This window comes from Phodopus roborovskii, unplaced genomic scaffold (genome assembly GCF_943737965.1).
Source record: "Phodopus roborovskii unplaced genomic scaffold, PHOROB, whole genome shotgun sequence".
In the NCBI taxonomy this organism is placed as follows: domain Eukaryota; kingdom Metazoa; phylum Chordata; class Mammalia; order Rodentia; family Cricetidae; genus Phodopus; species Phodopus roborovskii.
This window is the reverse complement of record NW_026126599.1, coordinates 2,162,600-2,232,996: the sequence shown is the minus strand read 5'-3', so window position 1 is coordinate 2,232,996 and position 70,397 is coordinate 2,162,600. Positions and strand designations below refer to the sequence as shown.

Sequence of the window (70,397 nt, the reverse complement as noted above, 5' to 3'; positions counted from 1 at the left end):
GCCAGGCAGAGTGATCTCACCCCAAGCGCATGATAGAACCCTGTGGCACACACAGCAATGGCCCTAGTGGCCTATGATTCTGGGCAGGCACTATGGGTGGCCCCATAGATGACCCACCAGTTCCCATCCACCAAGGGGCATCAAGTTGCCTGAAGAGAAATTGCAGCTGGTGTGGGACAGGCCATTCTGCAGTGGCATTTGTCTCTGACAGCTCCTGCCCTCCATGTTAGGATCAGAGCCATTCTTAGGGTGGCCAGGGGCCCTTCCTACTGGTGCAGGCTATCTCCCCAGACTGCCCCAGCAGGATTGGCTCCAGTGGTTAGCTGTTCTATCTCTGGCCACCAGGGGGCACTGTTTCCTGGAAAACCAGCTGCAGCTTTGCGTTCCCAGGAGTCCTATTGCTTCTGGTGATGACCTGTACTACACAGGCTTAGACCCACAATCCCTGATCCCACGATTGCTTCTGAGCCAGGTCTGCTTACCTACACACCTTTCCAAATGTACTTGCTGACTGCTACTGCACCTGCCTCCCATCCTTGAGTCTTCCACAGTAATGTGAATACAGTGACAGGGGCCCCAATGGACCAAGGCTGGCTTTGTCCCCAGGATTATTCCTGGGTTATTTAGAGGACCAGGTTGGGCAAGGAATGAGGACCAGGAACCAACGTCGGGTAGTCTGGTCCTCACCAGGCCTTCATAAGCCCACCCATTCAAAGCAGCAGGCCCGTGGGTAGGAGCTGGTCTCAGTGTGTACAGGTAGGGGAGGCAGGTTGAGGGAACCTGTATAGTTGAGGGAACCTGGAAATTGGGAGGTTCCTATTTGCCTTGCCCCCACCTAGACCCCCAAATCGCTGCCCTCTAGCCTTCTGGCTTGTGTGCTGGGCCAGCCCCACCTAGACCTGGTCCCACATCCATCTCTTGAGAAGTTCCAGGGTCATTCATGGTACCTGTCCTCTGCCCTTGGGGGACCTTGACCAGGACCCTTGGAGCTAAGTGACTGCTAGTTCTACCCGTGCCAGAGGCCAGAGAATGAATGAAAGGCCATGCCAGGGTGGGGCGGAACCTGGAGTCAGCGCCACCTGCATCTCATCCGCCATCCGAGTGCCTGAACCTGGCCTTGGGCCACTGCCCTTGACACATGTACCTGTTTCCAAGCGCTGCCACCTCCCTTTAGACCTATGTTACCTGCCCCAAAAGCTTGGGGAAGCACTGGGAACTCCATGATGGGAGAATTGAGACTGGAGCTTGGCCCTGCCGGCATCTGCCCCTCCTCGAGCCACAGAATACGGGGCAATGGGTACTGAATGGCAAACGGCAGGTGGAGGAATCCTGGGCACTTCCCACATGGGCATCCAGCCAAAACCTGGGGCTTCCCCTACCCCCACCCCCAAGACAGGGTTTCTCTGTGTAACCCTGGCTATCCTGGAACTTGCACTGTAGACCAGGCCACCTGACTACATGGGGCACCCTTAATTCAGCAGAGACCCAAGGCTCGTGGACACCATGGGCCTATGTGGGTTCAGCAGGCCAGAAGTAGGTACCGGGGAAGCGTTTTCTGCTGCAGCAAACAGTAGCTGGGTGCCCGTCAGCTACTACTGTTGGAGTTTAAGCAACACAGGAGAGAAAGATGCCATGCCATAGGGTTCGGGCAAAGGAGTTTATTAGGGGAAGGGATCATAAAAAGTGGAAAGGCGAAGGGGGAGACCAGCCTCTAGGGACGGGCCACAGGAAAGAGGATGGGAAGTAGGCAGATCCCTTTTAAAAGGGAACGTAGTGAATGTGCACAGGTGGTGCTCAGTGGCTTCACCTGAGGGTATGCCCTGTCAGAACCCCAGGGACAGGCCAGTACAGATGCCTAAATACTAACAACGACCACTTACCATACATAGGTGGCCGGTGCAGGGTGCTGGTGGTATAGAGAGATGGAGCTTAGAGGCAGCAGGACTCCCAGCCTAGTGGCTTGGGCAGAGGTCTGTCCACACCCAGTGCTGGAGCTCACGAGACAAGACAGTTGTGGGCAACTCCCGGTCCTGGGTGTGCACGGTGTGCAGTGTCACAGAGGCCGCATGGGTGGTAGAGGGGCGGGTGTCTCCAGGTTTGTTTGGTCTCAGGACAAGCCTGAAGGTTGCAGTAGACCTCATTCTAGCCTCAAAATCCAAACGCGTCCTTCGGGAAGGCGTCTGCATTCTGCACTCCAACACCACTTCTTTCTCAGGCAGCCTTGGGGCCTGTACTCTCACTTGCTCTGCACAGGGCTGGGAGATGGCCAGTGTCCAACCGCATGGCAGAAGCTGTGCCTTAAGCAAGGCCCATACATACCAAAAAGAGGAAATGAGACCCAGCTTGGGCTTGTGAGCCCGGCTGCTGGAAGGGGTACAAGAGTCAATCATGGCCTTGAACCTGAGTCCAGAGGGACAGCTGATGCTCGGCTCCATGTCCAGCCAGTATTCCTGGTATACAGAGAAAACTGGCAGGAGCTGAGGTCACCTCTAGGCCACTCTGGTCTCAGTTCCCCCTCTCACTATGAAGGGGGTGGTCATACTTTCTTACAAGGCTACAGGGCTGAGTAGAGCAGCTGGACCCATACAATTCTGAGGGGGGTGGGGCCAGGTAAAGGATGCCCTGCACTCCATGTTCACTGAACAAAGAGACCTGTCTGTGCCCCAGAGAGCCAGGCGGATGAGGGCAGGGCCCAGGGAGGGTTCCTGCCTCTACATGTATACCAGACTGATGACTTCCATAGTTCCTGGAGGACCGAAAGCCCAGCATGTCCGCAGTTCAGAGGGAGCCACAGTGTAGCCAGCCTAGCTGAGATGGAAAGGCAGACTTCATGGACAGGTCTGTGGTGGGATGGCTGTAGGGTCCCTGCCAGTGAGGGCCTGTCTGTAGAATTAGGGGCTGTATAATATCAGGCTAACCAAAGACAGACACACAGGAGGTAGAAGGGCACACAGGGCCAGAGATCCCCCCTTCCTGGCTTTGCTTCCTCCCCACCCTCAAAACCCCAGAGTTCTGCTATTGGGCACCTGATGGACCACAGGACAACCATGTTCTGCAGAGTCTGGGGTCCGCACCCTGCAGTGGGACAGCAGGAAGTCCCCCCAGGAGACCCCAAGCTAGACTCATGGTCTTGCCAGCCCATTAGCCTTTGATTCTGAGGAGGAAGGGGAGGTGGTTAGAGGACCTGGTCCCAAACCCACTTGCTTTCCTATGGCAGTTGGCTGTGCCTAGACTTAGGGTGTGGTGTTGTCATGGTGATGAGCATACCTGCTTCCTCCTTGGCAAAACAAAAACAAAACAAAAAAAAAGCCCTTAGGTTTCATTGTTAGCTCTGGGCAGCGGTGACTTTCACATGGGGATAGAGTTCTGGTCCTCCCCCACACACACACCTGGGAGGTCCAGGGTACTCAGTCATCTCTTCTGCCAGGTAGACAGAGCAGGGAGGCCTGTGGTGCCTCAAAGTCATGCTTGTGGATGGACACCTGAGAACTGGGAAATTCTGGGGACTCAAGCCCCTCCCCTCCCGATTTCTTCCTGAGGACAGCCAGGAACTCTGACCCAGTTAGCCTGTCTAGGTAGGCCAGGGTCATGCCAAGCATCTACAAGTGAGGTTACACCTGGAAGCTTCCTGGGACAGCAGCCCCTTCCCTCGTGAGAGGTGATCTGCTAGAAGGACAAGAAGGCTCTGATAGAAGTCCTGGATTTCCCCCCTGCACAGCTGTAGATCTGAAAGGACAGTTTTTCAGCTGTAGGTCGCCCTGGGCTTGCTGGGCCAGGGGCTTACTGGAAGAAAGCGAAAGTAGCTTGTGAAGGGATCTTAAGGGGTGAAGAGAAGCTGGGTGTGGGGATGCACACCTTTAATCCCAGCACTAGGGAGGCAGAGGCAGGTGAGTTGGAGGCCGGCCTGGTCCACAAAGACAGTTTCAAGACTGCCAAAGCTGTTACACAGAGAAACTCTGTCTCAGAAACAACAACCAAAAACAAAACAAACAAACAAAAACCCTAACCATAAAAACAAAAGGGGGGTTCTAGGTAAGTTCTTCAACACACTGATTTCCTTTGAGGACTTGGGAGTCTCACTGACCCTGTGGGTATTTGCCCAGGGAGCAGTCTGGTTCCTGTAGCTAGGTAAAGGGAAACTAGGATCCAGAGGAGAGAAAGGTCAGCTAGAAGCCATATCCTCCTTAGACAGGAAGATGTCACTTAGCAAAGCTTGGCTTCACTCACCCAAAGTCAGGGCCACCCAGAGAGTGGGGCTGGCCCAGGGCAAGAACCTTTGCAATGTCCAGGACCCCACCAAACCCTAAGTAGAGGGACCTCATGCTGACCATCAGTGATTCTGCGTTTCTCCTGCTGGAGCCATGCACAGGTCCTGGGATCAGAAGTTATGGGAACTGTGCTGGGTCCCTGGGCTCCTTATCCATGGTAGGACCACAAGGCTCCTGTGGAGACCTCTGGTTGTGCTGGATAATATCACTTGGGGAGCTGAAGAGTCACCTAGGAGGTCACCTTGGAGGTTGTTGACCAGGATTTGGATCTGCTCTCCTCTCCCTGGCTGGCCCTCAGGCACATTTTTGAGCCACAAGGGGGCTGTGGGTAAGAGTGTCACATGCATGATGTGCATAAGAGCTTCTGGCGCTTTGTGAACAGAGAGGGGATGTGATTTGACAGGGCCACACAGCCAACAGCACGGGCCAGCTCTCTCCATCCATGAGTCCTGTTGCCCTCAGTACTAAGTACTGTTTGCTCTGAGTGTAGAGGGTCGGGCCCTATTACAAGGGGTTCCTATCAATGGTATGAAGAGGATTAATAATGTATTTATAGCACATCGTTGTGGTAGCTCAGAATGATCTATAAATGTGCGGTAAATGTTTTATAATGTTTTTGTAACCCGTTATAAATGATAAATGGCCGACTCTAGATGCTGGATCAAATATTTATAACGCATTGTGCGCAATGCTGGCCTGCAACAGTCCAGGAAAGCCATTAATAATAAAGTGGATGGAAATGTAAAAGTTACAGGCATGCCCGGCAAAGCCATTTATAATGAAATGTAAAATTTGGCTGTTGGAAGCAGCCCATGGCCGAAGCTCCAGCTGTGGCCAGCATTTCCCACCTCTTGGAGGCCAAAAAGATGTGAGGGGATGTCCATAAGACCAATCAAAGCTATTAATGTATCCACAGTGGTCAGTGGGTACACTCTTCCATGGGGCCTAGTTAGTTAGCTAGTGGATCTAAAGACAGGATTCACAGCCTGCTCTCTCTTTCCTGCCTGGAACCACAGGGATAGTGGCCTTCAGAGTTGGGGAAGGAGACTCCCTGTGGCCATTCTGCCGTGTGTGAGATCCAAAGTGACACCTCTCTTCCCAGCCATCCACAGTTCCACGAGGAAGTCACATTGGAAACCTCTGGGCAGCATCCTGATATAAAGGCTCTGACAAGTCCTGCAGGAAACAGCTCACTCTGGGTCTTGCTAGGCTGTGTCTTTTGTGCCTGTTCGTTTCCTGCTGTCCTGTTGTCTCCCCTCATTAGTCCTGAGCCAACCACCACTTTAGGGATACACCCACCAGTTGAAGGCTCCAGTATGTGAGCTACCCCACCCCTACAGGCTACAGGGAAGAAGTGGACCTGTGCGTGCGTGCGCGCGTGTGTGTGTGTGTGTGTGTGTGTGTGTGTGTGTGTGTGTGTGTGTGTACCCTCAGAGGCCAGAAGAGGGCACCAGATCCCCTGGAGCTGAAGTTACAGGCAGTTGTAAGCTACCACACATGGGTTTGGGGTGCCAGACCTGGGTCCTCTGTGAGAGTAGCACACACTTTACAGTTAAGCCATCTCTCCAGCCCCCATGCTACTTTTGAACTGATGCAAACAATACTTCCTCCTCTATCCTTTCCGGGTCCCCAGCTCTGCCTCTGCTGCCTTTAGAAGATGCAACACAGGTGGAAACCAGAATCAGGGAAACTCAGGCTGGCCTAGAAGTTCCACCCCAGACCAGGGAGGCCACACAGAGAAGGACACCACAGGCTAGATCTCCAAACCCCTCCTCACATTGGGATGGGCCAGGGCTGGTCCTGAAAACTTGTTTTCTTCAGCCAGAGTGAAAAATGGGGAGTGAGGATAGCTGAAGAGGCCAGGGAAGGTTTGCTGTCTTTCCTAGCTCTCTCCCAAATCACCCAGCTACACTTTTGCCCATTCCTGCCCCAGAGCCAGCCTTTGTATGCCTGGCCCTATGGCCCTTCCTCCTCCTGAAGTGAGGCTGATGCACACACCTCCTTCAGGGCTCAGTTCTGACATCCTCTCCCTGGAGAAGTCTTCCAGCCTTCCGGATCCTTGTCCTACCTACACCCGTGCAAATGTGCCTGTTGTGACACAGACCCAGCTGCAGTCCCAGCTACTCTGCTCTCAAAGGCCTTCCTGTCTGGTCCTGTGGAATCACACTGCACACACACAGACACACAGACACACACCACACCATACCACACACTCACACCATCCACATATACCACACATACACATCACACACACACATCACACCACACCACACCATACCACACACATATCACACATACACATACAGATACACACATACCCCACCATACCACACACACACACACCATAGCACACACCACACACACACACACACACACACACACACACACCTCCAAGATGCCACTGTTTAGTAGTAAGGGCTTAACTTGCTCTATTGGAGCCAAGCAGAAGGGTAGTTTCACTGAATTCCATGCCCATCTGCTCTCAGTGAGGATTCAGTCACTAGCCAGCACTGGCTGAAAAACTCTGGCATGCTTGGTGTTTGGGGATACAGCAGGGAACCCACTGATAGCTGTCCTGGCTTCAAGGGCTGCCTTTACAACAGGTTGGATGGAAAACAGTGGGAGGAACTTGGGGTTTGGTGTTGAGCATGGATGGTAGTGGGCTTTCACCAAGGAGATATTTGAGAAATCAGCCAACAGGAGGTGAGGGAGAAACATGGACATCGGGGCAAAGGTCCTGAAGCAGGAATGTTGGACTGCCTTCCAGGCACAGCTGCGGAGGTCTTGTGGCGATGATGAAGGGACTTCGACAGAGCACCATGCTTTGATGTGTGTGACATGGGTGGGGACTTAGGAACGGATGGAACCAGAGATGGCATGTCCAAAGAGACAAGCAGCCTGTTCCTCTTAGCAGGTTCCATAGCATCCCAGGTGAGAATTTGGGGAGCCATTGGGTAATCTGCAGCAGGTAGATTAGGGGCTAGAGCTGGAGGCAAAACTCAAAGGTGTCCAAGAGTCAGCCTGTTTGTCATCGAAGCAGCTGACCAGAGTATTGGCCTCAGTTATGTAGGGCTGGGATGGGTGGATCTGGGCCAGAGAGTCAGGCCTTCAGTTTGAGCAACATTGGACTTGAGGATGCCTGGAGCCATCTAGGATGCTGGGCTCAGGTCAGAGGCAGATGCTTGGGATTCATCAGCAAGAATGTGAGTTTAGGAGCTGGAGAGATTGCTTGGTAGTTAAGAGCACTTGCTGTTCTTGCAGAGGACTGGAGTTTTGTCCCCAGCGTCAAGTCAGGTGGTTCACAGCCACTGTCCATGACTTCCGCTGCAGCGACTCCAATGGCCCTGACATCTGTGGACCCTGCACCACACGCACTAACTCACACCTTACACCTCGAACATGTATATAATTTAAAAATAAATAGTCAGGCGGTAGCAGTACATGCCATCAATCACAGCACTCGGGAGGCAGAGACCAGCCTGGTCTATAGAGGTAGTTCCAGGATAGTAAAGGTTACACAGAGAAACCCTGTCTCGAAAAATAAATAAATAAATAAATAAATAAATAAATAAATAAATAAACATTTTTATTTGTTCTGTTTTTATTTTAAGACAAGATCTAACTATGTAGCTCTGACTGTTCTTGAATTTCATCTGTAGGCCAGGCTGGCCTCGAACTCACAGCGATCCACCTGCCTCTGCCTCCTAAGGTTTGGGACTGAAGGTGTGTGTCACTATGCCCAGCTTTAAAATTAAAGTTTAAAAAACAAGAACAACAAAACTAGAATGTTCCACTAACGCTGGTAGTGGGTGCATCCCTGTCATCCCAGCACTCAGGAGGCTGAGCCTGGAAGGGGTTTGAGGCTAGCATGGACTACACAGCAAGACCTTGACTCAAACATACAAAAACCAACAAAAGAACCTATCATGAATTCACCAAGGGCAAGAGAGGGAAGGCAATCAAGGTTGGGATAGGAGGGACTCAAGAGTGGAACCAACGGCCTTGGGATCTGGCTGTAGGCTGGCATTTCCTCCAAGACCGAAACACCCCATCCTACAGGGAAGTACATTAAGACAGAAGGTAAGCAACTCTAAATAGTTTCCGAAAGTCCCTGAAACTGACTAGAATCACTAGGCCCCTCGTTCCCATCGTTTGGAGACAAGCCAAGATGCAAAGAAGACTCTCAGGCTAGACAAGCTAGCTGCCTGGAAGAGGCATAGACTGAGTCACTCGGGAGGACACTCCAGCTTGCTGTGCTGCCTGCAGGCTGTGCAGTGTGCTCCATGTCCTCAGCTTTAGCCACCCATCCCCCATGCTGAGGTGTATTTTGTTGATGGAGCTGCCTTTGAGTCATTTCTGCTCCTGTAACTACCCACCCACACCCCTGTAACTAACCCAAATAAAGCTCATTGGTTCACTAAGTTGAACTTCGGTGGTATCCAAACTTTGGTCTGTTGTGGACTCCCTATCTGAGGTGAGTAGATGTGTGTGTTGTGTATCCCCAATAAGTTTTGCCACACAATAATTGCCCATTGATGCCAAAAGGGACATCAGCTCACTGGGACTAGAGTTATAGATGATTTTGAGCCACCATGTGGGTGCTGCAAATTGAATCCAAGTCTTCTGGAAGAGCAGCCAGTGCTCTTAACCACTAAGCCATCTTTCCAGCTCCTTTTGTTTTCTTTCCTTTGGTTTGTTTGTTTTTGTTTTTGTTTTGAGACGGTTTCTCTGTGTATCCCTAGCAGTCCTGGAACTCATTATGTAGACCAGACTAGCCTTGAACTCAGAGATTGGCATCACCATGTGGATGCTGCAAACATGACTTAGGGCCTCTGCAGAAACAGCAAATGCTTAAGCTCTAGCTGCTGAGTCATAGAAGTTCTATTAACCCTTTCCTGGGAATTGGTCAGTCTTCCATGCTTCGTTTCTCTAGTCTCTGCATCCCTCCCTAGTCTGTATTTCTCTCTGTCTCTAGTGTCTGTCAGCATCTCTCTCTTAATGTCTCTGTCTCTCAGTCTCTCTCTATATTTTTCTCTTTTTCTCTTTGTCTTTCTGTGTTTCTGTCTCTGTGGGTCCCTCTGTATCTCTGTCACTCTCAGATCGGAATTAGCAAAATGCCCTACAGGGTCCAGACACCCCCCCCACCACCACCTAGAGGAGCAGTGTGAGCAAGGAAAACTCTACTGTGATCACATGACTCTTCATTCATCCAGTGCCTATTTTGTCCATGCTCCCGTATGGGGTGGGGGGTTGGGGGGAAGCTATGCTTTCCTTTGCAGTAGAAGAAACTGAGGTAGAAGGTGGTTGGGAAAGCAGTGGGTTTGATACCTGTCTTCCTGGTCTCCCAGGGCAGGCCAAAAGGTCTGTTACCCCAGACAATGGCCATCACCTATGAAAGTTGTCTTGGTGACAGCTGGGGCTGGAGCCCCCAGGGCAGAGGCAACAGGGTAGAGAGAAAGTTTTCTTGGACAGCCACTGGAGGCAGAATTTGCACTGGTGGTAGAGGCTTCCAGTAGGATGGGCAAGCATCAGCAATAGTGGAGAATGTGGGCTGAAGGGGAGGCAGGGAAGGAGCAGAGAGGGGCGTCCAAGATATGTCAGTGGTCCTCTGGAGCTGTGCAGTGAGCTCACGGAGAATGCTCTGTATGGTCAGCTGGGGAACCAAGGCCCAAAGGGAACAGGCAGGGTGTGGCCTGCCTAGGCATGATAAGCAAGACTGGCAGGTTCTAGTAACTGATAAGGTTCCTGGACTTTATTCAGAGGACAGCTGGCAGGGGGGCTTCTGGAACACTCAAGAGGGTCTCCAAAGCAGACAAAGGTGTTGGTGTCATATTGGGGCAAGGCATGGGAAAGCTGGCAATGGTGGGCAGACTAGAGCATTCTGGTTTGGGGGACTCTGGAGAGGCAGGTTCTGTGAGGTGTTGGTGGTGACATCATTGGTGGCCCTGAGGGACTATCACAAGTGCTGTCCATGAGTTACTGTGGCAGAAGGAGATGGGGGTGGGGAGCGGGCACAGGCTGGTCACATGGTGACCCTTGAGATGTGTTTAGAACTCAGACCCTGGCATGGCCTCCCTGTCTTTGCTCACCCTTTCTTCTTGGCAGTTGCCTTCCTTACCAGCTTTTCCGGTTCTTATAACTGCTGTCCCGAGGGCTGGGAAAAACCTGGTTCCGGGACCAAGCTCTGGCTGAATGGGCGTGATGCTGCACTTTGTCCCCTTGGTGAGAATCCTCAGGCAGATCAGCTGCTTCGACTGGGCAAGGGTTGGGGTTATAATTCCAGGCCATGGGCTTGTGCACTCTGGGACAAGAGCCTCGCTGCCCACTCCAGAGGCCCCACACCTGCTGCCTATACCCAGGTGCTTCCTTGATGCCCACCCATGGCTTGGGCATGGGAAACCTGTTTTCACCCCTTGTTGAGGGTGTAGAGAAACCACCTGGCTCCAAATTAGATGCTACTTTTGGGGAAACCCCTACCTTCCTACAGGGCCTGCCTAGACAAGACCTGGGGTTCAGATGGAAGGTGTCACCTCATTGTAGGTGTCATAGTCTGGTTCATCTGACAACATACAGATTCCTGAGAAAAACCCATAGCTGGGCGGCCATCGTGCAGGCCCATGGCCTATAATCCCAGCACTCTGGATGCAGAGGCAGTTGGATCTCTGTAATTTTGGGGTCATCCTGGTCTACAGAGTGAGTTCCAGGATAGCCAGGGCTACACAGAGAAACCCTGTGTAAAAACAAACAAAAAAAAAAAAAAAAAAAAAAAAAACTCCAACAACAAAAACCAAAAATCATAGTGGGCAGCTGACTGGCTAATTGAGTATCTGAGATAGGTATTTTTATTAATCACCCCTGTCATCCACTGAGGCTTGAAGGAGAAAACAAAACCAACAAGGAAGCGGGAGGCCAAGACTCTCCTGTCTCCACAGAGGCCTCAGGAGAGTCCCCCACAGCTTCGGTTTCTTCCTCTGTGAACACAGAGTTGTTCTGACTGGCTTGGCATCCTGAAGGTGAAGGGAAAACAGGGAGCATTTTAATGTTCGAGACTGGGTCTCGGGTAGCCCAAGTCAACCTTGAACTCCTTATGTATCCGAGGATGAGCTTGAACTTCTGATCTTCCGGCATCTACCTGTTGAGTGCTGGGATTCTGGGTGTGTGCTGCCTCACAGTTTACGTATGAAGTGCTGAGGCTGGAACCGGGACAATGTATGATAGGCAAGTACTCTAGCCACCAAGCTACCCAGCCTCAAACACTTCATACACCCCGAAACAGGGAATCTCATTCTCATTCTCCTCCGAGGTCACATTTATCCTAGTCTCTGCTTTCCCATTTGTCAACAGGCCATTGGGGTGCTGGAGGTGCCTGGCAGTACAGGACTGTCATCCCAGACTCCAGAGACTAAATCAGGAGGATGGCAAGTTCAACAGTCAGTTCAACCTGTAGAACCTGGACTCTTTGGACTGTATCTTAATCTTTTTTTTTTTTTTTTAATAAAACTGTGGTTGGCTTGGACTGGAGAGATCAGTCAGTGGTTAAGAGCATTTGGTTCTCTTCCAAAGAACCTGGGATTTAATTTCCAGCACCCACAGGGTGGCTCAACTGTCTTTAACTCCAGTTCGAGAGAAGCAGAGCCCCTCTTGGGTTAACAGGCCTACAAGTGGTACAGACGCACGTGCAGCCGAAGGCCCATACACATAGAAAAGAAAAAGAAGACTGTGGCCAGGGCTGTAACTCAGCTGGTGGTACGGTTGCCCAGGAATCCCTGGGATCCATCCCCAATGCTGTATGTGTGGGGTGCACACATGCCTGTAATCCCAGTACTAAAGGAGGTGGAGGTAGGCGAATCACAAGCCTACGGTCAGCCTCCCTTATATAATAAGCTAGAGGCCATCCTGAGCTACAGAAGTCCCTGTCTCAAGGAAAACAAAAAAGAAAAGCCCGATGCCTCTGTTGGGAGGCTGAAAAGCAAGGCGGGAGCCGCCGCCCAGAGCACTGGTCTTCTATTCTCCAAGTCCCAGGAGGGAGGGGGCGTGGTCTTATATGGGCGTGACCTTCCTGGGGGCGCGGGTGTGGCCTGAGCAAACTGAGGCGGGGCAACCAGGACAGAGGAGCCTGTGTGTGGAGATTGGGGCTTGTGAGCGTGGCCTCCAGGGGGCGTGACTATACGGGGGCGGACCCGAATAGGCGGGGCCTCCAGGGGGCGGGGTCGGAGGCCTCGCAGGCGGCTTCAGTGTGGGGCGCCGGTCGCGCGTTCTTCTTCCAACCCGGGTGGTGGTCCGCGGGTCCGGGCTTCGTCCCCGTCTAGGCCTGAGCGGGGCCTGTGGCAAGCTCCACGAGCCGCCGGCTTGGCCCGCCGCCCTCATGGCGGCCATCAAGGCCCTACAAGAGTGGTGCCGGCAGCAGTGCGAGGGCTACCGGGACGTGAGCATCACCAACATGACCACCTCGTTCCGCGATGGCCTGGCCTTTTGCGCTATCCTGCACCGACACCGGCCTGACCTTATGTGAGTGCTCTTTGACCCCTCTGTCCGGCTCTGAAGTGCCGCTATAAACGGGAAACTGAGGCCACGCCTGCCCTAGAATCCGGGTCAGAGTTTGCAGACACACCCCTCTCAGATGGGCCCCCCGGGGGCGGAATAGAGTATTGCAGGCATAGCCCACTCAGTGGCCCCCAAGGCTGCTGCAGTCAAGTGGCCTCTGTGCAGGCCACCAAGTGCAGCTGGGCCAGGGGCCAGGATGTAGGCTGTCCAGCTGGCTTAGTCAGTGGTGACTCAGGGCAGCGTCCGCCTTCCCCTGGCTCCCTGAGAAAGGGCAAAGGAGCAGCTCCTGGGGGGCCTTTGCTGTTAGAGGTTTGGACCCAAAATCAGGGTCGCTTGGGGCTTCTTGTAGGAATACTGCCTTTCCCCCTGCTTGTCCAGGCATCTTTGGGAACGCAATCAATGAGGGAAGCCCAAGGCTTTTGGCACCTTAGGGTTATGGGTGGAGGGTGGAGGTAGGTGTGTGTGTGTGTGTGTGTGTGTGTGTGTGTGTGTGTGTATGTGTATGAATGAATGGAGACTTCCACCATACCTGAAAGTTGCAGGAGTGGGCAGGGGATAGAGTCTAAAGCCCTCTATCAAAGAAGTCTTGGCATAGAAGTTGGGAAGCAAGCTGCCTCGGTTTTGTTGAGGGACCTTGGCCCACAGCTGAATATATCTGTTCTGTCAGTAATTCACTCATCAAACATTTTGGCAGACTGTCTGTTACAGGAACCTAACTTAGGCTGAAAGTGGCTGGTCTGGGAGTGTTTCTCAGGGAGGGTTTGAGGCTCTGAGGCTCTAGGCAGCATTTGTGTAATGCTGGGAAAGTAAGGCTCAGAAAAGGAAAAAAAGCAAAACCAAAAACAACAAGAAACTCTTGGTCAGGTCACACAGCACAGCATGCGGAGCCAGGCCTGATACCATCCAACTCCCTTGTGCCAAGCTTTGCTCTGCTCGGGAAGTGGGAATCTTGAGCAAGAAGTAGTCTTCTGCCCTATGGTTGTGAAATATGCACCCCCCTCCTTCCCTGAGCTGCTTGAAGAGGTCTTATGGCATGGTCCTCGGTCACTGTCAGGGAGGTGGATGGTATGAGTTCAGTGGGCCATCCCTTACATGGCAAGTGGAAAGCTTTGATGGATGTTGGACCAGGGATATGGACTTGGAACATGGGAATGTGGGTCTCCAGGTCTCTTCAGGTGATGCAGGGGGAGGCTGGATGATGGTCCAGAGCAGGAAGCCTAGATGAGAACTATGACAGCTTTTCAGATGGAGGAGATGATGGTGTTGGTTTTGGCTGCCCTAGCAGCCTAGTCAGGGCCAGGGCCTTTGCAGATACAGGGTTCCTGTCTGCTCTGAGGCAGGGGATGTGTGTGCTCCTGGCCTGACACCTAGTGCCCACAGAGGAGGAGAGGTGTACATGCAGAGGTGTATGTTTGTGCTTGTCTGTGTACTTGTATGTATACACATATGTCAGCACCAGAAAGTGTCAAATATTTGCTGGTTTAACAGTTACTGAGTGCCTGTTGAATAATGTTCACCTCAGACCCCAATGTGCAGGGAGCAACTTCCTGGTCACAGAGATAGAAGTTCAAGGTGATGACAGGGAACCAAGAAGCTGTGACAGGAAGGAGACTGGAGGAAGAGGCGCCTGCTGAGTTCCACCCTGGGTGGGTTATCTCACACATTGCTGACTTCCTTGCTGTCTGTCTCTGGCTGGACTGGGAGCTCAAGATGATGGGGAGTCTCTTAGTTAATGCCGTGTGGAACCTGGAAGTGGCTTGTCTCCATGTAGCTAGAGCCCCACGCATAAGGGCATGCCACTAGAACTTAGCAGATGCTTGGGAGAAGCCTTTGTGGTTTTGGAGTTTGAAGTGACAGAACTAGGGAGTTCAGGGATGGAGACATGAGCTAAGGGACAATCTGAAGCTCCCAGAAGCTGGGAGAGATAAGAAGGGCCCTTCCCTGGAGTGAGGATGACCCTGCTACACCTCGTCACTGGATATCTGGTCTTTGGGGATTGGAGGACACATATTCATTAGTGTGGACATCTGTAATAGCAGTAGTGGGAAGGGAGCGCAGATTTTGGCAGAAACTGTGGCTGTCGGTGCAACTCTAAAGAAAGCAGTGATTTTCTACCTGTGGGTCTCGACCCCTTTGTGGGTCGAACAACCCTTTCACAGGTCACACATATCAGGCATCATGCATATCAGATATTTACAGTTCATAACAGTAGCACAATTACAGTTATGAGGTAGCAATGAAAATAATTTTGTGGTTGGGGGATCACTGCAAGATGAGAAGCTGTATTAAAGGGTCACAGCCTCTTCTAAAATGTGACTGAGTACAGGAGGAGGGACTGCCTTCTGAATCTAAGCCTTAAAATCCCCCAGTGTGGGCTGGTGATATGGCTCAATGGGTAAAGGGGCTTGCTGCCAAGCCTGATGACCTGTCTTGGATTGTAGGACTCACCCACATGATGGAAGGAGAGAGATGACTCCCCAAAACTGTCATTTTACCTGCACATGTGCACACTGTTTTATGCGTCTCCTCCTCCAAATAATTTTTTTTTTTTTAAACTCCCAGCCTATGTCCTGCTGTGCTCTGGCCCAGGTGGTGGGTGGGGTGAGGGTGGAGAATGTCTCACTGCAAAGCTGGGTGACTACTGGAAGGGGAGGAAAAGTATGATGGACTGTGAGGTCAGGTCTTGGCAGGGATGGGGTGCAGGTCCCAGCACCCCAGCATGCTAGTTCACTTCTTCCCTGAAGACCCCCGCCCCCAGCAGCAGGAAGGTGGACATCCTGTCTCCTTGTCCCTAGCTTTGCCACCAGGAAGTCCTTTCCTTTGTCTGACCTCAGAGGTTCCTCCTGCCTGCTGAGTGTGCTTCCTGTGGCCCGTGGAGCACAGCTGTGATGGAGCAAGTCTGGGCATGAGGCCAGCCAGGTGGGGCCAGGCTGCAGGCAGTGAGTTCACGTGTGCTGTGTCCCTGACCCTCCCACGTCGCTAGGCCTACGGGACTGAGGAAATAGGCTTTCCAGTGAAGTCACCTGGGCCAGCTCCCTGCCTCATGCCATGTGTCCCTGCTTTGCCTCAGAGCTTGGATTTCCCACAGAATTTCAGGGTGCCTGCCCACAAGGACGTTTCCGCAATGAAGTCACCCTGTAGCTGCCAGGTGAGAGCTGGGGAGCCACCCAGCACAGCAACCAGCCCACCTCTATTCGGCAGCCCTGCCCCCAAATAGGGAGCCTCAGTGGGGCTGTCTTCCCTTTGGACCTCACCGGGAGCCGCCACAGGGCTCTCTAGTTGAGCTATGGGACCAGAGGCATAGTATCCTAAGGGCCTGAGCCAAGAGATAGGGGATGTTGCTTTAGGGAAGCTCCTCTCTGGAAAAGCCTTTACCCGATGAGCTGTATTGCCAATCTGTCTCTGTCTCTTTTTTGAGACAGAGTCTCATTATATAGTCCTGAAGGCTGGGGACTCACTATGTAGACCAGGCTGGCCTTAAACTCATAGAGATCCACCTGCTTGTGTCTCCAAGTGCTGGGATTAAGGTCTGGTATCTTTCTCTTTAGTCGAAACAAGTGTGTGTGTGTGTGTGGGGGGGTCTCATGTAGTCCAGGCTGGCCTTGAACACACTATGTTGCCAAGGATGATCCTCCTGCTTGCCTCCATCTCCTGAGTGGTGGAATTACGGATGTGCACCACTGTGCACAATTTATCATTGCTGGGGATGAATGGAACCAGAGCTTCATGCATTCTAAGCAAGTATACTACAGGGTATTGATGTATAGTCCAAGTTGGTCTAGAGCTCACTGCATAGCTCAGGCTGGCTCAAACTTGGGCCAATCCTCCTGCTTTAGCCAATGAGTGCTAGGATTATAGGTATGCAGTACCATGCATGCTATAAAGCCAGAGTTCTGTGGAAACTCCCAGCTTGTGGTCATTGGGGGGGGTGACCTTGAGGAAGGCCCCTACTGCTCTGGAAGCTAGTGTCAAGGCTACCACTAGAAGCAGCAGGTGGCTGACGCAGCCTTTGTAGGGGTCCCTTGGGTGGAAGCCTCTGACTCTGTCTAGACTATAGACTCTCCTGCTGAAGGTCAGGGGTTTCCCAGGGTGTGCTCCATCCCAAAGCTTCCCTGGCCAGAGCTGAGAGCAGACCAGGAGGCAAGGCCAGCTTCCTCCCCTCCCACACAGGCTTTGGCCAGCAGGAAGCTGCTTGGGCATAGAAGCCTTCTGTTCTCTAGCCTGAGGCTGGCTGCCCAGACCCCTGCCTCTGCCTTCCAGCTAAAACTGTCCAGGACTGTGGGAGGGGGCTGCAGCCCTCCCAGGGGACAACCCAGCCTGGTGCTGACCTTCCAGGGGCCTTGTTCCCCGTGCATGGTTCCCAGGCTCCTAGGAAGCTGGTCTCCCTGCCATCCTGCTTGCTCTTCTTGGTTTCACGCTCATCCTGGACCCCTCTCTCCATTTTGGAGCTGCAAGCCTCTCTCTAGCTGTCTCTTCTCTCTGCCTTCATGCCAGTGGGATTAACTCCAGATGTGCTGGATTTGCCTAGAGATAACACCGAGCTGGGAATTCCCCCCTCAGCCTGGTGCTTACCCCTGCATAGTTGAGTTTTCTTCCAGGAAACACAAGAATGCAAAATCAGCCATGTGGGAATTTAGGAAAGGGGGGGAACCATTCCCAAAGGTCCCCCTGAGATGCTGGGGGACTGGAGGCTGGCTTCCTCCACAGCTAAAGCTTATGGGGGGGGAGGTCATTGTATTTGATGGGTGGTGGCCTGGTTGTTCATGCCTCAGACTATTCAGTCATCTACACACTGCTGGGTGTGCACCCCATAGTTTACCCCACAGTTTTATTTATTTGTTCAGTTAGTGATGAAATGAAACACAGTGGGGACTGGGAGGTGGGTCACTCCCCAGCACCCATGTACAGAAGCCAGGGAGAGTGGTGTGCCCTTGTAATCCCAGTGCTGGAGAGGTGGAGACAGGAAACTGCCAGAACTTTCGGATTAGCCAGTCTGTTCTAACTGGCAAGCTTCAGGCCCCAGTGAGAGACCCTGTCTCAAAAAATCGGATGGACAGCTCCTGAGGAATGGCACCTAAGGTTGATGTCTGGCTTCCATATGCATTCATTCATGCACTCATGTGAACACCCCTCCCCCACACACATGCAAACACCAAGTCAAGGAAAGAAGGAAAACAAAAGAAAGAAAGGGTAAGAGAGTGCCAAAATCTGCCTTCAGATGGCTTGAACAAAGGGATCTAACAAATACAGTGCTGCATGACTCTGACCCCAGCAGGAAGAAGCTGAGGCAGGGGCATCTCAAGTTCCAGGTTGGCTTGGGTGGTGTCATTAAGTTCCAAGCCAGCCTGAGCTATGTGCTCAAGGAGACTTGGTCTCAGTGAATGTGAGACTGACAGCAGGGGTTGTAGCTTTGTGGGAGAGACCAGCAAGTGTGTGTGAGGCCCTAGGGTTGATCCCCGGTACTGGAAAGATAAGTGAAGTTGGAGGTTTGAGATGGGCATATGGGCAGGGCCTGTTCTTCAGAGGCTGCGGAGAGAAGCTTTGCTTATCTCTCTGCTGGCTTGTGTACAGCCTGCTGTGGCTCCTCATGCCCTCACACCCTCCCACTTCTGTGTGCATCCCTGTCCAAGTTTCCCCTCAACACAGGGACATAGGTTCCTCAGGTCAGGCTACCTTAATGACCCCATGTTCACTTGGTTACATCTGTGATGACCCTGTCTCTAAGTCCAGTTATACTGGGAGGTACTAGGGTACTGTGAGTGCATGTGTGTTTCCATGCGTGCCTCTGCGCATGTGTGTGTGTGTTGTGTGTGCATGAGTGCATTTATAGGGCATTGTTCTTGGATGCTAACCACCTTGTTTTTATTTTTGAGTTTATTAAAAAATATTTTTAAATTTTATTTTATATACATAAATGTTTTGAAAACATGTATGTCTGTGTACCATGTGCATGCCTGGTGCCTGTGGAGGTCAGAAGAGGGCTTCAGACCCCCCTGGAAATGGAGTTAGAGATCATTGTGAGCCACCGTGTGGGTGCTGAGAACTGAGTAGGTCCTCTGCAAGAGCGACCAGTGCTTTCAGCCACTGAGCCATCTCTCTGGCTCCATCTTGTTTTTTGAGAGTCTCTCTCACTGGCCTGGAGCTCACCAAATAAGCTATACAGGCAGACCGGAAAGCCCTAGAAATCTTCCTGTCTCTACCTGCGGAGCACCGGAGTTACAGCCACCACACCTGACTTTCTACATATGGGTTCTGGGGATTGATCTCAGGTCCTCAAGGTGGCACACAGGCAGACAGAGTAATAAATGACCTGAGAGTTTTTCATCCAGATCCACAGGCAGCAGGAAGAGAGACATTGGACCTGGCTTGAGCATTTGAAACCCCAAAGCCCACCCTCAGTGACATACACTCCAACAAGGCCATATCTACTCCAAGACCACACCTCCTAATCCCTGTCAGGTAACCACTCCCTAATGACTAAGCATCCAAATTTGTGAGCCTATGGGTGCTATTCCTATTCCAACCACCAAGGTGTTATTTGGCTTACACTTTCAATTTGTACTGTGTCATTGGGGGAAGTCAGTGCAGGAACCTAGAGGCAGGAACTGAAGCAGAAATCATGGATAATAGCAGCTGACTGGCTTGCTCCCATGGCTTACTCTGCCTGTTTTCTTATATCGCCTAGGACCACCTGCTCCCACAATGGGATATGCCCTACCACATCAATCATTAACTAAGAAGATGTCTCACTGGCTTGCCTCTAGGCATTTTCTCCGTTGAGTTCCCTCTTCCCAGATGACCCTTGCCTGTGTCAAGTTGACATCAGAACTAACTAGCCCAGCTATCTAGGGAGCCCAGCCTGGGCTGAGACCCTGTCTCAAACATTAGCTCTGATGTAGCCTCTGTAGGTACTCAGTTTGGAATATGATGCTGCATCCATGCAGCGTCCATGATGCTTTCTGGGAAGCTGGACATGAAGAGCTTCCTGCAAGGATGCTCAGCTCCTCCTTGGTGGATTCAGTCAGAATTCCAAGCATGGCTCACATCTATAATCCTAGCACCTGGGAGGAAGGGAGGAGTTCAGAGTTATCCTTGGCCACAAAGTGAGTTAGACCATCCTGGGCCATGTGAGCTCCTCTCTCAAAAATGAGGAAGTAGGAGCCGGAGAGATGGCTCACCAGTCAAAAACGCACTGGCTGCTCAACCAGAGGTTCTGTTCCCAGCATCCACATGGCGGCTAACAACTATCTATTACTCCAGTTCCAGAGGACCCAAGACCTCCTTCTGGCCTCTGAGGACACTACACACATGAGGCACACAGACATATGTGTAGGCAAAACACCCATACACATAAAATAAGACCAGTACTCTGGAGACAGAGGCAGGCAGATCTCTGTGAGTTGGAGGCTAGCCTGATCTACAAAATGAGTTCCAGAAGAGCCAGGGCTGTTACCCAGAGAAACCCTGTCAGGAGAAACAAAAACCAAAACAAACAAAAACACAAAACTCAAAACCAAAACCAATAGATAAATACATCTTTAAAACATACACAAATAAAGCTACACAGAAACTCTAGGGCCAGAGAGGTGGCTGTGGGTAAAGGTACTTTCTGCACAAACCCAGTGACCTGAGTTTGATTCCCAGAACCCACATGCAAGTGAAGGAAAGAGCCAATTCCACAGAGCTGTCCTCTGGTCTCTACACATAGGAAGAAGACATATCACCCTTCACATCATGTGTACACACAGTAATAGTAATGAAAAGGAATTCTAAGATAGTTCTGACGGACTGCCCTGTTGGTTAGCTCAGGCCTCAGCAACTAAGGGACAGAAGTGGTACCTCCTGTACCCCATGCCAAGGGGGACATGAGCTCAGAGAATGGCATATACATGTCCACTTGGGATTTGAGTGTCCTGGGGGGACCTTGGCCAATGTGTCAGGCAGAGGTAAGAAACAACTTGGTTTTAGGTGCGGAGGCTGGGCCTGGTGTCAGCAGGCTGTGGTGACTGAGGGACTGGCTAGGGTGCTTCCACGGTGGTCCCACGGAGACCTTTGGGCCCAGGGAAGCAGTTTACCTTTGGTCCTGAGAGTTAGCTGGAAATGAATGTGCTGTCTATACCATGCCCCATCTCAGAGTGTGGCTGCACTGTTGGGGCCTGGAAGGCTCTGGAGTACCTGAAACTGTCAGCTAGATGACAAAATAGAGCTTCAGGGAGGTGCTGGGCCTCCTGGGTGTTCAGAGGCAAAAGTAGAAGGCTGGTAGCTGGCCTCTTCCTGCTCTGTTTGGAAACAAAACACAGCTTGTTGTCCAGCCTCCTAGCAGTAGCCATTTAGGTCAGTGACCCTGGATGCTAGAGAAGGATTGTGCTTTCAAAGGGGGGATGGGAGGGACCAGTGTGGCTGGAGGACTCTGAATTGCCGGGTGCAGGCTGGACAAGTCACACGTCTATCCGTGGACAGTCTAGGACCTGGGCACAGGCTCAGGTAGATGGTGCCCACTCAGGTGCAAGGAGGTCATCCTGACTTCTAGGGTCTGAAACCCACCCTTGCCTGCTCTTGTCCTTTGTTGGCTTACCTCTCACTGTGCGGGTGGTCTTGGCATCTGGGATGCGTTATCGGAGGTGGTCCTGGCCGGAAGTTCTGAGAGTTTCTGAAGGGCTGGGCAGCTGGCAGCTGGCTGGCTGGGCTGAAAAGGGGGATTTTTTTTGTTGTTTTTTTTTTAAGGAGGGAGGGGGCACACTGCAGCGCCCTACCCCACCATGGGCAGGACTGACCGATATCATTTTACTTGGTCTATAAAATGGGCTCTCAGCCCAGGTTTCTGAGGGTCCTTGTGACGTAGAACTGGATAAGAATGGACTTCTGCAGGCAGACTGGTTTCAGAGCTAGGCCATCCCAGGTCAGGTGGCTATAGGCATGCAGAACCTTTCTGCTTCATTGTTGAGACATTTCTGTGTACTGGGGACATGATTGTCACATCTGGTCAAGCAGTGTCCTGAACAAGACTGGGATGGAGCCCAGTGGTAAGAGGTGTTTTTAGCATGGACGAGGACCTGCTCTGTCCCCAAAACCTCAGGGAAGGAAGGAAGGGAGGGAGGGAGGGAGGGAGGGAGGGAGAGGAGAGGGGAGGAGGGACTGAGGAGATAGTTCAGTTGGTAAAGCATTTGCCATGCATGCATAAAGCCCTGAGTTTGAGGCCCAGAACCCGTGGCACACATTAGTAATCTCAGGGCTGGGGCAGTGGCTGTTGGAGGCAGGAGGATCCCTGGAGTTCCCAGCCCTCCTAGCTGAATCAGTGAGCTCCCAGTTCATGGAGAGACCCTCAAAAACCTCAAAAAGTAAAGTGGAAGTGACTGAAGAAGACACGTGACTTTGGCCTCTGGCCTCCACATGCACCTGTGCACAAATAAACATGCACACGCACATGCACAGAAGGCTGAGAACATAGCACAGCAGTAACGTGCTTACCTAGCATGTGTGAGTCCCTCAGTTCTATTCCCAGCACCTGGGGGGAGGGGAGAGAAAAAGTTTTAGGCTTGGGCTGGCAAAATGAGTCAATGGGTGAAGGATCCTGCTGCCAAGCCTGACAACCTGAGTTCAGTTAGGGTCTACATGGTGGAAGAAGGGAACCGACTCTGTCACCACAGACGCGTGGTACACCCATGCACACGAACAAGCACACTGACTAATAAAATGTAAAAAATATTTTAAATCACAAAATAAGACTAAGGAAAAGCGAGTTCAGTTTCTGAAGCTGTGTTGTCCTCACAGGCATGGACACTGGGATCCCAAGGGAAGTGGCCTGCCCAAAGCAGACACTAAGAAACAGGACACAGTGGTTAGTCAGAGACCCTTCCTCTGTGCCAGGAACAATTTAGGTCACTTAAGTGGCAGCAGCTGCCTCCTGGGACCCACAGACAGCAAGTGGATAGATGGACAGTCACTCTTTAACAAGTTTCCCTAGGACTGCCAGCAGACACTGGCTGACTTCTCTTAGCAACATGGGGCCAAGCAAGGCAGCTTTCAGGTGGGTCGGGGTGTGTCAGGGCATGTTGTGGCATGCACATGGAGTCTGGGGCCTACGGGATACCTGGGTGGGTGGCACCCTTAGCTTCTCCAAGAAAGCTCTATTGTCCAGGCTGCTTGGGGTACCCTCTTCCTAGGACCCTGTGGTCACATGAACTTTTCTGAAGCCCTCCCAGGGACCAGGCAGGACATCTGGTGAATACCAGCTCACACTTTCCCATGAATGAAAGATGGAATGATTGGCCCTGCCCCCAAGCCACTCTGCCTTCAGTGTTTCAGCCCACAGGACCTGTGAACACTGAGGAATTATTATGTGTTTATGAGCTGATCAGAACAGCGCCCTCTGCAGGAGGTGCCACAAAATTGTAAGTGGTGACCAGATATAAGGGCAGAGTCATCAGCTAGCCCTGTGGCATTCCATTCCTCTATATGTCCCTGCCTTAGGCTCTCTCATGTTAACCCTTTAGGGCCTTTTCTATTAGAAGGAGCCTACTCTGAGCTGTCTTAGCTGAACTGCCCTGGGCTGGTGGCTGTACCTCTCTGGAATTGTCTCCGCTGCTTTTCTGATGGGGTCAGAGCGACAAGCAAGGGCTCAAGCTCCTCAGGGATTGGAGGTGAGGGCTGATATGTGGGCACATTGCAGATCACCAGTACCCAGATGATAGGAGATGGTGGCATCTTTGTGATCAGAGTAGGTCACAGGCCACACCCAGTACCAGCCTGGTCATCATGCATTTGCTCATTGTTGAATTCACAGCCTCACTCCTAGTCTCAGTTTCTACATTCAGGCAAGATGGCCCCTGAGGCTCTGCTTCCTTCTTAGAATTGAGTGGTTTGGACATAAATGCTTGTTTGACCTGCTTGTCCTGGTACTCTCTGTATAGACCAGGCCAGCCTTGAACACACAGAGATCTACCTGCCTTTGCCTTCTAAGTGCTGAGATGAAAGGTGTGCACCATCACATCCAGCTTGACATAAGTGTTTTTATTTTCCAGAAACTTCAGTGCCCTCCGGAAGGAAAACATTTACGAGAACAACAAGCTGGTGAGTTGGCTAGCTGATGCCCACTGCCCTGCCCTCTAAGCCCTCTGCCTCCAACTCCTAGTTCTTATCTGAAGGGCCACTGCATCTCAGTGGAGGGAGCCTTCCCCTAGGCTACCCATTCTGGGGATTTGGCCTCCTTATAGCTCCCCAACCAGTTCCAAACTGGGCAGTCTATGTTCTGAGGGCAGCTTTTGATCTTGGATCCTAGGCCCCATGAACCACTCTCTTCCTTACTAGGACAGTGAGGCCCTAGGGAGTAGCAACCAACCTCCTTCTCTGTGGTTGGCCTGGCTGATCCACCTAGGGCAGAGCAAGGCCCTGGGAAGCTGTGGGAGGGTACTATGGGTAGGCAGGACCACCTTCCCTGGCCCCTTGATTCCAGATCTACCCTATACTCCCATTGTGAGGCCCTTCCCTGTGCCAGCTAAGTCTCCCTGCTATAATATGTGCTCTATTGTCCCTGGGACTGATGAACTAAGCAGAGCAGGGTCCGTATGGGCCCCTGATACTGGCATCTCTGAGACAGCAGACATGAGATGCTTTACCTGCCCAGACAGGGCAGCCTCTGTAACTTAATTAAATACAGTTAAAGACTCAGTTCCGGGCTCAGCATGGTAGCACATGCCTTTAATCCCAGCACTGGGGGCTGGGATATGGCTCATTGAGTAAACTGCTTTTGGAGCAAACACGAAGACCTAAGTCCAGATCTCCAGTACTGCCTGATGAGTGTGGCAGCTGGCCTGTGATGCTGATGTGTAGGAGGTGGAGATGGGGGACCCCAAGAGCAAGCCAGACAAGCCCAATCGGCTAACTTTGGATTCAAATGAAAGACCCTGAATCAATACATAAGGTTGAGAATGATCAAGAAAGATATCAGTGTCAACCTCTGGACTCTACATGCATAGGTACATAGTATACACACACTGCATGACATGTATACACACACACATGTGCATGCACATAGCCCCCCATGCATATTAAAAAAAATAATGTAGAGAGCAACTTTGGGAAATATCAGACCTTGATCTCTGGCTGCCACATGAGTGTATGCATGAACACATGAACACACATGCACACACACAAAAGGGTCAGTTCATTAAGTGTTGGCCACATTGCAGTACACTGCCCTACCAGCACAGGGCATAAGATGGAAGAAGAAGCTTAGGTGCATGGATGCCTTGTTGGCAGGTCTGTGGATGCTCTCAGGAAGTCATTCTGGGTGGAGTGACTGCATTGGCAAAGGTCCTGGGGCTGCAGTTGAGGGGCCAGGGTGGGGTGGGGTCTTGAGGCAGGTGCAGGGCATGGTGGAGAAAAGATTCTGGACTTTCCCTCCAAGCCAGTGAGACTGGACCCCCTGGAAGTGTGGACCTGGAGGCTGTCCTTCTCCGGACTCTGCAGGAGAAAGGGGTATCTGGTGAGGAGGTCACACAGAGGTTACACATGACCTTCTGTGGGAGTGGCCAGATCCTGAGCCTGTTCTGTGGGTCAGAGGACACCTGAGACTTGGTGTGAGTGTAAATGGGGGCCCAAAGGGGCTGCATATATGGGAGCAACATAGGGACCCCAACTTGGCATCCACATGGAGGCCACACAGGCCTCTAGAGGAGGAGCCTCAGTGAAGGGAACTATAAAAAAAGCCCTGGAAGTCACCAGTGGCTGGGGCCAGGACACCAGTGACCTCTGCCCTGAACTAAATGGAGCTGGTGGAGTTTTACATTTTTTAGATTCTTATGTATTTTGTTTTGCAGTATTGAGACTTAAACTTGCATAGTTACTAGGCAGGTGCTAAGCCACTGAGCCACACCCCAGCCCCTCACTGGGGGATTTTAGGCAGGTGATTTATCATTGGACCACACCCCAGCCCCTCACTGGGGGATTCTAGGCAGGTGCTCTACCACTGTGTCTCACCCCAGCCCTTCAGTGGAGGATTCTAGGCAGGTGCTCTAAGGCTGAGCCATATTCTCAGGCCACTTTCTATTTTTTAATTTGAGATAGTATTCCTAAGTAGGTCTGGCTGGCCTTGAACTCACTCTGAAGCCCAGCATACTCTTGAGCTCATGATCATCCTGCCTCAGCCTCCCAAGTAGCCGGTAAGCCTGCAGCCACAGATGTCAATTTGAGAAGGGCTTGAGTGGGTGGAAGTCATCAGTAAACACAAATAGGTATTACGTACGTGAGCCCAAGAGTCATACACGGACAGGAAATACAGAGGGGAGTCTAGAGGTTATTTGGTGAGGGAAGCAAGTGGGGAGGGCCAAGCAAGGACGTAGGTCGGTACTTGGAGCCTCCTTGGGGCTTTGGTGCTGGTGGTGGGCAGCAGACAGTGGAGGTGGGAGAGACATTGAGCTGGCAATCTACCAGTTGGTATGCAGTAGGTGCTCTGTATGTGTAAGTTCCTGGCCTTCCCAGCCCAGTGCAACCTGTCCCCATCACGGGGTATCAGGTGCATCATAGACAAGCTGTTCTAAGTGGATGACACTTGGCCCAGCAGGGCTGTAGAGGCTCAGGGCTGTTTCTAGAGTGATAAGTCCCAGGGGTGGGTGAGCACATACTCCAAGAACCTCTTAGAAACAGACTGTGTGAGACAAACCACCTAGTCCTGGCTATTCAGGAGGCTGAGGCATGAAGATTACAAGTCCAGGGCCAGTGCTAGTTCTGGAGGTGTGGCTCAGTGGTAGAGCACCTGCCTAGAATCCCCCAGTGAGGGGCTAGGATGTGGCTCAATGGTAGAGAACCTGCCTAGAATTCCCCAGTGAGGGGCTGGGATGTGACTACCTGCCTAGTAATTTGGGGGCCCTGGGTTCAATTCACAGCACCTGCTCCCAACATACAAAAGCCCTCTGGGGCTGGTCTCCTGAGGAGCATCTGTTGGAACTTTGAACCTTTATACAAGGGCACATGCTGAGCCTGAGAGGTCACTCAGGCAGGGGTCTTTGAACTTGTAGCCCAGGCTTCTTTGTACCTTCTCTTTCATCTGTGCTGGTGGCCCAGCAATAGTTCTTTCTGCTGCCTGCCCTCCTGATTTAAACTCCTATCCAGGCCTTCCAAGTGGCTGAGGAACAGCTGGGCATTCCAGCCCTGCTAGATGCTGAGGACATGGTGGCTTTGAAGGTTCCAGACCGGCTGAGCATCCTCACCTACGTGTCACAGTATTACAACTACTTCCACGGCCGGTCCCCAAGTGAGTCCCTGTCCAGGAGGGCCCTCTGGTGCCAGGGACATGGCCAAGACTGCGAACACCATCAGGACCACCAGTCCATGCTGGCATCTCCCCTGCTGGGCTCCATGTCCACCCTCAGTCCTCATGTTACAGCACTGAGCCCCAGGGTGGGTAGTGATGCTGGGAGGGTACCTTTCTCAAACCACTCACATGGGTCCTCGTAGCTATGTCTGTTACCGAGGAGACCAGAGGCCTCTGTGCAAGTATGGGGTGAGGCTCCTGGGCTCCCTTATTCCCCAACCTTGTCAGGATGGGGGCACTAAGCAAGGTTTCTGCCTATGCTGTGCTCCTGGATATACTCTTACCATAGTCTTTCTACCTTGTTTGCTCATCTCAACCCCCAAGGTTTTGGCTGCTGGAATCATTCGGCAGACCCCGGGTAACACCTGGTTGACTGTGGCCATGGAAGCTGTGTGGCTCAGGCAGGGATGAGCAGGGCAGGGCGGACAGACCAGGTCTTCACCCAGCCCTGTGAGTGGGGAGCCTTTTGGCGTCCTACACCACATTCCTCTTACAGCTTTAGAAATCTCCGGAATCCCCCTGGGCTGAGGGCCAGCCTGGAATAGTGGTTTGGAAACAGAAAAGTCCCTTTCTGTGACCCTAGATGGGTTGTTGGCTGGGAGACGGGGTGAGGGCCAGGCCAGGGTTTGCTGGAAAGAATGTGCCCTGGGGCTGTCCTTCCCCAGACCTGCGCCCACCAGATGTCCTAGCAGGCCTATGTCTTTCACTGTGGCCACAGCAATATGCTGTGGGCAGGACCCTCCTGACCCCCATTTCCTGTCTTGTGCCAGTTGGGGGCATGGCTGGTGTGAAGAGACCCTCATCAGACTCGCCTGAAGAACGTTCTGGAAAGAAGGTCCTGACCCAGCCTGCCAAGTTGCCCTCACCCGCTCCAGCCCAGAGGTCACCACTGGCTCTAGCTAGGACAAACCCTGTGGTTCAGAGGAATGAGGGTGGCTCAGAGGGGCCATCCCCAAAGGCTGTAAGCATATCTTGGTTGAGTGGGCATTGTAGGGCTATGTATATCCCCAAACAGAGCCCTGTAGGGTTTTCTCTTAGGGTACAGTACCCCTTCCCATGCTTTGTATCCAGCGCACCCACTGAGGTAGCTCTGCTTGGCTCCGTCCAGTTCAATGTAGCAAGAGTTGTGATTCCCATAATATAGATGGGTAAACTGAGACATGGGAGATCACCCAGGTGGGTTGGAGCTGGAACCTCTTTTCTGGGCTGATTTAGGTTGTCCTCTTTTCCAGATGGGAAGGGACACTGGGTTGGATGGACCTGGACAGCCCTGTAGTGCTGAGTTTGAGTGCCCCCTGCTGTCCCTTAATGGTTACTGTAGGTTCCAGGAAGCCAGAGCAAGGCAGGCCTGGGAGTGGGGCGGGGGGGGGGGGGTGTACTAGGTTTGTTTCTAGCCCCACACTGGGTCCCAGGATCTCCAGAATCAGTTTCCTACTCCCCAACAAGGGCCAGCACGGAGGCCCTGAGTGTGCAGCCATGCCCAGGCTAGTGGCTTCCTAGGGTCTCAGGCCTGCAGATTATAAAGTGGGATCTGTTGGCCACCTCTGGGCTTAGGTGGGAGTCTGGAGATGTCATCTGCCCCTCAGCAGCCCTGACACTTCCCTGCAGACTCTGGGGACTGCAGGCAGCTCCATGAGCAGCATCTGTGGGATCTGTGGCAAGCATGTTCACCTTGTGCAGCGGCACCTGGCTGATGGGCGGCTCTACCACCGAAGCTGCTTCAGGTATGGCTTCCCGCTGCATGTCTGGGTGCGCCTTCCTTGGTCCCACACAGTTTCTCTCATCTGTCTTCCACTGGGGACAGTACTACTGAACCCTGATATCCTCCTTCAATGTCCGCTTGGGGATATCTTTCTAGACACACTGACTCAGTCTCCCTTGTCATCTCAGCCTTTTGTATTGTTTTTTTTGTTGTTGTTGTTGTTATTTTGTTTTTGACTCTGTGACCCTTAGTAACATCCTTCTTGCCTCCCTGAAGCATCTAGATTTGGGGGGCAAGGAGTGAATCCCATGTTAATCTTCTGCGAGCTTGGGGTAGTTGGAGTCCTGAAAATGGGGCACACTATGCAGTCTTCATGCATCTGGTGACATGTTTGAGCACTTTCTGTGGGGTCCATGACAAGCGTGTCAGTGGAAGCTGCAGATCACGACGATTGAGATCATGAAGGAGCGTTTGTTGAACTTAGCAGCGGCCGCATGAGTGGATACAGGAGTATGGCGATGTGTGCTTGAGGAAGAATGAAAGAATGAGCGAAGGGGATGAAGGAGTGATTGAGCAAGGGCACAGGCTCTGAATCTCTGTGGCTTCCTCCCACAGGTGTAAACAGTGTTCTAACACACTGCACTCAGGGGCCTACCAAGCCACGGGAGAGCCAGGAGTCTTTGTCTGTACTCATCACAGCCCACAAGTCACCTCTGTGAGCCCCAAGTTGTCAAAACTGGCCTCCAGACAGCCAGGGGCTGTTGCTGTGGACACCAGGCCCATCAGTGCCTCACGGAAGGTTCAGGAGGCAAATGGGCTAGGAGAGGTGACACCGTTGAGGGCCAGGGCAGCAGCCTGGGAACCCGCTGTAGGCAACACTACTGCCAGAGGTTTTGTCCAGACTGAACTTAACCCGCCAGCCACCTCCCGTGTCAATGTGGGGAGCCCTGCAGGACCCAGGCTGCCCACAAGCCCAGTGGCCACTACTTCTGTGAATGGCAAAGCCATCACCCATGTGACTAATAGCTCCCCTACAGGATGGTCGTCATCTGCCAGGAGCAGTAGCCCAGCGACCATCGGCTCCCGCCCTGGTGTGTACCCAAGTGCTCTGGACTCTCAACCGTCTGTGCCCCAAGGCCAGGCAGCTTCAAAAGGTGTTAAGACTCAGCTCAACTTGAGCATAGCATCTCCAAACACAGTGGCCACCCCATCCTGGACCCCTGTAGCCTCTAGGACTCAGCAAGCCCGAGAGAAATTTTTCCAGAATCCTGCCACAGCCCCAGCCAGCAACAGTTCTGCCAGCAAGGTCCCTCCTGTGGTGAATACCTCCACCAGCAAGGTCCCTCCTGTGGTGAATACCTCCACCAGCAAGGTCCCTCCTGTGGTGAATACCTCCACCAGCAAAGTCCCTCCTGTGGTGAATACCTCCACCAGCAAAGTCACCACTGTGGTGAATGCCCCCAATGGTAGGGTCCCCCATACGACGAATACCTCTACCAGCAAGGTCTCCACTGTGGTGAATACCTCCACCAGCAAGGTCTCCACTGTGGTAATTGCCCCCACCAGCAGGGTGTCCACTGTGGTGAGTGCCACTGATGGCAGGGTCACCACTGTGGTGAATGCTCCTGCCAGCAAGGTTTCTGCTGCTGTGGATACCCCTGCCCAGGAGAGCAGCCGAGAGCAAGCACTGAGTGTCCTTAGAAAGGCTCTGCCGGGGCTGACGGGAGCTGGTGCCCAGGCTCCAAACAGGTAGGTGGGAGGGATGTGGGGTGTGGCTGTGACCTGCCCACCAGGACATGAAGAAGTCCTGTCCCTCCATGACTGTGTGGCCTTAGCTTCCTTATCTGGAAAGTGGAGGTGGGGGACAGGAGGGGAGTAGGAATGCAGGGCATGGTGGTCTTACAGGCATTCATTGGTGGCTGCGGGTGGCCCACATTAGATTGGCACTCCAGCATCCTTACACCTGTCTGGTGGACAGGAAAACAGGTGCTGAGCTGGGCACTACACTGCCTGGCTCCATGCCTTGGATGACTTGTATGAGCGTACTGGCTCTGAGCATCCCTTTGTGCCTGCCACCTATAGTGTGTGCCACTGGACACTGGCAGAGGGGGACAGTCCTCGTAGGACAGCTTCAGTGGCAGAAGCATTTTGTGTGGCAGGTCACATGCTCCACCAGGGCTCCAGGGGAGGCTCCTTTCACTCCAACATCTGGCTGTTCTTGGCGTCCTTTGGTTGATGGCAGCCTCCCGCCATATCTGATTCCATTGTTGGATGGCCTCCACTTCCCTCTGTCTCTTCTGTCTTTTTTTTTTTTTTTTTTTTTTTTTTGAGTGCTGGAGATGGAATTGATGGTATCCCACATGTGATGCAGGTGCTGAGCCACACCCAAGCCCCTCACTGGGGGATTCTAGGCAGGGGCTCTACCACTGAGCTACACCTCAGGTCTTTTTTTTTTTTTTTAATATCTATGTGTGGGGGGAGGAATGCATATGTCACAATGTCTGTGTGGAGGTCAGAGATGAATTTTATGGAGTTGTTTTTTCCTTCCACCTTTATGTGGGTTCTGGAGGTTGAATTCAGGCTGCCAGGCTTTCATGGCAAGCGCTTTCATCTGCTGAGCCGTCTCACCAGCCCAGTCCTTGTGTTTTTTGAGACAGGGCCTCCTGATCCCAGCTGTCTAATTTATAAGCTGACCTTCAACTCCAAGTTCTCTTGCCTTAACGTTCCCAGTGCTGGGACTGCAGGTGTGCAAAACCACCTGCGTCATCTGTCTCTCATAAGTGGTTTTGAATGAGGGCCATTGTACTCAAGTGTGACTGCATTATAAGGTGGTCACATCTATTGAGCCTCCCATCCCTCCTCCCCCTTTTTGAGACAGGTTTTCTCTGTGTAGCCCTGGCTGTCCTGGAACTCACTCTGTAGACTAGTCTGGCCTGGGACTCAGAGATTTGCCTGCCTCTGCCCCCTGAGTGCTGGGATTAAAGGCGTGTGCCACAATCACCTAGCATCTCCCTCCCCCTTTAAAAATAAGATCACACCTTAAGCTCCCCAGTGGCTCTCTAGTAGATTTGAGTTTTAGGGTACCCATTCAATCCAGTACAACTGTCTAGTAGGTCAAGAGGTTCCATCCTGCCTTGGTTCTTGATTTCAGGGTGGGACATTCCTGGCTTGTAACTGCCTGAACCCACCCCCATTTGGTGCCCAGAGGCACTTGGGCTGGTCTTGGGGTGAGGAGGAGAGTATGTTGCTACTCCTGGACTGTGATAAGTGCTTCTGTCTTGGCCCTGCAGAATAGGTTTGGCAGATCTTGGAATGGTGCCATATGTTGCCTGGGCTCTGTGTACTTGCATGTGAGTTGCCTAAGGAAATGTAGGTAACCAGAATCATGCAGCCCAGGTGGGGGCTGGCGCCTGGCTGGACTTCCCAGCCCATGAGTAACTTAATACTTATCTGGGCAAGTGTAGGCCAGCCTGTGGCTCCAGCCAGGGCCCCCTTTGGTGCTGTAGGTCTGGTAGCCCATGCATGGTATATTTAGAAGACATTTTAATCCCAATGGACACCAGATTTAATAGTGTAAAAACAGCTACCAGAGCATGTAAGTGCCACAAGGAGATGCCATGGGCCATTTGGCCTGCAGTAGATTGTCCCCAGTTCATTGAGGTCATTCTGGAAACTAGCTTCTTAGGGGGTGACTCCTGGGCCCCATACCTGATGCCCACTCTCTTCCCCACAGGTCCTCCCCAGGCACTTCCTCTGTCACAATCACCCTTCCCAAGAATGAAGTGCCACAAAAAGTGCCCTCAGCCAAGCTACCACATCCAACCGTTCCCCAGGCCCCTGCTTCAAAGATGGAGCCTGCTGTTCCCCTGAGTGTGGGCAATACCTCATGGGCGTCTGCATCACTCCAGGCTGGCAACAAGAGCCTGGGTGTATCTCCAGGGGTTAGTAAGACCAGTGCTGGTTCCAGGCCACAAGCAGAGGTGGCAGTGGTGAAGGGTAAGAGTCCCTGCTGGGGGATGGGGAAGGGGGAAGAGGTGCAGGGCCCTGGGATCAACCACTCCCCAAGTGCTGCTAAATGCCCTGGCTGGCTTTCTCTTTGAAGGGTGTTCTGTGTGTCTGCTGCCCTGTGGCCCAGCTCTTAGGACCTATAATTCTCTGTGGGTCCTCATCTGCTGCCTTTATGTGGCTGTGGCCAGTGTCCCTAGGGTTACACCATGGTCATTGTTCTAGATTCATATGTAAGCCCAGCCATGTTGCCTTCTGTCCTTAGCTGTGCTCCCAGGGTGCAGAAGGAGGCCCTGTCCACCTTCACAATGGCTCTGCCTAGGACTTTTCTCAGATACCCCAGGTCTGCATAGCCCTGTCCTTTCTGTGGGTGTCTGGGGAAGTGGGGTTCAGGATGTACCACAGAGGTGTCTTTATGCAACTTTCCCTTTAACTGAGCTCTCTGTTGAGTCTACTGCTAGGCATGAGCCAAGAGTGACTGTGGATAGATAGCCATGCCCAGTCATTGCTCATCATGTCACCCATCACAGAGTCAGTCCCTAGGGATTCCCTTTCATGTCAACACCCACTTGACAGATTGGAAATTGAGGCCCAGAAGACAACAGTGATTCCCTCAGGGGTATACAACGCAGCAGCCAAGCTGGAAGTCCAGACTTTGTCCTATGTGCTAGGCTGGCTGTGGGGGTGTGTAAGGGTGCAGTTGGAGAGATATCCTAACCTGTCTCACCTACTTGATCTGTAGGTCCAGGTTCCACCTCTCAGGAAGGCCAGGAGGAAGGCCCAGAAGGATGGAGGGCCCGCCTGAAGCCTGTGGATAAGAAAAGCACTGCTGGGAGGTGAGCAGGGGTGGCTGCTCACTGACAGGACCACACCCATGCCTGTGGGTCTGCACTATGAGCTGAGCCAGCACACAGTGGTGCCTAATTAAGTATGTGTGGGAGCATGGCCGTATTCATCCAGGAATTGATACAGTTCTGGCCAGAAGGCATACATACACTTAGACCTCTCAGTATCCATAGGAAAAGTTAGATCACACCAGCTTGAGTGTCCTGGGACTCTGACTGCCAGAGGATGGGGACAGAGTGACAGGGACACCTCATTCCAGTGGGATGACTTAAGGGATGTGAACACAGAGCAGCAGGTGTGCCATGCCAGGCAGTTTGCATGAGACTTGGGGTGGGTGTCAGTGTGTCTAGTCCCTGCAAGCCTGAGGCACCCCTTGCCCCACACGGAGCATGTGGAGGCCCACAGCCCTGTAGCATGGGGGTGGAAGCAGGCAGGTCCTGGAATTAGAGGCCAGAGTGATGTAGTTCTGGCCAGGTGGCTTGCTTCAGACCATAGAGATCTTGGACATAGGCATATGGCTTTGAGACAGACTCCTAGCTGTCCCCATCCAGGCTGGGACTCACTTTATTTTCTACCTAGGACTCTGGGGCAAAAGGAAGTCCCCGCAGAGCTGAGGGAAGGGGACACTCCCAGGAAAGCCTCGAGCAGCTCCAACCCCAGCACTCATGTCATCTTCTTGACTCCCATTCAGAATAAGAGGACGCCATGCCTGGCTGATTCCGGGCCCAGACTCCCAGGTAATGCTTGTGGGAACTCAGGTGTGTCCTTGTGTGGAATATGTGTTCTGACTAGGGTCAGGCAGAGGCCCTGCTCAGCCAGAGGGGGTGCTTACATATGGAATGGATGTGTGTGCATGCATATTCCTGGGTAGATTTAATGTGCACTCATGTATTCAGGCACAAGATATGTGTGTGCATACATATGGTTATGTATGAGACTGGGACATGGGCGATGTGTGTACATGCCTGTCCAGACATAGGATTTATATACATATATACACATATATTTGGGTATAGTGTGTCAACATGTACATTCATGCTTAGGTATAAGAGACATGTGAGCAAGTGTTCAAGAATAGGATAAATGTGTGCATGTATATTCATACATGATATGTATGTGTACTAGGCATGTTCAGGTAAAGTCTATGTGCCCATGTATGGTTCAGGCGTGGAATGTACATATGCAAGGTGTGGTCTATAAATACATGTGTACATGTGTGTTCATGCATGAGATATAGGTGTGTGAGGCATGTTCAGGCATAGTCTGAATATATGTGTATGTATGTGTCAGGCATGTATGCATGTATGCACATGCATGTTTAAGTGCACCTGTGAATGTATATGTGTTGGGCCAAGTTTGCTCTTAGTACAGTCGTGCCCTTTGTGGGCCACTTCCTGGGTCATACTTTGCGATGTCACTAGCAGTGGTTTTCTGGAGTCATTGGATGCTGCCTCCCTGGGTATATGTGGCCAATCTCAGTAGGACCAGAGCCCTACCTTGAGAGGTGCATGGCACTGCAACACTGACTATCCTGGGATAGAGTAGAGGCTTAGAGCCCTGGCTCTGTGTCAGGTATGTGTATGCATACATATGGTCATGTATGAGATATGTATATGGGGGAATGTGTCTACATGTGTGCATACAAATATATGTATGCACATATATTTGGATATGGTATATCAACATGTACATGCATGACAAGGTATAAGAGATATGTGAGCATGAGTTCAAGAATGGGACAAATGTTTGCATGCATGTTCATGCATGGTATGTATGTGTATTAGGCATGTTCAGGTGTAGTCTATGTGTGTGCCAGCTTCTCAGTGTCTGGGCTCTGGCCAGAAGGCCTCACACATGCCTTAGCCCCCTCCTTTGTGCCAGCAGCCCCCTCTCCTTCTCCATCACACCGTAAGAAACTAGCTGTTCCTCCAAGCCTTGATGTTTCTGCTGATTGGCTCCAGCCAGAGCTCAAGAAGCAGGAAATTCAGACCAAGAACCAGAAGGAGGAGGAGAAGATACCCACATGGGGGACAAGAGGTCAGTCCCGAAGGTGCTATTATGTTTAGAAGATGGTAAAGGGGGCTGTGCCTGCTAGGGCTGATGGCCTAGAATAGATGGGTCAGGTCAGGTCATGTCCAGGTTGCACCCTGGTTCTGCTAGCCTTGGTGCCCTGAAACTGAGGGCCTCAGTTATCATCTATTTTCTAGAGAGGCCTACAATCTTGGACAATGCCCTTGCTCCACGTGGTGAGACCGTGACCTCTCCAGTCAGGGTGAGTCAGCTGGGCATGAGGGATGGCTGGGCTTTGGTTCTGTGCTTGTGCTCACTCTCCATTGGTCCCCCAGCTACACCCCAACTACATCCCTCAGGAGGAGCTGCAGAGGCAGCTGCAGGACATTGAGAGTCAGCTGGATGCCCTGGAGCTCAGGGGTGTGGAGCTGGAGAAGCGGCTGCGGGCAGCCGAGGGAGGTAAGCAGCTTGGGGCATGCCCCTACCAGTGGCAATGCCCCATAGCTGATCATGTACCCACTGGTGGCTAGTGGCCACACACTATCAGCTTTCAATGCCCCTAAATGACTAACCACACCTTACTGGCTGCCCACATTCCTAATAGCTGGCTACTTCTCCATGGGCTGACCATGCGCTACGCTACAGCTGGCCATGCCCATGAGCTGGCCATATCCCTATTGGCAGGTCATGTTCCCATAGACTGGCCATACCTACACTGGACCTACACTGGATGGCCCTGGTCAAACTGATTGTCCATTCCTTACTGGTTGCAGATTGACCATGCCCCTTACTGCTGCAGGCCAATTCTATCCCACACTAGTTGCAGATTGGCTGTGCCCAGGCTGGCTTGCAGGCCCTCCTGAGTACCTTTGTCCCTGTCTGCCCTTCTGCACCAGGGTGGGTGCCAGGCACTCTGTGGCTTCTCTGCCCCAGCTATATTTCTCCACAGATGCTGCGGAGGATAGCCTAATGGTGGACTGGTTCCTGCTTATTCACGAGAAGCAGTTGCTGCTCAGGCTCGAATCGGAACTCATGTACAAGTGAGACCCCTGAGCCTTGAAGTGCCCCTCTGGGACCAGCCCCATGGATATGGTAGGAACAGCCTGGTCAGGCTGAGCCTCAGACATGCATGTCCTGCAGGTCCAAGGACCAGCACCTGGAGGAGAGGCAACTGGACCTCCAGGATGAGCTGCGGAGGCTGATGGACAAGCCAGGTATGTATCTGTCTCCAGGAAGCCTGGCCTGAGAGCCATAGACCCCACTTCCCCATGTGCCCTGCTTTGACCTAGAATGGTGATATGGTTGTGGCTAAGCCATCAGGCTTCTGGCTTTTGTTCCTATGCTTCTGGCTGTGTGACTTCGGATAAATACCTTAGCTATTCTGTGCCTAAGCTTGATGCTCTTCAAAGTAAGGCTCTCACAGTATGCTCCCTGACCTGCCCCCAATAGCTAGTGTGAGGTTCAAGGGGATGACATGGGAGGAGCACTATGAGCAATGAGAACAGCCTTCACGCTGCACCCTGGATGTAGGACCCCTGCCTCAGCCTTGCACAATAAAGACATAGAGACCAGAGGCCACACACCCAAGCTGTGCACGCCCATTCCTTGACCCAGCCACTCTGTAAACTCCTCTAACACACAGGCAGTGTGACTATACTGTCCCTGAGCAGAATGGTCAGGCTGATGTCAGGCTGTCTCCACAGAGGGTCTGAAGTCCCTCAGGGACCGCCAGCGGGAACAGGAGCTGCTGAGTCAGTATGTGAACACTGTGAATGACCGAAGTGACATCGTTGACTTCCTGGATGAGGATCGGCTCCGGTGAGGGACAGGACCTGGGGAGGGCAGCCTGGGTCAGAGCTGCACCTGGCTGGCAGGCTACTGTTACTCAGTGGGACCCAGGTTGCATTTCACAAGAGGACTCAGGTTTGGGGAAACTAGTCCTGCCACGGGGCTCTTTCTCACTCAAGTCCCTAGCCTTTAAGGACAGCACTGCCCAGTACAGCTAATGAAGGAAATGGACTTCAAACTCAATCCTCCTGCCCCAGACTTAGATGGGATGTTATCCTATAAGTATCTGAGATGATAGCCCTATACCATCAAGCCTAACTTGGCATTTAATTTTAACCAGATACGTGTTAGCTGTGTGTTTTCTGGTGGCTGCAAAGCTTCTCCGTGGTCTGGATGCAGCAGGAACTTGAGACAGCTAGTGACGTCATATCCAGTCAAGAGCAGAGGGAAATGAATGTGAACATGCTTTTGCTCAGCTTGTTCAGCTCTCTTGTGTCAAATGAGGTCCAATGTCTAGGGCACACAGGGTCAGCCCAATGCTGAACTGAAGCCAAACTGTGTGACCCCAACAGGAAGAGGGGCTTAGCCACTGTCAGAACAGGTCATCTCTTATCCCCAGGCCACTAATGAGTGACTAGGCTGGGGAGGACAGGGACCTGCCTGGGGATGGAAGGACAAGTGGAGTCTCTCATGGGCTTTGGGGGGGTGGGGTGGGGGTGGGGATAGCCAGGGCCAGGTGGGGCTGACTCTGGTGTTAGGGTGGAGAGAGAATACACATGTTATCTGTAGCTCCAGGGCCCATGTCTCTCACAGTCACCCTGTCCCCATTCCAGGGAACAAGAAGAGGACCAAATGCTAGAGAACATGATCCAGAACCTGGGTAACTATGGGTGCAGCAGGGGCCAGGGAGGATGGCCTTTCCAGGGCAGGGTTTCCTATGGGAGGGGCAACACCACCAGTGGAAGCAGAGGAAACACAGCCTTAGTAGGAGCTTCATGCTCTGTTCTCCCCTCAGGCCTCCAGAAGAAGAAGTCCAAGTTCAGCTTTTCCAAGATCTGGTCCTCCAAGAGCAAAGGCGGGCAGACCTGAGCTGCCCGTGGCTGGCACCAAGGTCGTAGCCCTTCTCAGGAAGAGACTGGTACTGTGACCTCAGATGGGATGCTTGGGATGCCAAGAAAGCTCATGCTGCCCACCCTGGGTCCTTGTATCCTCAATAAAGACGTGGACCCTCCCACACTTGCCTATGCATGTCACTGTGCCAGGGGCAGGGAACCTGTGTCCCAGCCCTGGCCATGTACCAGGCGTTTTGGCTGGGCCCTCGTTCTCTGTCCCATTTCTTCTTCAGACAAGGCAACAAAAGGGAGAAAGAGTTTGTTTTAGCTCCCGATTCTAGGTTACAATCTGTCACTGCAATGAAGTCACAGCAGGCAGGGCTTGGAGCACTGATCACATGACATCCACAGTCAAAGACAGGGAGATGAGATGAGTATGCGCACACTCAGTGCTGTTTTCTTTCCTTTCTTTTTCTTAGACAGGGTCTCTGGGCAGCCCTGGTTGTCCAGGAACTCACTCTGTAGAGCAGCCTGGTCTCGAACTCAGAGATCTGCCTGCCTCTGCCTCCTGAGTGCTGGGATTAAAGGAATGTGCCACCACCAGCTGGCTCAGTTGGCTTTTCTACTTTTAAATAATTCAAGTCCCAACCCCAGGGAATGGTGCTGCCCACTTTTCACTTCAGTCCAACCTGGTCTAGATGGTCCCTCACTGAGACTCTTCCCAGGTGACTCTAGACTGTGTCCAGTAGACAATTGAAGCTGTCCATCACCCTCTCTGGACATATTAGTTGCTCCTTATCTGTGCAGATGGACATGAGGACAGAGTGGGACACTATAGTAATTATGTCCCCATGGCCTGGGATCTGTGTCCTGGGCATGGGTGACATGTGGACTTGGGACAGAGGATGCTTAGGGTTGATGATAGTGTCCCTGAGTAGCTGCAAGGGTGTGTCTTCTCAAAGCTGGGGTGTGCTCTACAGGCTTGAGAAAGACCAATGGGGTGAGAGAGACTTGGGGGAGTCAGGCCACAGATGGGCAGGGCTGGTTCAACAGCAATGTGGCTGAGTGTGGCAGTGTGTTGCCTAGTTTTATGGCAACTTAACACAAGCTAAAGTCATGTGAGAGAAGGGAACTTCAACTGAGAAAATGCCACCAAAAGATTGGGCTGTAGACAAGCCTGTAAGGCATTTTTAAATTAGTCAATGGGGGAAGGCCCAGCCCATTGTGGGTGGTACCATTCTTGGGCTGGTGATCCTGGGTTTTATAGGAAAGAAGTGTGAGAGATCCATGGAGAGTAAGCCAGTAAGCAGCACCCCTCCACGGCTTCTGCATCCGCTCCTGCCTCCAGGTTCCTGCCCTGGTTTGAGTTCCTGTCCTGCCTTCTTCCAGTGATGGACTGTGGATGTGGAAGTGTAAGCCAAATAAGCCCTTTCCTCCTCAAGTTGCTTTGGTCATGGTGTTTCCTCGCAGTAATGATAATCCTAAATAGGACAGAAATTGGTACTAGGAGTGGGGTATTTCTGTGACAAACATGACCATGTGTTTTGGGGAGGTTGCAGAAGGACTTTGGAATATTGAGTGTTGAGATCTCTGAGAGCTTGGAAGATAAGAATGTTGATGGAGGCTTGGCTTGTGAAGTTCCAGAGGGAAGTCTGAGAGTCCCTTAATGACTCTATCAGAGTCCTTTGCTATTTTGAGTTAAGAACCCGTGGTTCTAGCTAGCTGTGGCTGAAGAATCAGCAGTGATTAACAAGATAACAGAGCTACTGAAGGAAAACCTTTGCTCTCCTGGCATAATGGATGCTGGTTGGCTGGGTCTGAAGAATCAGCTACGATTAAGAAGAGGCTAGCAGGACTGAGGTGAAATCTTCTGGGAAGTGTTTCCTGAGAGCATACAGAAGCTGTGTTCCAGAGGCAGCCAAGGTTGTACCTCATGCTGGCAGCTAACCTTGGTCATATGTAAGGGTCATCCAGGCAGTACTGGTTCTGAAGACATGAAAAGGGTCATGGAGAGCAGCTTCGGCTTGGCACTATAGGGGGCCAGGTGAGGCCAATGGTAACGGTGTAGCCGGAGTAGCAATGGAAGCCTCAGGACTGAAGGGATCATGGAGAAAGTTGAGGCTTGGCACCATGAGGAGAGCCTATGAGAGGCTCTTGGTGAAAGTGCAGCAGATGACCCAGAACTTCGGAGATACCAGTTCCATGGGACAGCCACCAAGAGCAGCAGCAGCTTGCGGGATGGAGCTGGCCTGAGCCTAGAAGAGGAACTGTGTGTGCTGGAGGGGACAGAGCTGGAGAAGTGACCCAAGCCTTCTGGAGGTGCCCAGAAGATCCTGAGTGCATCCCAGATACTGGGCATTGGGTTATTTACACTGTTGCAGTTTGGTTTTACTTTGATCTGACAGTGACTGTTGCCTGGTTCTTGCCTTTTGAAACAATGAAGTATTTAACTTAACCTTTTATTTTGTATGAGCCTATAGTTGAGAGACTTTCTATTTTCAAAAGAGACTTTAGACTTTTAAAAGAAACTGGGTTTTTACAAAAAAAGACTGAATTTTTAAAGTGTTTGAATGTGTAAGACTGGGGGAGTTTTTTCATCTGTAAAATGTTCTTTATTGTGATTTTTTTTAATCAATGTGTGATCTTGGGGATGAACAAAAGAGAAAAAGTTGTGGCTTTACAGCAATGTGTTTGTGTGTCAAGTTGGCCAGTTGTGTTAGATAGTTTTATGGCCCAAGCTTGACCCAAGACCCTCATCTGAGAGGAGGGAATTTTAATTAAGAAAATGCCTCCATGCTGTGCATAGCAATGCACACCTTTAACCCCAGTGCTTGGGAGGCAGAGGCAGGGGGAATTTCTGAATTCAAAGCCAGCCTGGTCTACTGAGCAAGTTCCAGGACAGCCAGGACTACACAGAAACCATGTCTTGAGTCCCTTATGCCTCCATAAGATTGGACTGTAGGCAAGTCTGTAGGGCATTTTCAGCTAATGATTGATGGGGGTGGGGAGCCTAACCCATTGTGGGTGGTATGTCCCTGAGCAGGAGGTCCTGGCAGGCTGAGCAAGCCTTGGGGAGCAAGCCAGTAGGCAGCACTCCTTCATAGCCTCTGCATCAGTCCTGCCTCCAGGTTCCTGTCCTGACTTCCTTCAGTGATGAGCTACAATGTGGACGTATAAGCCAAATAAACCCTTTCCATCTCCATTTGCTTTGGTCATGGTGTTTCATCACAACAATAGAAACTCTAAGCAGTGTGGCCTTGTTCCTTGAGTCTTGGGCTCCACAGCAGCTTGGAGCTTCAGGACCTCTCCTGTATTAAGGACACAAGGCTTGGAAGGGCCTGGGCAGACAGACCTACTTGGCCCTGGCCCTGGCCCCTCCTTGGGTTAGCCACCCCCTCTTTTTTATGTTCATTGGTGTTTTATATGTGTCTGTGTGAGGGAATCAGATCCCCAGGAACCGGAGTTACAGACAGTTGTGAGCTGCCACATGGGTGCTGGGAAATGAACCCGGGTCCTCTGGAAGAGCAGCCAGTTCTCTTAACCATTGAACAATCTCTCCAGCCCCTCATCCCCTCTATAACCATCCAGGGACCCACTGCATTTCAGCCTCTTGACCACCAGGGAGGCAGACTGGCACACAGCAGGGATGGCTGGGGGCGTGGTGCCAGGGGGTGTCAGGAGCAACTCAAGTTTACAGATAGGGTGATCATTGAGGCTCAGAGAGGCTCTGCAGTTCCTGGAAGTCACACAGCAGGTCAGCCTCATGTTGGAGACTGGAACCCAGGGGTAGATGGCTCTCTGAGCCCCTGGACTGGGCCCTGGTGGGGTCCTTCATTCCCATGGGGTGGTTACCTAGCAGGGTGTGTATGTGGGAGAGGGGCCAGGATACCCGTCTCCCACCTGTTATCTGGGTTGCTCGCCATAGCCCCTCTTGGGACTGCCAGCAGTGTTTGGTAACCTAAAGGATGGCCCAGAATCTGACCAGGCCTGTGTGGCATTCCTGCTGTTTTCCAGGGGCCCGTGCCTGCCACCCCGCAGGGCACGATGGTAGAGAGGACTAGGAAGTCATCCTTAGAGCACAGGAACTGAATGCCAAGTCCCTTTAGTCAAGAGGCAGAGCATATGGGGCCCATGGAACATTGGAGTGGCCTTTGGGGACAGATGGAGCTGTCTTCACCTGCCACCCCCAGCTTAGAATCCAATCAGCTACAGCCTCTACCTGCCTCGGGCCACTGGGCTAGCTCACAAGGATGAGAGGGGTCCAACATAAGTCCCATGGGAGTCACAACCTGAGGGCACCAAGGCGGCATAGCTGGATGCTTTTTGCTGCTTGTATACAGTTACTGTTTAATACTTGTGCAATTTCTATTTCTAGAGTTAACCCAGAGCAGTGATATTCCTGTGTGAGTACAGAGTTGGGTATGAGGGTTCTTAGAGGAGGGCATGTGTCCCCTACACTCAAGTCCACATCCATCTTCAACCCTGAGGATCAGAGGACACTGGAAAGTGTTATGGGTTTGGGGAGCAGGTGGGACTAGGGCCTGGCTCTGGACTCCGGTGTCTGTAGTAGGGAGATGTGGGGGCAGTGAGGGTAGGGAGTAAGACACTGTACTGGCTCGTTTGTTTGGCATCTTAACACAAGCTAGAGTCATCAGAGAGGAAGGAGCCTCGATTGAGGTACTGCCGCCACAAGATCCAGCTGTAAGGCATTTTCTCAATTAGTGATCCATGGGGGAGGGCCCAGCCTACTGTGGGCGGTGCCACCCTTGGGCTGGTGGTCCTGGGATCTATAAGAAAGCAGATTAAGCAAGCCATTGGGAGCATGCCAGTAAACAGTAGCACCCCTCCAGGGTCTCGGCATCAGCTCCTGCCTCCAGGATCCTACCCTGTTTGAGTTCGCTGTCTTGTGATGAACAGCATTGTGGAAGTGTAAGCCAAATAAACCCTTTCTTCCCCAACTTGCTTTTTTGTGATGGTGTTTTGTTGCAGCAATAGAAGACACACACTATGTTTGGGCCCATGGGCATGGCCTTGTCTTCACAGGGCTTCACCTCCCTGAAGTACCTCCTACTGCCAGGCTCCTGTGCCTGAGCCCTTTGTGCATGCTTTCTGGCTCACAACTGGCTCCCTTCTTCCAGTCTGGGTAACTGCCTTTTTGTTCTCACAGAGGGTCCCAAGCCAGATTCAGATGTTGCTCTGTTTTCTGATGTCTAAGGTTGTCAGGAGGACCTTGAGGTCAGGGAGGGTCATTTCTCTCCCACTGTGGACCTCAAGTGCCAGTAGAGTGCCTCACACACAGTGGGGGCTCTTCTGGTATTTTCTAAATGGATGGATGGATGGATGAAGAGGAAGACCTATGTCTTGACCCATCAACTACTTTTTGAGCCTCAAGAGGATATCAATGCAGCCAGTGTCCACTGGACAGAGACAGACCCTGGCTGAGCTCAGCCCTGTACCGTCTTGCTGTGGGGCCCTGGAGTTTCACCCTAGAGCCAAACTGGGAAGGGTGAAGAGTAAGAGAAAGTGATTCTAGAGTCCTCTGAGGACTCCCCGAGAGCATCTCAGGGCTGGGGATCATACCTGGAACCTAGGGCTGGAGGGTGCTGTGGGCTTGCTTCACTGTGTCCCTTTCTCCAGTGACTCAGTCCTGCCTGCATGGATACTCAGTCACAGCTGGGTGTGGATACCCCAGTGTGGGAGGCCCATAGAGCTGCACAGGGTCACTGGGGTGTGCTTAGGAGTTCAGAGCCCTGAGATGTTCTGTGTGCAGTGTGTGTCACTCCCATCTTCCTGGAGACTTCACCCTTCCAGGACTGGGGCAGCCAAGGGATGGGTGTCCAGCCGTGATACTTGCCAATCACATCCCATGTGCCCCACCCTGCAGTTGCTCCTCTCACAGTGCCTGCTTTGGCTCCCACCTGCCCCATGCATTTGGAGTCCAGCTCACCTGGCCTACCTTGGGAAGTCCCTTTTCTGCTACACACACCATATCTCACCAGAGAGATCTCTGACTAGGTGCCTGTGGCATGTGCCAGGAACCTGTTGCTGGTCTGAGGTGTCCTCTCCTTGGTCTGGGCTGTGGAAGCACAGCCCCCTCTCCATTCCCAGGTTGGAGTTTGGGGGTTCTGTGCTAACTAATCTCCCAGGTGATTGGAGCTACTGATGGAGATGGATAGCCCGAGTGTGGCCCATTAAACTTCCAATAAAGAAAATCCCCATACCTTTGTCTGAGGCCGCTGGCACTTTATAAAACACACTGGATGTAATCCAATTGAAGGCGCAGCCTGGAGGACACCTTTATCTTATCTCAAATTGAAATTACATCATATTCTCTTCTTAAATTAAAAAGCAAGAATCTTTGTGTTCGCTTTCACATGGTCGTGTAAAACTTAATCAATGGTTTTCAAACATTATATCCCCAATATGGACCATTTCTAACCTTGTTATTTATGGGAGAGAAAGTTCCTGAAAGGAGGGGTGGGTTTGTAGATGGAGATAACAAATGCTGGGCTGGTGCCGGGTGAGATGGATGTGTCTGTGTCACTACAGATCAGGTAGCTGAGGTCAGGGGCTGAGGGACAGTGGGACCACTTTGGGATTGGTGCACTGATGTTTTAAGAATTTCCCTGTGAAACCAGGATGTATCCCTGGTGCACGAAAGGACTTCGGGAGCACATTCCCCATGGAGGGACACTCCCTTATCCTAGAAACACGAGGGAGGGGCTAGGCCCTACCCCAAAATGACTTGACAGATTTTGATGATCCCTTCTGGAAGGCACCCTGGTGAGTGGGTGGGGAATGGGATGAGAGGGTGTGGAGGGGCATGGGAGGGAGCGAGGGATGGAGGGAGGGAGAGGGCACTGGGATCGATATGTAAAATAAGAAAAAATAATAAAAAAAAAGAAAAAGAAAAAGAAAAAAATTTCCCTGTGAGTAGGAGCTGGTGGATAGGCTTTTCATCCCAGTTACTAAGAAGATTGAGGAAATACTACCAAGAGTTTAAAGCAGTGGTTTTCAACCTGTGGGTCATGCTCCCATTGGAGAGCAAATAATCCTTTTGCAAGAGTGGCCTAAGACCACAAGGAAACACAAATATTTACATTATGATTCAATAGTAGCACATTGCATTATGAAGTAGCACCAAAATATTTTATGGTTGGGGGGGCCACCACACCATGAGGAACCGTATCAAAGTGTTGCAGTATTAGGAAGGTTGAGAACCACTAGTTTAAAGCCTACTTGGGCAAGTAAGTGAAATCTTGTCTCAAAATAAAAAAGGGCCTATAAGATGGCTTCAGTGATGAGCTGGAGAGATGGCTCAGAGGTTAAGAGCAGTGACTCCTCTTCCAGAGGTCCTGAGTTCAATTCCCAGAATCCGCATGGTGGTTCACAGCTCTCTGTATTGAGATCTGGTGCCCTCTTCTGGCATGCAGGTATCAGTCAGAACTCTGTATACATAATAAATAAATCTTTAAATAAAAAAAAAAAAGATGGCTTCAGTGAGTAAAGGTGCTTCATAGCAAGCCAGAAGACCCGAGTTCAATCCCCAGGTCCACATGACTGAAAGAGAGAACCAACTCCTACAGGTTGGTTTCCTCTGACTTCTACACATGTGGCTCAGTGGTAGAGCAGCTGCCTAGAATCCCCAGTAAGGGACCGGGGGCATGGCTTGGCGGTAGAGCACTTGTCTATCATAGGTGATGTCCTGTATTCCAACTACAGCACCATAAAGTAAAAACTGCTTTAGTTTCTAGTTTCTCCAAACCCCAGTCCTGGCAGCTGAGGACACTTGGCTGTCTTTTGACATGTGACAGATGACAAGGGACATGCAGGTTAACCACTGCTGATGGGTAAACAGAATCCTCAATGCCCAGCAGCATGCTACAATGGCCCACTGGTCACAGGTGGCTGTGGAGACCTGAATCATGGCCAGAGGTGTGCCAGTAGCTTTAAATATGAGGAACTGCCATCTTATCTGCGATGCTAGGGATGGTACCCAAAGCCTCTGGTACACTGGGCAGCTGTTCTAATACTGACCAACAGCTGGCCAAAGGCTGGGTGAATTAGTGCATAAGCTGATGCCAGTGGCAGTTAGAACTCAAAGGCTTAAAAAGAAGAAGCATGGAGGCTCTAGTTCTTTCTTTTTTGTGGGGGGGGGTTCTCTGTGTAGCTTTGTAGGCCAGGCTGGCCTTGAGCTCACAGAGATCCACCTGCCTCTGCATTCTGAGTGCTGGGATTAAAGGCATGCATCAGGTTCTAGCTCTTTCTTAAAAAATCTGTTATCTTAGCTGGAGGCCACCCGGGAGCAGAATGCTTTGGTGGGATGTGGGACTCTATAAGGAGTAGGTTTTTCTGCTGGTCTTGTCCCGCTGCCGCACCAGCCCCAATTAACGCACAGAGACTCTGTATTTGATATAATGCTGTTGGCCAGTTACTTGTTTCTTATCGGCTAGCTCTGTCTTAAGTATTAACCCATTTCTGCTAATCTATGTTTTTCCACGTGGTCTCCTCTTACCCTCAGAGAGCCGGCTGGCGTCCAGCTCTCTCCAGATTCTCCATCTTGACTCCTCCTTACTACTTCCTCTTTCCTCCTTGTCTCCTAGTCCCACCTATCTAGCTTTCCTATTGGCCAACAGTGCTTTATTCATTAACCTGTATGAGAAAATATTTACAGAATGACATTTCCTATCAGGACTCAAGGATCCTCAGCAGCCAGATTGGTACCACAAGGGATAAGAGGACCACTAAGCAAGACTGGTGGGGTAGAAACAGGGAATACTTTTACAGGGTACCCAGCTTGTGTCCCTGAGCCATGAATGAGGTAACCTGGAACTTTCTGCCATACAGACTTCTGGTTTGGAGGAGAAATGAACCCAGAATTCTATGAGGTACTTGGCAGGAAAATTCTAATGACCTGCTTAGGCTCCTGCTGGCTCTATCCACTCTATCCTCAGACTGTGAGTTCCCCAGAGATGGAGCCCTAACTGACCACAAAATCCCACAGCCACTTGGGGCAGTCTCTGGGTTCCCCTCTACACTGTCCAGGAGCCCACACACCTATGAAGCTGGGAAGCTGCCTGCAGTTTGGGAACACACTGACCATTCTCATGATCTCTGGGACAGAGTGGCTAGCCTCAGCCTGTCTCTCTCTCCTACAATCCTGTCATTCTTCTTGCCCATTATAGCTTCCAGAAGGATTAGGAGGGCTCAGGAAGTTCTACCTCTTATCCGACCAGTACAGAAGACCAGTACAGAAGAGGTGTTGCTGATAGGGACCACTCCATCCCTTTTACACTTGAATGCTGGCCTCTGGTGGAGGGTGAGTGGGGGTTTAGGAGTATAGGTGTGTGGGTGTTCCCTGTCTCTCAGCTTTCTTAGATAGCCTCTATGTAACTGCCCCCCACCCCAGTGGGTGAGCTGTCAGGCAGGGACCCTGTATTCTGCGGGGGAGGGGATAGTGCCAGCTTTGCCCCAAGGCCTCAGTGGACTTGGCAAGGCTCCATGTAACAGCCAGGTAGCTAGCTGTACGCTCCCTCCCCTGGAAGTGTGTGTGTATGGGGGGGGGGTCCCAGGGGAGGCCCCCCACATCACATGACCCCATCAGCTGATGGAATAGGATGACTCAGCCGGCAGCTGTCGGCCCCCTAGAAATAATGACAGAAACAATTAGCAACTCAAGCAGTAGCCTTTCCTTAATTATCTCCTCCGAGTTTAATTAACTAGCTAAATTATCAGCAGTAATGTAGGCATTAATTATGTCAAATTACAGCGTAAAACTCACAAAGTGTGGAAAACGTCAACTCAGCTAGCCTCACCTGCCAAGTGCAATCGTGGGTGGCTCGTACCTGTGTACAGCGACTGGGAGCTGCCGAGCAGGGGCCCTGCCAGTGTCCTGGGGGCCCCGGGCTAGGGGCTCAAGGACTGGGAACAGGGCAGCCAGGTCCCTGAGAGATCATGGGACTGAGGCAAAGTCTTGGCTTGGGCAAAAGGGAGGGAGAGTACCCTGCTCCTTGGCCAGATGGTCAGGATATTGAATTATTAAATTATGAATATTAACACAAATCAGACACAAAAGAGGTAATAATTTTGGTGCCTTAAAGAAATAATTAACATAATTTTGATAAATTACATGATAAAGGAATCTCAGAATGGAAGGAGATTTATCTTAATTAATATCTTGGACCGGCTTTGGAAGGTAAATGGCTCCTGTGGGGACAGGGCAGGTGAGGCCAGGTGGCGATCTGGCCCAGCCTGGGATACACATTTCCCCGCTGTCGTAGAGTTGCTGGAGCAAAGAGATGGGACCTCGGTTGGGCAAGGTTCACAGGAACTTCTCAGCTCTGTGCCTTATTTTCCCTTCTTTGAAGTCTGGCTGGCTTTCCCAATGCCTTTAGCTCTGACCTTCTTGGCTATTTAAGATGATAAGATTATAGTCTGCTCTGGCTTCTAGTAGAATCAGTAAGTTCTATCTCTCATCTAACCACTACAAAAGGTGCAAGCGCCACTGTCAGGGTCGGTCTGGCTTTGGTCAGCCCCTCCCTGTGAATCTTCCAGTTGTGCCTTGAAATATCCAGCTGGGGCAGCAGGGTCCCCAATAAATAGTTTCAGTACTTCATCCCTGAAGGGCCTCAGCTGGGGCTTCCCCAATCTGGGCCTTAGTTTCCCTCAAGTGCAGTGACTTGTGTTGCTTGGACTTTTGTTGGCTGTCCCCACCCACCTCCATAGATGCCAGCCAGTCCTGTGGGGCCATTCTCAATCATAGGCACCTCCAAAATTGGTGGGCCAGACTCCTGCAGTGTGGTTCCCAGCACTTCTCCAGTCCTGGCTAATGCTCCCTGTCTCAGTTAGTGTTCCTTTGCTGTAAAGAGAGACACCATGACCACGGCAACTCTTATAAAGGCAAACATTTAACTGGGGCTGGCTTACAGTTCAGAGGTTTAGTCCATTATCATCATGGTTGGAAGCAGAGGCATGCAGGCAGATACGGAGCTAGAGAGGCAGCTGAGAATTTTACATCCAGATCAGCAGGCAGCAGGAAGAGAGAGTGACACTGGGCCTGGCTTGAGCATCTGAGCCCACGCCCAGTGATGCACTTCTTCCAAGAAGGCCACACCTCTTAATAGTGCCACTCCCTGGTGACCAAACATTAAAACATATGAGTCTATGCAAACCATTCCTATTTCAATCCAGCAGACCCCCTATTCCAGAACCCTGGTTTCCCATGACCTGGGGCCACGAGTGTTTAACTAGGGAACTTGCTACCTGGAGGCCCAGGTTGAGTCAGGGCACATGGAGCCACAAAGGTCCCAGGGCCCTGCCTCCTCTCCCTCCTTTAATCCAGTAGCACAGATTTCAGTAAGCCAGCAGCCTCCTGCCCCTGGGTCTTTGCACTGGCTGCTTGTGCTGCCTGGTGCTGTCATTCAAATCCTCTGCCACCCTGGCTGTCAGTTTACAAGTGGCCTTGTTCGGCTCTACCCTGAAGTCCTGTCCCCTCTCTTGTTTGCCTCCCCTCAGTCACCTTGACATCTGGCTATTGGTTGTCATCAGCCTTCCCCAGAACATGAGTCCCAGGAACTCAGAGGATCCTTCTGTCTATTTGCTGCTGTGTTTTGGTGCCTGGTACTCAGTAGGTCTCAGCAAAGTCATGGAACATGATGGATCTTTTCCATGTTCCCAGCCTGATAGGTCTGCCACAGTGCTTGGTCCCTAGGCTCAGCAAGCCATGTCTCTACAGCCACACAAGTGTATGCCCTGCCATCATGAACAACTTGGCAAAGGGCATGTCACCTATGTGTATTACAATGCATTTTATGTGGCAGACACAGGACATCCATGGGGCATGTCACACATTTCCCACACCACACATGCCTGGCCTGGGAGAAGCCTGGAACTCTCCACCCCTGGTATATATGTGTGCACATGAGTTGTATGTGTGCACATACATGTTACATATTCTTGTATATGGGTTTTATGGGTGAGAACATACATGTGTGTTATGTGTTTATGTGCACGCTCATGTGCACTATCATTAGATACTGAGAGCTATGCTGTCCTCGAGGCCCTGGGCAAGGCCTATCCTTCTTGCTGGGCTTCAATTTTCCTGCCTCAGGGTCATTGTCTGTTCTGGACTGTCGAGCATGGGTGGCAATGTCCCTGGGTCTGTCTCCACCACAAGCCTCAGCACCATGAGAAGAGGGAGTTGACAGTTGGGCTATGTGGGACCTCCAGGGTCACACAGAGCAGGATGCAGAGGCATGGGGACATCTGTGGCTAGCATGAGGCCTGGTGGAGTTGACAAGACAGCAGGGTCTATCCCTGCTGGCAAGCTGTTGATGAGTTCTGGGATGTAGGGCAGAGGGTAGGCACCCAGTCAGCTTGATCCCTACCTTGGCTAGAGAAAGCTCTGTTCCCAGCATGCCCACCATCAGGCCCAGCACAGCCTGCACTTAGCTAGTCCTGGGGATGGAAAGCTCAGCACCTGCCTGGGCTTCTCTGGGTAAGTGCTGTGGTAGGGTCAGGCAGACAGTGATGGGATTAAGAGGGCAAACAATTGTGAGAATTTATTCCACTCAGGCTGGGTGCATGGGCAGATGTAGGGGTCATGAGAAAGGGTGGGGGAGTAAGTGGGTGCATGAGGAGGGGACTTCAGTCTAGACCCTGCTCTGTACTCAGAGCCTCAGATCCCAGCAGAGGCCCCTAGGCCCTGGCCCAGGGTGGGGACTGCGTTCAGAATGCAGGAGTGACTTTCAGATCTGTGTCCTCACCTAGCTCCATGTCTGGGAGCCACACCAGGAGAAGAAACAGCACCCAGCCGCCTCTGCCTGCAGCCAGGTCTGCTCCTTTCTCCTAGCCAGCTCTGCCAACCCAGACCAGAAATGGGGGTTCCCTTGTCCTCTTCACATCTACCATACACCCCAACAACTGCAGACTACAGCCCATGAGGTCTAAGATGGACTACCCGCACCTCACACTTGCACCCCACATCTGTCCCTCTCCAGTCCACCTCAGCAGGCCCTTCCCCGCCCACTCCTGCTAAAATGTTGGCATGTGCCCATCACTCCTGCCCCGTCTCCCACCTCCTGCTCCTCCACAGCCACCACTCTGGGTGACCAGGTTCATCTCAGAGCTCCAGTGAAGCCACAGGGTGACTTTTCCTCTCAGGTCCCCCCATTCAGACCTTCAACCTAACCATGACAAAATCCTTAGACCAGTGGTTCTCAACCTTCCTGGTGCTGTGACCCTTTACCACAGTTCCGAATGTGGTTGGGACCCCCACTCATAAAATTATTTTTGTTGTGACTTCATAAGTATAATTTTGCTACCGTTATGACTTGTAATGTAAATATCTGATATGCAGGATATCTGATATGTGACTTTAGATGAACCAAGTCATGGCATCTTACAAAGCAGTGGACCTGGATTCTGCAAGACTACCCAAAGTGGAGCTGAGGAGATGGCTCAGTGGGGAAAGTGCTTGCTGCACAAGCAAGAGGACCCGAGCTCGGAGCCCCAGGACATGTGTGAAGAGCAGAGTGTGGTGGTGTACTTCCATACACCAGCTTTGCCAGGCAGATACAGGAAGATGCCCAGACAGCCAAGACTGCTTGGTGACATCCAGGCCTTTGAGAGTCCCTGTCTCAAAACACAAGGTGGACGGCTGAGGAGTGATGCCTAGGATGGACCTCTAGCCTACATACCCACATGCTCACTCGGGCATGCATACTCTCACTGTGAATTCTCATGTCAGCCCCTGCTTCCAAAGACTGCCAAGGTGACTTATGACAAAGGAAGCCACAGGCAGGCTGTGGTTCAACGGGTAGACAGCTTGCCACTTGCCAAGCCTTGGGTTCCAGCCATCATGCCACAGAGAGTATAGTGGCACCCATCTGTGAGCCCAGTACCAGGCGGGTGGAGGCAGAAGGAGCAGAATTTCAAGGCTAGCCTGGGCTACATAGCAAGACCCTGTTTCAATATCAATCAATCAAAGTGTGGCAAAGCTCTCGCAGTGCACAAGCACCTTCCCGTAGCGTCGCCTCACTTCTCTGGGGTTGGAAGTTTCAACCTGTTCAGAAGCAAGCCAGGGCCCTGTGTTTCAGGGAGATGTCATTCTGTAAACATGTTTCTCATACTGGTTAATGAATAAAGCACTGTTGGCCAATAGGAAAGCAAGGTAGGCAGGACTAGGAGACAAGGAGGATTTGAGGAAGTAGTAGGGAGGGGTCAGCATGTAGAGACTGGAGAGAGCAGAACGCCGGCCCCACTCTCTGGTAAGATGAGACCATGTGGAAACACTTAGATTAATAGAAATGGGTTAATAACTAAGACAGATAGGAAACTAGTAACTGGCCAACAGAATTATATCAAATAAAGAGTCTCTGTGTGTTAATTGGGGCTGGCGCCGCGATGGGTCCAGGCCAGCAGGGGAAAACTTACTCCTAACATTGTCTGGTATCTTTCAGCCTCCAATCTTCTGGTTTGGTTCACAATCCATCCTGCTCTGACATTATGAGGAGCCTGGCCAATCTGTAAAGCTGCTTCCTGTGACTCCGCCCCCTGTGACATCACCAGAAACAGGCCAATCCTGGGGGCTGGTATTTGTACCTCCATCACCTGTGCCTAGTCACAAAGTCATCAGGTTCCCTGCTAGAACATCTAAGGAAGTCCCTTTTTGGGTGGGCGGGGGAGAGTTCTACACAGCCTGCGTGTAATGCTGCACCATCCACAGTGCAGTCTCTGGCCCCGCAGAGTCCAAAGGGACTGAAGTAAATTGGGTGGGACACCTAGTTCCCTAAGGTTCCAGAGGACAGTGTTGGAGAACTGCCAAGAGGGCAGTAAGAGATGGAGGTTGTCCCTGGATGGACTTTGGGAGAGGGAGAACCACAACAGCCTTCTCTGTGAGGTTCCTGCTTGTAGATCTGCAGCCTGAGGTCTGAATGGCTGCAGACTACTGACCTGGTCCAGGCAGGTGCCTCTCTGATGGCAGAGTAGAGTCCTGGAACCCTTCAGAAGCTCAACAACAGTCTCTTCCTACCTCTGCCTCAGTTTCCTCATCTACATGATGGGGCTCAGAAAGAACAAGAGGAACCCAATTTCGTTAACAAACAATGATCATGAATGCAGCCACACAGCATCCTTCAAGGTTTCTATTTCATTATCCTCTCATCCAGATGTCAGTCATCCATTCTTGAACTCATCCATCCATCCTTTCATCCATCCACCCATCCACTTGCTCCTCTTTCCACCTACCTACCTATCCAACTACCCATCCATTTATCCATTTATCCATCCATCCATCATCCATCCACCCAACCACCCATCTTCCCATCATCTATATCCATTATTCATCCATGCATCTATCACCTATTATTGATTCATCCACCTATCCAACCATTCATTCATCCATCATCTATCCATTATCCATTCATCCATCCTTCCTTCCATCTGTCCATCTGTCATTCATTTATCTACCCACTTGCTCATCTTCCCACTATCAATCCACTCACCCACCCATCTACCTACATATCTACTCACCAGTCTATTCATCAATATTCCTCCATCCACCTAATCATCCACTGGCCCTCCACCCTCCATCCCTCTTCTCTCCCCCATCTCCCTATCTCCTAATCAGCAGCTGTGTATATATCACCTGGCATCTGAACACACAAGTGCACGTGTATAACTTAGCTCAGACAGCAAACACACCTGCACCCAGCCAGTGAGGTGGGCAAGTGTGAGCCCACACACCTCAGTGAGTGTATGGACAGTGTCAGGCAAATGATCACACCCTGAAGGGACATCACACTTAGTTGTGAACAGAGTTGGAGAAGAGCAGGCCCTACCCCCTGATCCTGTTGTGACCTGTGCTCAGCACACTTATGTGGTGTTGAGATGTGGTTGGTGTTGATGAGTTGGGATCCATCCACCACAAGATGTGTGCAGCCTGGTGCTATATCTTTGGGGTTTACAGGGCTCGCCTATATTCATTTCAGCCTCAACTACTGACCTACAGATGCACTGAGGGGGCCAGTCAAACTGCTCTCCTCAGGGGTGGCACAGCCAAGTGTTCATTAAGCCTCTGTGGGGTGTGTGCTCTCCCTCCCTGGACCTGAGGATGAGGTGTGGCTGATCAGTGTCTAAATCCTTGCCTATGCTGACTTACAGATTGTAAGCCACTTTCCCGACTGTCTTCATAGAAGCCTCCATTTTCCTGTCTTTAAAATGGGAATGTGAAGGCTGGCTGTGAGGATGGAATAGCACAACGAGATGAGCACAGTGCCAGCATACCGCAGGCCTCAGAGGCTTTGCTGGGAACAGCCCCAGAGGCTACCCACTCCACTGTCCTGTTCCAGGCCTGGGTTTTCAGACGAAAACCTAGATGGCAAAGCTCAGACAAGTTAAGCAACTTGCCTAAGCTCACAGAGTCTGTTGGTGGCGCTGCTTGGGTACCAAGGGAGCCGTGTATAACAGGGTCCTGAGACAATGTGGTGCAATGTGAATGGGAAAGCCATGACAGCAGAGACTGGGGACGGGATGGGGGAGTCTGTCCAAGGTCATGCTTGTGAGAGACAGCACCAAGCCAGGTCCCCACACGACCTCCCCCCCAACCAGGTGCAGCCAGAGTTCAGTCCCGCCTCAGTTCTTGGCAGTTGCTCTCAACAATAGCAGGCTCTGCCCGGATCCAGCTGGGTTGGCACCTGGACCAGCACCATCTGTCCCTTACCCTCCATCTGAGATGCCCCCCTCAGTGAGGCCAGCGGGGCATAAAAGGGCTGTGGGCAGCAGTATATGGGAGCACTAGACTTCCTGCCAGTAACAGTCATAGGCTCTGGGGGACCCCATGAGGGACAGGGAGGGCCACCTCAAACCCAGCCCTGCCCCAGCTTAGCACTGTAGGGGCTTCTTGCTTATACATCCAAGGTGTTGGAAGAATATGAGAAAATATACATTGGAGCATCTATCCCATACATAGTGCAGGTGGGGAAACTGAGGCACATATCTAGATCTTTTAGAATGCCACTCAGCAAGTTTGATACCATAGGATGATTGATGCCTGGGACTGTCCACTGCATTCGCTGTTTTTTAGCCTCCTGAAGCTGAGGTTCTTACAGCCCACCGCCTAAATGCTTAGACTTGGAAGGTTCTTGGTACTGCTCAGGATTTTGGGTGTTGAGACCTGTCTGTGTCACTTTCTGTACACTGACACAGGATATGAGGTTGGCCGGTATAACATTGCGAATAATTACTAACTGTGCAGCTGGGTGGCAGGGTAAACCCATTTGGTGGCTTTCAACTGAGGTCATCTTAAGCTACCTTTTCTCGCCTCAGTTTCTTCATCAGCAAGATGGAGTCAAAGAATGAATGGCTAAGTGACTCACCGAGCCGCCTTATGCTTGTTGGGTGACAGACGCCAAGGCCAGCCAGCTGAGTACCGCCGAGCGTGACCGGCAGGTGGCGCTGCGGCGTTTCTAAGAGCGCTGGTCTCTGCGGGGTGGTGGCCCTGCCGGTGTCCCAGAGTGTAAGAGTGAAAGAAGCAAGCTCCCCTAAGCCACACACCTGCGGATGCCTGAACAAGGGTCCAGGGGCACCTAGCTGAGCCACCCTGAGGACCTGCTTTAGGTTGTTGTGCCCCGGGCCTGGCATGCCTCCTCTGGGGGCAAGCTGGTGTCCTGGGCTCCATGCGGCATCAGGAGAGAGCTACATGCTTGCCCTGAGGCCTGGCAAGGAGGGCTGGCTTTTCCACAGATGAGGCCAACAGTAGTAATATGGGTAGTAATATGGTAGTAATATGGCTGGCTCAAGCGGTGACTTCAGGAGGTACAAGGTGTCACTATGTCCAGTAGCTAAGTCAGAGGGGTGGGTGCTCGTCTAGGTTCTGGGCAATTGCTGGCCTCAGGCAGAAGGACTTTTGGATCCTCCTTAGTCCCCCTGGGGATAAGTGATTTCTTCCTAAGGGGTTCAGGGTGGGGCCTGGAGGGGCAGAGAAGAGCCCAAAACTGCCCCATTGCATGTAGGAAGGCGAGCATCCCTCGGCCTCATTGTCTCTACCTGTCCACTTGGGTGGCAGATTACCTTGGCTTTCGCTGCGCACAGATAACAGGCTCTCTTTCTGTGTTGTTATCTGACTAGCCTGAGCCCAACCTAGTCCTCCCTACCTCATGGGCAGGCTCCACACTACCCCACCAAAGGAAGGACCCTCCCACAGGAAGGATATCCCTGCCCACTGCACAGAACAGCCCCGCCCACTGCGCAGGATAGCCCCTGAGGAAGCTTGGACTTCCAAGACCCACAAGCCCTGACCCAGACTTTGCAGATTGTGCCCCCAGAGCGCAACCCAAGTGCACAGAGGGGACACGGGCCAGGAAAAGAGCCGCGTGTGCGCACAGCAGCTGGGTGTGTGCAGGGGACTGTTGGAGCACCCGGCTCCGCAGCGACGCTCCTTAATTAGATTCTGGGAACCAGACACACAAACAAAAGATATTAATATCAAGCGGCGCCGCATCAATCGCAGTTTACACAGATCAGAGAGTGGTTTGGGCGCAAAGAGGTTGTAGCGTGACAGGTTGTTACTTTACAAGTTGGGGGTGGAGGACGCGTGGCAGGCCCGACTGCAGCTACTCTGAGAAGGATTCAATGGCTGAAGCTGAGACCGTGGAGGAGGGCAGCATACAAGGCTGTGACAGGGCCTGGCTGCCACAGAGGCCTGGGCAACTCAGGGAGGGTTTGTATGTCTAATCAATTCACAGTAACTGCGGTAAAGCCCTAACCCTAATAACCAGTGAGCATGACCTCATTTTCAATTTATTTATTTATTTATTTATTCTTTTTGCGATAGTACCTCATACAGCCCAGGCTGTCCTCAAATGGGCTATGAAGCCAAGGATGACCTTGAACTCCTGGTCCTCCTGCTTTCTCCTTTTGAATGCCAAGGTTGCAGGGTGCACTTATACCTAGTTTATACCATGCTGGGCTTGGAACCCAGAGCTCCAGGTATGCAAGGCAAGGGCTCTCCCGTCTGAGCCACAACATACAGCCCAGTTTTTATCTTGTTGAGACATGGGCTTGGTCTGTAGTCCAGGCTGGCATGGAACTCCTGATCCCTGTGCCTCTGTCTCCCAAGGGCTGGGGTGACAGGCCCGTGACACCACACCTGGCTTCAAATTTTAGAAAGAAAGCGATATAGCTATATAGCAAATAAATAAACAAAACAAAACAAAAAACCTTTAAGTCAATACAAAAGAGATTAATTGCAGGATATGATGGTACACATCTTCAATCCCAGCACTCCAGAGGTTAGAGGCAGGAGGATCTCTGTGAGTTCAAGACTGGCCTGGTTTACATAGAAAGTTCCAGGCCAGCCAAAGCTACATAGTGAGACCCTTTCTTAAAAAATGAGGGTGGGGTTAAATTGAAACATATTTTCTTCCCATTGGATGTAAGCACTCATCAGTCTGGGGCTGGAACTGCTGAGGGGGGGCATGTGGTTCCCTCTCAGAGTCCTTCCATGGTGACTGCTGAGCACTTGACTGCATAAGCCTTGGGACCTGCCATCCTGCTGTGGATGGATTCTTGTTATGACCGGCCTCAGGGGATTCCCCATACCCCCACTACAAGCTACTAGAGAAGGTCTCTGGGCATTTGCTCCCCCTTAGTATTGGCTTTGGACATGAACTTGAGGGTATGGGTGGGGAAAGTGGCCCCCATATAAAGTTACCAGGGCATCCCTCCAGTGCAGACAGGGAAACCAAGGCCAGGAGAAGCCATGGAGCTTGTCTAAGCTCACACAGAAAGTGACACTCTCTGAGTACCACCTTGTGTGACTCTGATGTCCTCAGCATTCACTTCCCTAACCAGCCCACTGACTCCTTCTCTTGTTCTCTGGTACTCACAGCCTCTGACCCAGGTCCTGCCATAGATGGACTGCGTCCTTCTCCCATCCTATTTCCGGTGTGACCGCAGGTATGTCGTCTCCCTTTCTGAACCTAGGTTTCTGCTTCTATACTCACTTCCCAGGTGCAAACGCTCATCTCGGGTGATGGTGGGTGTCAATCTTGGTATTTGCCTGAGAGGCCTGGGTATCCACCGGGCCAGTTGCTGGTACTTGATGGTCTCTAGTCACATCAGCTGTTTCATGTCTGACACAGCAAGTTGGCCTAGCTGGATTCTGGAGCCAAGGACTCCCTTGGAGTGTCTTTGATGTGTGAAGGATCTGACACAGCTAGCGTCTTGCATATGGTCCCTAGCAGGCAAGAGACATTTTGAAATTCTGAAGGAGGAGAGGTCTTCTCAGGTTATCTGGGAGAGGGGTTATAATAGACGAGAAAACTGAAGCTCAGAGAGGTTATGCCACCTACTAGAATGTCACACAGCACAACTCTGGACCCTGTGACGGAGTGTTCTCAAAGCCTCGAGGTCCCTTCCTTGGGTGGAGTGGACTGGGCAGCCCGGACACCTGTCTTCCTCTCAGTGCCAGGATGTTCTCAGAGGAAGCACTGATGGAGTTGTTAGGTGAGGTTGGCCCCCACGTTGGGGAGGAGAAGGCATGACTGTTTAAAGGGAACTGCCTCCCTCCGACGTATTCAATTACACGTAATTTATATAATAGCCGCCGGAGTTTCCAGCCAAAATAATAATAATAATGATAATCGTATGATTTTCCTTCCAAAGCCCCAGAGACAAATTAAAGTACTGCAAAGTGAGTTTGTAATTGGCATGGGCCATGAGAGTCTGGGGATCTCCAGGTGTGTGCCTGACAGGGCAATGGCTCCCTGCGGCATGGCCCTCCATTTTCTGGGTCCCGTGACCATACCCATGGACCTGCCTGGGCTCTTTCCACTAGCCGAAGACTGCTGTGCTGGGGCTGAAGGCAAGAGGTGATAGACAGAGGTTGGGAGCCCACTCCCAGAGCTTCAGAACCCAGGGCTTGTCCCCAGGGCCCAGCTCCCTGGAGCCCTTTCCTGAGCAAAACAATCCTTCCATTCTTAGAGTCTAAAACTGTGTGGCACATCCTCCGGAGCGCCCCAGCCTGGCATTCAAAGAGCATGAGAAAGGCCTGTACTGGGCTGGACATTCTGAGTCACATCAGCCGGGAGTCTCAGCCTCGCTCTTTGCCTCTGTGAAATGGAGTTATTCAGACCAGAGGCAGGCTGGCCCTGCTAACCCCTCATTGATGCTGCATGAGGCTCTGGCAAGTGACCTGGGTAGCCTTAGGTGGTGTCAGGGTTCACGATTTCCCTACTTGGTAGGTGTGATCCTGGAGGTCCCACGGAGCTCACAGCTAGCCCTGGCATGTGGGGTAGGATAGAGCGGGTCCTGAGTCTCCAGCCCTTCCAGGCAGGATCCTGTGACCTTATCCCACCATCCAACGCTCACAAGAGTAAAGGGTTCCTGACCTGGACGCAGGTGGAGGAGACTCAGAGCATCCCAGTCCATGACAGTTTCTTGGTCATCCCTGCTCCTCCCACCTCATGATGTCCCTGTACCCCACCTCTACCGGCCTCGTTGGGAGTGGCAAGGCTACTTCCCCATGGATCCCCATGGGATTCTCTTACATTGCTTGAATGTCACAGGTTTCCCCACTGTTAGTACAGCACCACGAGGCCTCTCCCAGCTTGCAGGAGCCTTGTCTGCAAGGCAGGAAAAATAGATGGTCATTTTGGGGCCTGGGGGCAAGAGCAGACTGCCCACCAGCAGCAGCCTTGGCCTGTGGGATTTGAGGGGCCTCATATTGCTTCCAGCTTGGAATAAGGAACAGACAGTTTGTGTTCACTGAGTTGTAAGTTCAACAGAAGATGGGGGAGCATACACAAAAACAGAAATTGCAGAAGGAAAGACAAGGGCAGGTGCAGAGGAGAGGGTGGGAACCCTCCAAGGTGCTCCTAGATTGATGCTAGACAGCCTGTGCCTTCCCACTCCATGCCCATCTCAGAAGTTGGGGTTCTGGGGGCTGGGCAGGAGGGGCAAGCCAGCCCTCTCCTCCATTTTCTCCAGTATCAATAACTTAGGCCTAAAAGGGACAGACACATCCTTGACTTAGGAGACTGGACAGTTTGCAGGGTCCTGAGAGTGCTCCATCCTTGGACCTTCCTGGTCCTCTCTCCTTGCTGAATGTATGTCACCATGGGCAGCTGCTGAGCCCTGCCACCACCCTCCGTCCTGATGGTGGGGTATCTCTCTCTGGCTGGCTTCTGACAGACTGACTTTGACTTCACAAGTCCCGATGAGCTTAGGGAGTGGGGGCTTCTGGGGACAAACGGGCCTCAGGGAGGGCTGCTAGCGGCTGGGCTGCCTGGTCACCGGTGATCTGTCCTCTCCTCTGTGGTCAATGATTCTCTTCTTCACTGCTGCCTGATACCCCACCCCACCCCCAGCTTCTTGGAGGCCCTGTGACTGATGTGTGTGCACTCCCTCCTCCTCCCTACCCCTCCCTTCCCCTCCATTCTCCTCTTCCTCCTTCCCTTCTCTACTCCCTCCAACTCTCTCCCATGCCCCTCCCTCCTCCCCTCCCCTCCTCCTCTGTCTTCTCTCCCTTCACCTCCTTCCTCCACTCCCCCTTCTCCTCCCCTCCCTCCTCCCCTCCCCCTCTGTCTCAGGCTCTGCAATTACAGCTAATCAGATACCTGAGCCGCTCACGAAGCTATTAGCAGCTCTCCCTGTCCAGTGGGAAATCAACCGGGCCGGACAATTAGCTTTTTAGTTCCAAGTCGGATTCTGATGCGTAAACAACTCAAGCGCTCCCTGCCCCCACCTCTCTCCAATACCTTCCCTCCTTCTTCTTCTGCTCCTCCACCTGGACCAACCCCACCCAGATGCCAGCTAGTATTCCCCCACCCTCCCTCCTTCATCCTCCCAGGTCTGGCCCACAGCAGACGGGACTGTGCTTGGACCATGGCCATCCTCTGCAGGCCTTGCTCTCTGCTAAACATATTAGTGAAAATGCTGGAGGAGGCGACAATGACCATACTATTTTCAGGGGATCTGCATTCTCAGCTTTCTACACCCCCCCCACACCAAGCCTTCCAATCCTCTTATTGAGTATAGGTGTGTGTGTGTGTGTGTGTGTGTGTGTGTGTGTGTGTGTCTGCCTGCCTGCCTGCCTGCGCACGCGCCTGTTTGTAATTAAGCAGCTAATTGTGCCGGTTCTTGATTAGCTTGGGGGTGGTAATGTTCTAGCGAGATGAGGTGTTGTGTACAGTTCAGAACCATTTAGAGAAATTGGAGCTAATTTTGCTGTCTGCGCTTATTACTGCATTAATTTAATTTGGGTTGCTTTTAGCTCATTAACACATCTAATTAATTCGTTGACATCACTATTAAGATGTCTCTTTGAAATTGGCGTCTCTAGATAATGGGGATGGAGAGGCTGACGCTGAGCTGCTTGGGAAGGCGGGGAAGGGAGGGGAGGGGGACGGGGCCACTAATGAATTTTCCATCAGGATCTCCCAGTGTGGCAGAGGGGGTGCAAGGCAGGCGGAGGGAGCGGAGACAAAGAAAGAGGGAAGTGGAGAGCTTGCGGCTGGCCGGCTCTTAAATATTGAATTGCTTATATAAACAAACAGACGGGTCTGCAGGAGCCAGTGCCAAGCTGCACCCCACCCTAGCCTGCTCCCCTGTGCTCTGGGAGTCTAAAAAGCGGAAGTCAAGGTCAGCTCCACGGGTGGCAGAGGCTGGCCGGTGAGGTCCAAACCTACCAGGGGTGGGGGGGGGGACGAACACTGGGAAGGTTTGTTGAACATCTGGGGAAACTGAGGCTGGACCTCATGACTCCTAGCATAGGCATTGGTGCAGGTCCCTGATCCTAGGTCTAGCTTGAGCAGTGAGATTAAGTTTGGGGCCAGCCTGAGCTACATCGTGAGACTCAGGAGCCTTCAAGGTAAGACTTCCCACTGCTCCCACATCAGAGGCCTGAGGTGACAGACACCCAAAAGACCAGATCAGGCAGGGTGGTGAGCTGGCTATTCTTCCCTGGGAGCTGAGGCAGGGTAGCCTTCATGGAGGAGGTGATAGCAAGGGCTCACTTGATGTCTGTTTGTCCCTGGAAACAGCCTTGTTTCTGAGCTATCTGATGGGCTGAATGAGGATGCTGCTTGGACCTGCTGTGTGCACAGCTGTGCACCAGAACTGAGTAACTAATGGGTGGGTAGCATATATAACATGGATACACAGAGGATCTGTCAGCCTGACCTTGGCAACTGCCTCCATTGTGGCCAAGAGGGGTTGGGATGACTAGGAACCACAATGGTGTAGCATGTCATGGTCTACTCTCAAGGTGACAGGTGGGGACATGGGATCTGTGTTTCCCAAGGTCATTGGAATGAAGGTCAGACCTGCTGTATGACAACATGTCCTGAGCCTCACAGGCTAGACACTTGATGTGATTTTGCTTGTGGATTATTTGAGGCAAGGTCTCACCATACAGGCCAGGTTAAGCTCTAAATCTCAACAACCCCCCTACCCCAGCCTTCCAAATGCTGCTTGCTGTATAGGAGTGATTAAGAGGCGGCTCACCATCATATCAGCTGTTTATTTTTTTTTATTCAGTAATTGGAATTGGAACCTACCAATAAATGAGCCATGTTTCTCACGCACTGGGGGATTCTAGGCAGGTGCTCTCCTACTGAGCCACACCCCAGGTCCTCACTGGGTGATTCTAGGCAGGTGCTCTTCTACTGAGCCACACCCCAGCCCCTCACTGGGAGATTCTAGGCAGGTGCTCTACCACTGAGCCACACCCCAAACCCTCACTGGGGGATTCTAGGCAAGTACTCTATCACTGAGCCATGCTGCTAACTCTACTTTTAAAATCTTGAAGAGTTGGAATCATAGTTACTGTTTAACAAATACTTTGAAAATAGATGCTGAGGTCCGGGCTTTTATGGTCAGGCTCTGATATGCACTTTTTGGGTTGGTAAGAGTTGACTTAGGTAAGGATGGAGTCTTCTAGTCAGACCTCTGAGCTGCCAGGTCCCCTAGGGTCAGTCCTACCTACTCTCTCAGCAGAATCCCACCTGGGACCCAGCCTGGAGGCTGGATGGGAGAGAAGATGAGTGGGTCCCAGGTAGGGGACACAGGCTTGCCCATGTGGTACCTCGCTGGTCTGTAGGCAGTGCTTTCCTGTCTGTACTATCATGTGGCTCCCTTCTTCCCCAGATTGCTGGTGTTGTCCTCATCTGAGCTGAACCCCAGACCTATTTATAGGATTTTTGGAGTGCTGCCTGGAAATAGCCTCTTTAGAAACAAACAACTTAAAATTATTTCCAGTTTGTATTGGTTATTTATTTTATTGATTATTTATTATATTTGAGACAGGAACTTTCTACACAGCCTTGTCTGTTCTAGACCTAATAATGCCCAAGCAGAGGACCTGGCTGAGCCTTGCCTGGTCTCTACCCATAGAGGCTGTGTCTGGGAGAGTCAGGGAATGGCATGCTGGGTAGGACTAGAAACCAGCTGCTCTCATCTTTAAGAGCCCATCACCATTCTATCCTCCATAAGTTGGGCTCCTTGGTGGCCACGCCTGCCATTGATCACCTCAACTGAGATATCATCTCCTCTGGGAAGTCTCCAGGATTGTCCTACCCTGCCAACCACAGTAACCAGCATTCTTGGCTGGTTGGGGGAGCAGGACTGAACCACCTTGACACTGCCCAGCCCAGGTCTTGGGACAGCTCTGGGATTTGGGGTGGTCACAGAGAGAGACCTGTGAGCATTAGGTCTACAGAACCTTCTGTCTCGGTCTTAGCTGACAAGGTGGGATGGCACTCTTCTGAGTGCCCTGTGCCCATCTGCCTAGCTTGGGGACATACAGCCTTGAGAATTCCTAAGCCCCAGGACCTCCTCAGACCTCCAAAATCTTCAGAAGCTTTTGGTTGGCTCTCACTAATAACTCACTTGAAGCCACTGAGCAATGGGACCATTCATGGCTCAATCACAGCAAGTGTGTATGTGTTTGTGTGTGTGTGTGTGTGTGTGTGTGTGTGTGTGTTCATGTGTGTATGTGTATTTAGAGCATTTTGGACTTCCAGATTCAGGATGCTGAACATAGGTGAAGTCTATATGAACACCCCACCCTCCCAAAAAAGCAAAGCAAAGCAAAGCAAAGCAAAGCAAAGCAAAGCAAAATAACAACAAAACCTCTGAAATCTGAAACACGGCCAGTCTCCAGCACCAGCATTTTGAATAAAGGATTTTCCACTTGTATCCAGTTTGAGGATAACCTGAGCTCAGAGATGTTGGGTGACTTTACTGGGGACACACAGCAGGGACAGAAGTTGAAGTTTGGTCTGCCTAACCCCACAGCCTGGGTCTTTTCTCCTGTCCTTTCTCAGCTCTCTCCACACCATGGGTCCCCTGAGAGCTCAGGACCACTGACTACTGGGGTCCCATTCTCCACTAATAGGCTCCGGTGGAGGGAAATTTCAATCCGATAACACAAATCTGCAATAACAGTTATAATTAATTTATATAGAAGGCATTATATAATTACCCTCAGTGCATTCCAGTTCCATGGATGAGGTTCACCAGCTCCCCAGTTAAGCTATGGGGCCTAGTGAAGACAGACGGGAAAGCGGTATTTCAATATTTCTTATAATTTTATATTGTCTCTAATGTCTCTCATGCTAATTTCATTATGCAACACAGTCGGCACAGTGATGTAATTATTGAAAAGTAATTTTGCAATAAATGGATTTAAATGTGTTGGCGTCCGTTGTAAATTCAATCTCACGGCGAGGGTGCCGGGTGCAGATGGGAGGCAAGAGGGGATCAGGGGCCCCGGGCTGGAAATTGAGAAGTCCTGTGTGGTTCCAAGTGGGAGTCACCTTACACCTGCCAATAGCACTTGAGACTCTGAGGACTTGCTTGTTACTCACTCCTGTCCCACCCACAGCCAGATCCTACCTGGTCTGGTGCCACCCTCAGTGTGAGGCCAGGTGCTACAGTCTTTGTCTAAAACACTGAAATAAAATCCAGACTCTGTGTAGCAGATCCCGTCTCCTGTGATTTTTTTCAGTGCACTTTCCTGCTCTCTGATTCACCTGCTGGTAGGCTTTCTCACCCATTTGCATGTTGTACCCCAGGGCCTTTGCACATGCTGATGTGGCTGCTGACAGTCCCTCCAGGTTGGTTTTCCCAGATCCCTGGGAAACCTCTTTGACCATGTTCACTGCTCAGCCATAGGACAGTACACCTTGATGGCCCTGACTGCTCTTGAAGTCTTCCTGGGGCATTCCTGTGCCTCTATCTCCCCTGAAGGACTTTGGGCTGAAGGATGCCTTCTTGAGCATGGCACATGGGAGGCAGCAGGGCAGAGTTTGATCTGTAGGGCTAAGGAGGCCTAAGCAGATGGTAGACTTGAGTTCCTGCTCTCAAGAGCAGCCCTCTTTGACTGTTGAGGTTGCAGCTGCTGGAGTCTAGGAAAGGGTTAATCAGCAGAGAGACTCTGAAGCAGGGTAGGGGTACAGGGGTAGGGGAATGGGAATAAGGCAGAGCTGGGAGGTCCAAGCTCAAGCCCAACTCCCTACTCTACACCTGATGTCCTTGCCTTTCAAGTAGGGAAACCCACTTGATGTATAGATGAAGTGTGTATGGAAGAAGCCCTCCATAAAGGCTCACTTGCCCCATAACTGCCCAGGAGAAAGGGTGGGTCTTTCTGAGGCTTCCATGTAAAGCTGTATTATCTGGCCTCTGCTCCTGGTATGGTTCACAGCTGTCCCTGTGGAAGGGACTTTTTGTCCCCACCTCACACTGCAGAGTGCACGAGACAGTTCCCCACCCATACCGGCTCCACACAAATGGGTGCCTTTCTCACTCACACACACATAGATGCCTATGTGTCCTGCCCCAGCTAGCCCCCCTCCCCATCACTTCTGGAACTCTGGCTGCTCCCTGGCTGCTGGCTCCAGAGCCCTCATGTCACAGCCGAACCCGATCTGCCATTTGTTCCTGGGCGATGTGCAAATTGGCAACTCATCGATTATTAATGAAGTGTTAATTGCTCTCTGCAACCGGTTTCCACGTGATGCTGTCTGGCAGTTTGGATGGGTTTTCCGGCATGGGCTTCCACAGCTGTTAAGACCAAGGCCATGGACTGGGACACCCAACAGCTTTCAGGGTCCCAACATGTCCCCATAGATGGGGTGAACAGCAGAGCTGGAAACCTGTGTGGAAACCAGTTTCCTCAGAGAGAAGCAGGAGGTGGTGGCTCATGTAAGACTGGCTCCATCTCAGATGTGATGACAGACCCCCTACAGCTGGTGACTGCCCTCTGGCCTGGGAAGAGAGCTCTTCCATGGTGTCACTGCAGGGCTCTTGCCTAGACATCTGGCTATGAGGCTGTGATGACCAGGGACCAGCCTGCCCTGGGGATTAGGGTGGGAGTTGACTCTAGGGACGAGTAGCGCTGATGCAGTGGAAACACTGTCACTGGGGTGAGGCTCAAGACCTCTGTTGCCCGGGTATACCAGGCAGTTGCCTGGCAACTGGAGCTCAGGGGCATTCCCATAAGCATATCTGGCTTCTCAGAGGACCAGCTCCCAGAGGACAGGGATGGGGAAGGAGAGGGAAGCACTAGCTTCAATGCTGTCAAGGTCAAGGCCATGGAAGACCCCAGAGCCTGAGAACTAGCTCCCACCTCTGAGAAAGGGTTGCCCTGGAAGTCCACAGTTCTGGAGTTTTCTGGTTCAGACTGGGGGTTCATTGAGGAAAGGGGAAAAGGGTGGAGCAGGAAGAGAGATAAAGGAGAGGACAGAGAATATTTGGACAGGCCAGAACTGATACCTCATTGGGGACTGTTCATAGGACTCATGTGTGGCCTCTTCTTTTTCATGGCCGCATAGTATTCTACTCAAAGGCATTTCATCATTGGCCTGTGGTGTTTGACTCATTCCCAATTCTGAGCACTCTGGCTGATACAGGAAGAATGTTCTAGTAGATATCTCCAATGGTCATACATCCAGAGGATGTTGTGCACCGTGAGCATGTTCCTGCCCAGATAGCTGCCCCCCCCCGCCCCAATTGGGTACAGGCAGATTCTGTGGCCTGAAGCTCTAGGCTGAGTGACTCCTGGGGCGGCTGATGGTGGCCATTCCTCTTGCCCTCATCTCCCTGTTGATGATGCTTCCTTGAATTCCATTCTTGGGTGTACACATCATAATGTTCCCCTTCCCTTTCCATCTCTCTGATTCCTTCTTATTCCCTTTAGAGATATGGTCTCATTTTGTAGCACAGGCTGTTCTTAACTGTAATCCTCTTGCTACCACCTCCCTGGCACTGGGGTGACAGGCCTGTATCACCATCACTAGCTAGTGTAGCTAGTGCATCTCTCCTCTTCTGTGTCTTCTTCTCCAGCTTCCTGAGTCTCACCTTTGTAATCAGAAAGACAAATCTTCCATTATCTGGGGGATCTGGGAGTGCAGGGGAAAGCAGAGACCAGGGCTCCCACTTTGGGGGGAGGAAGAGTAGCCAAGGCAGGTGGAGGAGTATGAAGGCCTTGTAGAGTTTGGTGGTCTTTTTACAATTCTGCTCCCTGGGGGCACACTGTGAGTCCCAGCTCCTATGTGGGGCCTGCACCCTCTGTTTATTGGTGGCTGGGGGTGGAGTGGGCTGTACTGGAGTCTTCAGTGGTGTCGTCCTGGAGATGCATGCCTGGCCTGGGGACCCCTGAGCTGGCCGACACTGCCTGCTGGGTTGATAGGTGCTTGGAGGACAATTTGAAAGTGACATTGGAAGTTGGTGAGGTGGGATGGGATACACAAAGCAGAAGAGTGACATAAAGAGGGGGCCCTAGCTGGAGTGCTGTGTCCCTCTCATCCACAGGGCGGTCACCAATCCCTACCGCAGCCCTCCCCTTCTGTCTCTTGCCTCTGGGTCTCTCTGCCACACACACCTCCCATTTTCAAATGGAGCCTCCTCAGAGGTGGGTAGGGGACCCATGGGGGTCGAGTGTGTCTTAAATACGCCTCAGACCCAAAATACAATAAATGTTTAATTTTATTTTATTAAATACCAAATCGGTGACGGCTGACACTTTATTAAAGTGTCAGGGCCAGTGTTCCTACACTCTAATTACTTATTCTAACGAGGCAGGAGGCCTGTGCAGCAGGTTCGGGTGTGCAGGAGGCGTACTGCGTTAAGTAACACCTATTAAACTCGCATTTGCACCTAGAGGCATCTCATTAATGCCCTGGCCGGCATCATCACCGCCTCCACTCAGGATGACCCCAAGCTGCGAGGGAAGAGCTGCCTGGATCGGCACCCGGTGCATCCTCTCTGACCAGGACAGCCTGCAAAATTAACAGCGACTCTCCAACTAATTGAATCCCTGACAAATGGGGCTCCTCCCCTAGCAGTATTCTGAAATTCCAGGGAGCAGGGCCTGGGCCTCACCTCCAGGGCTATTCCTCTACTTCCTGAAACTGTCCAGGCTGCCCCAATGTACCTCATGCTCCTTGGAGGCCTCGGTATTGGACGATGTCTTTGTCTCATTCATTTGCCTGTCTTGGGGCAACCCGTGTGCCCTAATAGTCACCATCTTAGGGAGAGCTCTGAATTGGCTGGTTCCTATCATGGAATCATGGTTGGCTTTTCCTGGCTAGGTGGAGCTGATTAAGGCTCAGCTGTACCAATCTTTCAGCCTTTTGTGTCAGTATAGATGTGACAGAGGAGATGGAGAGAGAGAGAGAGAGAGAGAGAGAGAGAGAGAGAGAGAGAGAGAGAGAGAGAGGGAGAGAGCGAGAGGAGAAGATGGCTCAGTAGCAATTGGTTGTCCCCAGACCAGAGCCCTGGATGGATAAGAGGGGAGCAGAGAGACGAAAAAGCCAGATGTGGCATCATATGCTTGTAATCTAGCATTCAGGAGCCTGAGGCAGGAGGATCATTGTGAGTGAGTTTGGGGTCAACCGGGGCTACATGTGAGTTTGAAGATTGGACTGTAGTGTGAGACCTTGTCTAAAAAGCAAACAGACAAAAATGGGCAGGAGAGCAGAGTGGATGGTTCAATTGGTAAAATGCTTGCTGAGAAAGCATGGGAGCCTAAGTTCAGATCCCTACAGCCCACATGAGGAGCCAGAAGTGGCAACCAGTGAGAGGGCCCAGCAGGTAAAGGCATTTGCTGCCAAGATGACAACCTGAGTTTGATCCCTGGGACCTACTAGGTAAAAGGAGAGAATTGATTCCTCCATGTTGTCGTCTGACCTTCACACACCCGCCTTGACACATGTATCAACCTAATAAATAGATTCTGGTACTAAATTTTTTTAAAGCTAACCATGGCATTTTGAGTCTGTAACCCCAGCACTAGATGGATCCCCAGGATTTGCCAGCCAGCCAATTTAGCTATAACAGTGAACTCCAGGTTTAGGGAGAAACCAAGATGGAGAGAAATTGAAAAAGACCTCCAACTTCAACCTGTGGCCTCCAAATTTCACCTGCAGACAGACAGACAGACAAATAAGCAAGAGAGGAGATGTAGCCACCATACCTCAGGTCTGTCTCCCCTCAGTGGCTACCTCCCTATGGCCATCCTGTCCCCTTCCTTCTCCGCCACTGTGCAGGCCTCAGGCACTGGCCCCACCCCACTCTGTTCATGCCCTTTTATCCCTTAGGGGCAAGAACACTACTCTTCTGTGTTACTGAGTGCACTGAGTGTTACATTAAACACAGGACTCCACACTATAACCAGAGGTCAGAATGGTCAGAAACAAGCTGTCAATCACGTATCTATTCCTTTGCCCATCTATCCATCTATCATCTATCATTTATCTTTCATTATCTATCTATCTGTCTGTCTGTCTATCATCATCTACTACCTATCTATTGGTCTATATACTTATATCTACCTACTTATCTATCTACCTACTTTGTATCTATACTGTTCA

At 51.7% G+C, this 70,397-nt stretch overlaps 1 protein-coding gene across 1 annotated transcript; it reads left to right on the top strand.

The window, feature by feature from the left end:
* Positions 1–12,556: 12,556 nt before the first annotated feature.
* Positions 12,557–38,708, top strand: Micall2 (MICAL like 2). Its single transcript, XM_051205410.1, has 17 exons — positions 12,557–12,776; positions 23,834–23,882; positions 26,922–27,063; positions 27,894–28,084; positions 28,732–28,847; positions 29,441–30,574; positions 32,559–32,821; positions 33,573–33,666; positions 34,256–34,413; positions 35,558–35,713; positions 35,884–35,948; positions 36,022–36,145; positions 36,636–36,726; positions 36,827–36,900; positions 37,390–37,504; positions 38,308–38,354; positions 38,490–38,708. Exons 1-17 carry the CDS (start codon positions 12,634–12,636, stop codon positions 38,561–38,563), a joined length of 3,036 nt encoding a protein of 1,011 aa, XP_051061367.1. The 5' UTR covers positions 12,557–12,633; the 3' UTR covers positions 38,564–38,708.
* The last annotated feature ends 31,689 nt before the right edge of the window (positions 38,709–70,397 follow it).

Bases quoted from the DNA above. Each gene is read 5' to 3' on its own strand.
- Micall2 (XM_051205410.1), top strand. From the start codon at position 12,634: ATGGCGGCCATCAAGGCCCTACAAGAGTGGTGCCGGCAGCAGTGCGAG. The intron at 27,064-27,893 runs GTGAGTCCCTGT...GTCTTGTGCCAG, and splicing joins CTTCCACGGCCGGTCCCCAA to TTGGGGGCATGGCTGGTGTG. The intron at 36,901-37,389 runs GTATGTATCTGT...CTGTCTCCACAG, and splicing joins GAGGCTGATGGACAAGCCAG to AGGGTCTGAAGTCCCTCAGG.